General features: G+C 42.1%; 5 protein-coding genes across 6 annotated transcripts; 2 read left to right on the forward strand and 3 right to left on the reverse strand.

Annotated features, from left to right (window-relative positions):
* The first annotated feature begins 562 nt into the window (after positions 1-562).
* On the forward strand, positions 563-1963 carry LOC118389475 (transcription factor HES-5-like). Its single transcript, XM_035779381.2, has 2 exons — positions 563-1019; positions 1130-1963. The coding sequence occupies exons 1-2, from the start codon at positions 966-968 to the stop codon at positions 1562-1564; spliced, it is 489 nt and encodes a 162-aa protein (XP_035635274.1). The 5' UTR covers positions 563-965; the 3' UTR covers positions 1565-1963.
* Positions 1964-4222: 2259 nt separating this feature from the next.
* On the reverse strand, positions 4223-15003 carry aldh4a1 (aldehyde dehydrogenase 4 family, member A1). The gene is made up of 15 exons (XM_035777622.2): positions 14824-15003; positions 13356-13449; positions 13128-13220; positions 12707-12754; positions 12452-12607; positions 12149-12298; positions 11926-12000; positions 11594-11781; positions 11109-11182; positions 9590-9786; positions 9345-9392; positions 9081-9233; positions 7763-7884; positions 7408-7526; positions 4223-7206 (listed from the first exon to the last, which is right to left on the reverse strand). Exons 1-15 carry the CDS (start codon positions 14862-14864, stop codon positions 7094-7096), a joined length of 1671 nt encoding a protein of 556 aa, XP_035633515.1. The 5' UTR covers positions 14865-15003; the 3' UTR covers positions 4223-7093.
* A 3437-nt stretch (positions 15004-18440) lies between these two features.
* Positions 18441-59485, reverse strand: iffo2b (intermediate filament family orphan 2b). Of its 2 annotated transcripts, none has more exons than XM_035777625.2 (8): positions 58497-59485; positions 32294-32354; positions 26858-26953; positions 25353-25523; positions 24851-24993; positions 23998-24166; positions 23584-23682; positions 18441-23150 (listed from the first exon to the last, which is right to left on the reverse strand). In XM_035777625.2, the coding sequence occupies exons 1-8, from the start codon at positions 58997-58999 to the stop codon at positions 22917-22919; spliced, it is 1476 nt and encodes a 491-aa protein (XP_035633518.1). In that variant the 5' UTR covers positions 59000-59485; the 3' UTR covers positions 18441-22916. The 2 variants fall into 2 exon arrangements, with proteins under 2 accessions (XP_035633518.1, XP_035633517.1); XM_035777624.2 differs by having other exon boundaries at positions 23998-24196; positions 58497-59484.
* Positions 59486-64705: 5220 nt separating this feature from the next.
* Positions 64706-66738, forward strand: LOC118388492 (mRNA turnover protein 4 homolog). The gene is made up of 8 exons (XM_035777627.2): positions 64706-64834; positions 65118-65176; positions 65289-65392; positions 65517-65598; positions 65686-65753; positions 65895-66046; positions 66239-66315; positions 66428-66738. Exons 1-8 carry the CDS (start codon positions 64807-64809, stop codon positions 66566-66568), a joined length of 711 nt encoding a protein of 236 aa, XP_035633520.1. The 5' UTR covers positions 64706-64806; the 3' UTR covers positions 66569-66738.
* akr7a3 (aldo-keto reductase family 7, member A3 (aflatoxin aldehyde reductase)) lies at positions 66574-71505 on the reverse strand. The gene is made up of 7 exons (XM_035777626.2): positions 71157-71505; positions 70649-70836; positions 70426-70530; positions 69557-69653; positions 67911-68010; positions 67647-67776; positions 66574-67312 (listed from the first exon to the last, which is right to left on the reverse strand). Exons 1-7 carry the CDS (start codon positions 71455-71457, stop codon positions 67151-67153), a joined length of 1083 nt encoding a protein of 360 aa, XP_035633519.1. The 5' UTR covers positions 71458-71505; the 3' UTR covers positions 66574-67150.
* Positions 71506-71742: the final 237 nt, after the last annotated feature.

Genomic DNA, 71742 nt, shown 5'->3' on the forward strand with positions numbered 1-71742 from the left:
ACAGTGTCAACATACATATAACAATAGTAAAAATAATAACAATTTATTTTAATTTTATTTCACCTTTATTTAACCAGGTAGGCAAGTTGAGAACAAGTTCTCATTTACAATTGCGACCTGGCCAAGATAAAGCAAAGCAGTTCGACACATACAACAACACAGAGTTACACATGGAATAAAACAAACATACAGTCAATAATACAGTAGTAAAATTAGTCTATATACGATCTGAGCAAATGAGGTGAGATAAGGGAGGTAAAGGCAAAAAAAGGCCATGGTGGTGAGGTAAATACAATATAGCAATATAACAACAACAACAATAAGATGAAGAACAATAATAATAATAATAGTTTTAGAATAACATAATTATAAGCCTATATTTATTGTAATACTGTTGTAAATATTTTTATTATAATACAGTAGTAGGCCTTATAAGAGTTCCTATTAGAATCCTAATAATATGCGAAAATTTGAAATATGTTGTAAAGGTTGAATGAATTCATCAAAATAACTGATTTATCAAAAAAAAATGCGCGAAAAAGCAGTAAGGTCCCTTGATACTGAATAATCTTCTGGGTGACCATTCACTTATTCAGGACTTGTTTTCCCGCCTTTTGGTCTGAGTCTTTCATGAGAATGATGCAACATCTTGGAATGCAGTTGCAAGCAACAGAGTCAACTACTTCACAGCACTCTTTTATTGCACACTCCACCTGTTCCCCTGGGACACGCTCATTGTCCTGAGGCAATAGACAGTCAATTTAGCATGAAGTAATTGAAGCCTCTTCATTGTACTGTCTGCGTTCCTGATTGGCCAGCAAGTGTGTGAAACTCCTGTCAAACTGAGACCCACACGGGTTTACAGTGTGATGAGTGTATAAATACAGAAGCCCTGTCGAGATGGACAAACCACAGTTCTAACATCCGACGACTATCTACCAAGAACAAACAACTGACCGACAGCAATGGCTCCTGTCAATATTTGCGACATGGTGATGACCACGAAAGATAAAATCAAAGTAAGTACAAATAGGCTACCTCTATCTTCATCAATTTAATACGTTATGTTTGAATTTTAACATGATTTTAAAAATGCAATTAAACTAATCAGATCCTTTATTTTCTCCAGCTTAGAAAACCAGTGGTGGAAAAGATGCGCCGAGACCGCATTAACAGCAGCATCGAACAGCTCAAGACACTCCTCAAAACCGAACTTCAAGCACACCAACCCAACTCGAAACTGGAAAAGGCTGACATTCTCGAGACAGCTGTGGTTTACCTGAAAGACAACAGCATGTGCCCTGCTGCTTTATTCAACGTAGCGTCACCTGTCCAAAGCTACGCGGAGGGATTCACCCGTTGCCTGGAGGAGACGCTGCGCTTCCTCTCAGCGAAAAACCAGCCGACTGGCTCACAACAGAAGCTTCTCAACCACTTCCATCGCGCTCAGAAACTCGGTGATAGAGTCGTGCTGAGTCCAAACCGCGCAACGGTCCCTCACAACAACAGCACTCCGAAACGTGTCACCCCAGGTGGAAGAGGGTCCATGTGGAGACCCTGGTGATGCTCATAGCCTATTTGGAGACTTTCAGTAATGAAACTTTCGATGTCAAAACCAGATCATGTTTTGGTCTAGCACGACCCTGTATGCTCTCTTCTTGTTGGAAATTATTCTTCCTTATACAATTTTATCTTTTGTTCGTAAAATATAAAATGATTGTTATTCTTCTGTGTAGAATATCCTCTATTGTGCATGTATTATGAACTTTACAATTGCAAAGTAAAATGTTTTTACATATTGTAAAATATATTATAATAATATATTGGTGTATCTATTTCTGGGAAAATACCTCAGCCCTATTGTTGCTGAATTGTCATTTGTCCTGAAACAAACTGTGATTGGAACATTGTCTATCACATTGATGTGGCAATATTCCCAATAAATAAATGAAATTACAATTTATGTATGAATCTCTAACTATTGTATAGTCTCACCATGCTTTGTAGACACAACACTTAGGCTACAACTCAGCAGAGCACATACAATAAAGTGGCACCTGAGGGCCAGGTATGTGATTTGACGTCATGGAATGAAAAGACAATGTTAAACATTACAAAATGATCTACCAATAGGCCTACACAATTATTTAGACCTAGTAATACTTTAGATACTGACTTGGGTAAATGAAGCCATGAAAATTTACAGGTGGTCTCCGCATTTTCTACTGAAAATCCTAATATTATATTGTGTAAAGCTCATTCTTTTTAAGAGCCGAGGGCATTAATTACTCCCCGGTAATTTAGTGGTTTTTGTTTGCAGTGGTCTATTTTTCTAATATAACCCGACCAGAAGAACCTCTAAATGTGTTGTCACTCCAGAAGCAGCAGAAGGTTGATTTTGGGCGGGAGAATGAAGGCATGAATGACTCGACTCTGTTGAGTAAACATTTTCAAATTGAATGGTACAGCTGCTGTTTAGAACACAAAAGCTAGCACAGCCGCCCCCGGAAAGCTAGCACAGCCTCCGGAAAGCCCTACCTAACCTGCAACCTGAGCTTCTTTCCCACAGTCGCATCATTCAGAACTGTCAATTAGAAGTGTGTGTCGAATTTCGCTCCCACGCATGGCATTTTATTGCTGGTATGAGGCCATAAGGTAAAAAAAAGGAATCTGATCAAAATCTCCATGTGAATATGGCATAAACCTGAAATGTACAACAATACCATAAACAGTTGGATATGACCAGTGAATATTAATAGGCCTACTGATCATTGAAGGGAAGAATGGACATCATATAATTCAAAGGGTGATGGGGATTTATTTGAAGCATCACACATTGAGCTCTCCCAATTGTGCTGCATAACAGACATAATGTTATTCCATAAATCTGCATAACAATGCCTTCCACTGCAGTATGTATCACAAATTAGATCAGCCCCTGGAATACTTGGCGTAATTTTGTAATGACACTATAAAGTACCCAGGATTTGTCCTGAATAATTTTGACATGATTATACTTCAGACTTAGGTCAACACTTCATTTGTAGTCCAGTACAGATGGTTTGGAAATGTTCAACTAATGAGTTGCACATGTGCTTGTGAAGAGCTTAAAACATTTGGTTTGTTTAGATGATGGATACGATCCGTTTCTTTCTATTTCCCTCTAGGTAATCAGCACCACTGCCTACGCCTGCACATAGGCTCTGGTTGTCTGATCTCATTACAATTCATAAACAGTGGAATAAGTTGTGATGAGAAAGTTGAGTATAAAAAGAGAGCAGGTTCTGTAGGCCTATACACTGAATGTACAAAACATTAGGAACACCTTACTAATATTGAGTTGCACCCCTCCCCATTTTCAGAAAGACCCAATTCGTTAGGGAACGGATGGACACTACAACGTGTCAAAGCGTTCCACAGGGATACTGGCCCATGTTGACTCCAATGCTTCCTACTGTTGTGTCAAGTTGGCTGGATGTCTTTTGGTTGGTGGACCATTCTTGATACACATGTGAAACTGTTGAGCGTGAAAAACCCAGCAGTGTTGCAGTTCTTGACCTAAACCGGTGCGCTTGGCACCTACCACCATACCCCGTTCAAAGGTACTTAAATATTTCGTTTTTCTAATTGGCACACATACAGTACACAATCCATGTGTCAAGGCTAAAGATCAATCTTTAACCTGTCTACTCCCCTTCATCTACACTGATTGAAGTGGATTTAAAATGTGACATCAATAAGGGATTATAGTTTTCACCTGGATTCACTTGGTTAGTCTATGTCATGAAAAGAGCAGGTGTCCTTAATGTTTTGGTGTGTCAGGCAGGCAGTTCCCTTTCCCATGTCTACACTTACAGCACTGACGCTTGGCCTTGTGTGTAGAAGTGTGTCTCTAACACTTTGAACAATGGGAGAGTATGCCAGAGGCCCAGTAATGAGGTCTCCTCACATCTGACTTTGATGTGACAGGAGTGTGACACTAAAGACACCACAGTGAGTGTGACAAGGTAGTGTGCTGGGACACACTCCAACAACATGCAGTAAAAATCTCAGATTTGTACTTTGACACCTCAGTGTGGAGCAGTGCTCCCATTTCCCACTGGTCACATTCATTTCAAGTAGTCAAATTGGTTAAAGAAACTGAAGGAACACCAACTTAAAAATATGTCAGTCTCATTAACAACAAGAAATGGTCAAGAAAGCCACATTCAGAAACAAAAAGAACACATTAAAAACAAGTTTAATATCATTTCTGAAATTATGAAAATGTATAATAATGCTAATTCAATTAAGGTAAATCCCTAATATTGCCAATATTAGACAAATAATTTATATTAACATTTAACAGAAAACACATTTATGAAAATATATCCTCCTCAACTTTTGTTTTAAAAGCAAGATGACATGAAATTGAGATTTAGACTGAGCAATCATATGCAGTTGAAGCATTGTTTTTTAGATGGACAAACACTCAGTAAAATTTGAAAACAACAGTCAGTGTGCTGTTGCTGAAATAAACCTGACTAGATGGCAAAGCAGGGTTTAAGTAAAAAGGCAATGGCACCCTCATAGCCAGATACTGTAGGCCAAGCCATAGCTCAGTGTAACAAGTGCATCACCTTCCTATCAGAGACAGTCAGGGGTTGAGTATTACAGTGTGATAACACAGCAAACCAAAACACAGTGAGGAAAACCACATTATTCCAGTTTCGATACACACAACCATGTTTACTGAATATAGGTTAAGAAGGATGGTTAGTAAGGACTTTTTTAGCACCAAAAATGGATGGTAGTAAAAGCCATCCTCTTTTTTACAATCATAGGGAACAGAAAACCTAAAATGATAAACATTGGGTTTTGATACTTGTACCGTAGCGGTCATGAAATATTATGGAAACGTTGGGTTATTGTTTTTGTCATGGCAGATGGTCAGCTAATACTTATATATAGTGACTTTTGTATAATAGAAATACAGCAGGACATGTGGAAAACTTAACAGTGAAAACTTAACAGCCTCAGGACCAGTCAGTACTGAGATTGTCAGAAACGGAGGCTCAGATACAGCAGTCATTTAATTAAAACAGAAGACTGATTAATTAGAACTAATAGTACATCTCTGTAGAATCTATGGTCGACCAAACAGTTTAACTACAGTACCAGTCAAAAGTTTGGACACACATACTCATTCAAGGCTTTTTCTTTATCATCACTTTTCTACATTGTAGAATAACAGAAGACATCATAACTATGAAATAACACATATAGAAACCAAAAGTGTAAAACAAATCAAAATATATTTTTCATCTGGAATGCATTCCAATTAACAGGTGTGCGTTAAAAGTTCATTTGTGGAATTTCTTTCCTTCTTAATGCGTTTGAGCCAATCAGTTGTGTTGTGACAAGGTAGGGGTGGTACACAGAAGATAGCCCTATTTGGTACAAGACCAAGTCCATATTATGGCAAGAACAGCTCAAATAAGCAAAGAGAAACAACAGTCCATTATTACTTCAAGGTCAGTCAATCTGGAACATTTCAATAACTTTCAAAGTTTCTTCAAGTACAGTCACAATAACCATCAAGCGATATGATGAAACGGGCTCTCATGAGGACTGCCACAGGAAAGGAAGACCCAGAGTTACTTCTGCTGCAGAGGATAAGTTCATTAGAGTTAACAGCCTCAGAAAATGCAGCCCAAATAAATGCTTCACAGAGTTCAAGTAACAGGCATATTTCAACATCAGGCCTTCATGGTCAAATTGCTGCTAAGAAACCACTACTAAGGGACACCAATAAGAAGAAGAGACTTGCTTGGGCCAAGAAACCCAAGCAATGGACATTAGAACGGTGGATATCTGTCCTCTGGTCTGATGAGTCCAAATTCGAGATTTTTGGTTCTACCCACCTTGTCTTTGTGAGACGCAGAGTAGGTGAACGGATGATCTCATTTGTGGTTCCCACCGTGAAGCATGGAGGTGGTGTGATAGTGCTTTGCTCAGTGAGCATGGCTACCACTTAATCAGCATGGCTACCACAGCATTCTGCAGTGATACGCCATGCTATCTGGTTTGCGATTAGTGGAACTATCATTTGTTTTTTAACCAGACAATGATCCAAAACACACATCCGGGCTGTGTAAGGGCTATTTGACCAAGAAGGAGAGTGATGGTGCTGCATCAGATGACTAGGCGCCACAATCACCCAACCTCAACCCAATTGAGATGGTTTGGGATGAGTTGGACCGCAGAGTGAAGGAAGAGCAGCCAACAAGTGCTCAGCACATGTTTGAACTCCTTCAAGACTGTTGAAAATCATTCCTCATGAAGCTGGTTGAGAGAATGCCAAGAGTGTGTAAAGCGGTCATCAAGCCAAAGGGTGGCTATTTTGAATGACTTAAAATATATTTTTACTTTGTTAAACATTTTTTTGCTTACTACATGATTCCATGTGTGTTATTTCATAGTGTTAAAGTCTTCACTATTATTCTACAATGTAGAAAATAGTTTAAAAAATGAATAAAAACCCTTGAATGAGTAGGTGTGTCCAAACTTTTGACTGGTACTGTCTGTGGATCCATGGGACGTTTCATAGTGCCATTCTTCTGTATAGCTCGCAGGCCATCTGATCTGGCTCAGCTCCTGCTGATCTCATGAAGTGCCAGAGAGGGGCGCCTTTGCTCCCCCTTTTAATTTAGAACAGCTTATAGAGCATTTCCCCAACTCAACCAACCAAAATGTTTTGGTTTTTGCCGTAACACTACACAGTTGATTTCAAATAATCGAAGCTTGATTAGTTGATTATTTGAATCAACGGTGTAGTGCTAGGACAAAAACGTGCAGCCCTTGGGATCCCGAGGACCAGGTTGGGGAAACCCTGAGCTAATAATTACATTTGTACTTGTGTCTAGCTTCAGTGCAGGCTTGTAAGGGCTAAAAAGGACTAAAACCTGGACGAGTAAGGAGAGGGTTTCCCCTCTTCATTTCATTGTCAGTCTTGACTGGAGAGAGGGATAGGACAAAAAGCCGACAGATTCCTCTACAAAGCTAGGATTGGATGAGGGCCACATGTTTGGAGAGGGGGTACAGTACTGTCTTTTTAACCCATGTATGGGTACTTCCATTCTCTGAGCGGGACGTGGGTGGCCTTGACCACCTGTGGGGATGTCCATCGCAGGACGTAGTGAGGACCACCAGGTTTGTCATTGGTACCTATGCAGACAAGAATGTTCACGTTTTAGCTGTTATAAGTGCTTATATTCATCCTATTTCATATTAATAAAAATGATGTCGGCAGAAGGCCTTATGTCAGACACAGAGAGCTCATCAGGAGTCATGAAAAGTCCTGCTTCATAGAACTGTTGACAGTCAAATGAATATCAAAGCTTTGGAGTGGTGTATGGGTCATTTTACCTGAAGCTCTGGCGCCACCAAATGGCTGCTGGGCGACAATCGAGCCGGTGGACTTGTCATTCACGTAGTAATTTCCTGCAGCGTTCCTCAAGGCCTTAGCTGCCTCATCTACAACATTCCTGGAACAAATATGATTAAAGGATTAGGATGTTTTCTTGACAAGTGTCAATTTCTGTGTAAAGTCAAAGCTATTAACAATGAGCAGATCATAGTAGGCGTGGTTGGCATCCATAAGAAATTATCTGAAAAGTTATAGGGATAACTATATTACGTTCAGTCTTCATGGAGCAAGCAACCCTTTCACAGTAAAATTATGGTACACCATAAAAAAAACAGATGGAGTGTTCTAACTTACTTGTCAAGAGCGAAGACCGCTCCTGTCAGGGCGTATGGTGATGTGTTGTCTATAAGGTTTAGAACCTCCTTGTAGTTGTTCTCAGGGTAAACATAGACAGACAGAACTGGGCCAAAGATTTCCTACAGGACGTTCATCAAGAACAGAGTTATAAGAAAGTTAGTTATACATTCCTATATTAATTGACCTACCTTAATTATTAATTACCTTAATTAAAAACGAAAAGCTGAAATTTCTTGAGTCAATAATTATTCAACCTCTTATGGCATACCTAACTATGTTCAGGAGTAAAAATGTGCTTAACTAGTCACATAATACAGCTGAATTCAGAAGTTTACATTACACTTTAGCCAAATACATTTAAAAAACTCAGTAGAGAGAATTATTTATTTCAGCTTTTATTTCTTTCATCATATTCCCAGTGGGTCAGAAGTTTACATACACTCAATTAGTATTTGGTAACATTGCCTTTTAATTGTTTAACTTGGGTAAAATGTTTCGAGTAGCCTTCCACAAGCTTCCCACAATAAGTTGGGTGAATTTCGGCCCCCAGAGCTGGTAACTGAGTCAGGTATGTAGGCCTCCTTGCTCGCACTCGCTTTTTCAGTTCTGCCCACAAATTTTCTATAGGATTGAGGTCAGGGCTTTGTGATAGCCATTTGCCACAACTTTGGAAGTATGCTTGGGGTCACTGTCCATTTGGAATACCCATTTGCGACATGGTTCTCAGATGTTTATTCTGAGATCTTTCAACTGGAAATGTTATGTAGTAGGTATGTGTGGTAGGCCAGTTAGTCAGCACACAGTCAGGCCACAGTTACACATCCCACCCCTTGGGAAAGTGGCACTCTGGGCCATTCAACGAAGCTCCGGTATGCATAAGAAGCCTGTGGTGTGTGCACAAGTGGGGGGATTACCAAGCTAATCAACTAAACGAGGGTTATCTACCGACCCACTGAGCTTTTGGATCTTCAGTTTGACATGACCTTTTGGAGTTTTTAAATCACCAACCTTACATCAACGACCCCCTTGTGCTGGCCCGACCAGTCACGCCGGAACTGTCCCCCCAGATCCCCAGTAAGCAAACACTCTGTTCCCAGGCACAACCACACCCAACCCGGACCGCACATTCATACTTTCACAGTAATGCACCTGCCTAGTCAGGTTACAGAACAATTAGGCAAGCGTAGGGCCCCTACACACAACAAGTATAGTATCACAGTAGGTTGTCTAATCGGGTCCATAACAGAGTCACATTATGAAGTTCCATAGGCTAACAGTGATGGGGAATGAAGTGATCTACAATATCAAGTCTTACCTCAGCCATGATGGCTTCCTGTGGGTCTGTGCTCTCAATGATGGTCGGCTCCACAAAGTAACCCTTCTTGTCATCACAGTGGCCCCCAGCAATTATGTTCAACTTAGGGGATGACTTGGCATGGTCCAACCACTTCTTAATACGAGCAAAGGACTAAAAGAAGAAGAAATCATTTTGAAAATATAAACATTAATCTGGTTCAGAAGTAATAAAGCTGGTTCTAATCAAGCATCCAGTGGTGGTGAAAATGTCACAGTACTGTACCTTGTCATCAATCACAGCAGAGAAGAATGTACTCCAGTCCTCCACAGGCTAGACAGTGGAGACAGAAAGACACTTAACAACAACCTGACATCGAATGAACACTTACAGTACAAACTTCAACGGTTTTAAAGAACTGCTACAGCAGAACAACTCAACTGGCTGTATCTATTCCCACCAAAATAACCCTAGTGCCAGTCACTGATGAATCTGACAGTCCTCAGAGCTAAGGTCAGTTGCCCACTCACGTCTCCAACTTTGAGCTGCTTGTGGATGTCCAGGAGCCCCTGTTTGATCTGGGGCCACAGGGAGTCTGGTACATACATCCTGGAGCAGGCTGAGCACTTCTGCCCTCCGTACTCAAACGCAGAGCGGATGGTCCCAGTCACCACACTCCGCACATCCGCAGACTTGTGCACAAAGTGGAAGTTCTTACCGCCGCATTCTGAAAGACATGACAGATGAGAACGTTAGTGAAGCAATGTGTAAAGAGTGATATAGGTTAGGGATGTGAAAAATGGACAATTTAAACGGCTAATAAAACCATAATTATAGGCCTTCCGAGTGGCAAAGAGGTCTAAGGCACTGCATCGCAGTGGTCGAAGGCACTGCATCACAGTGGTCTAAGGCACTGCATCACAGTGGTCTAAGGCACTGCATCACAGTGGTCTAAGGCACTGCATCACAGTGGTCTAAGGCACTGCATCACAGTGGTCTAAGGCACTGCATCACAGTGGTCTAAGGCACTGCATCACAGTGGTCTAAGGCACTGCATCACAGTGGTCTAAGGCACTGCATCACAGTGGTCTAAGGCACTGCATCACAGTGGTCTAAGGCACTGCATCACAGTGGTCTAAGGCACTGCATCACAGTGGTCTAAGGCACTGCATCACAGTGGTCTAAGGCACTGCATCACAGTGGTCTAAGGCACTGCATCACAGTGTTGCGGCGTCACTACAGCCTGGTGTTCGATCCTAGTTTGTGTCACAAACGACCATGACCGGGAGTCCCATAGGGCGGCGCACTATTGGCCGGGGGGGCTTTACTTCGCTCATCGCGCTCTAGTGACTCCTTGTGGCAGGCCGGGCACCTGCAGGTTGACTGGTTGTCAGTTGAACAGTGTTTCCTCCGACACATTGGTGCAGCTGGTTTCTGGATTAAGCAAGCTGGTGTTAAGTGTGGCTTGGCAGGTCATGTTTCGGACAACACATGACTCGACCTTCGCCTCCTAAGGTTCAGAATTTTTGGAACGGAGGAGAGTGATTAGTTGCCGTAGTTCCGAGAACACAAACACTTGCATCTTTCATAGCGAGCTAGTGAGGGATGAAGAGAAAGAGGACAGGCACAGTATTGGCAGCTCGACTTCCAGGCAAACGGAGTCAGAATCGTGCACTTGGCCTAACTATTGGCAATCAAAAGCTGTATCTCACAATGGAATGTTGTATCGCAATATCAAGGCTTGCAATGTCTCTGAAATTAAGTAAAGCAGGGCCTATCATAAATGAATATGCTAAGAACAAAAAACATTTAACGATCCCAATTTTGTTCAAGTGTTTTAACATTCACACTCCAACATAGGCATAAGAATAAAGATGATATTCCCATGTAATGTTCAATGGACAGCTAATTTAACAGCTAGTGTGTTGCGGTGAATGGGCTGTACAGCTAGAGCCTGACGGTGTACAGCTAGCGCCTGGCGCTGTACAGCTAGCGCCTGGCGGTGTATGGGCTGTACAGCTAGTGTGTGGCGGTGTTGCTCCAACCCACCTCCTCCCACCCGAGGGAAGTTCTTGTAGATATCCAGGTTCTGGGCCACTTGTTTCCACAGGCGCTTGAAGGTACTGAAAAAGATGAATGGGCTGTTAAGAAAATACAGGGGTTATCACACATTATGTGAAACTGGTCTAAATGAAAAGTGGCAGACAGTTTCAGGTTAATATTATTTGACCATGCTGGTCATTTATGAACATTTGAACATCTTGGCCATGTTCTGTTATAATCTCCACCCGGCACAGCCAGAAGAGGACTGGCCACCCCACATAGCCTGGTTCCTCTAGGTTTCTTCCTAGGTTTTGGCCTTTCTAGGGAGTTTTTCCTAGCCACCGTGCTTCTACACCTGCATTGCTTGCTGTTTGGGATTTTAGGCTGGGTTTCTGTACAGCACTTTGAGAGATCAGCTGATGTACGAAGGGCTATATAAATACATTTGATTTGATTTGAATATACATAAACTTATACAGACGGACACATACGGGACACTGCCGGTAAAGTTGATGCCAGCCAGATGTTCAGAGGAAGTGATGGTGTCTCCAAACACTGGTCCGTCGGCTGGCACAAACTGGATGATGTTGGGGGGTAACCCTGACTCCCGCAGAACATTGTATACGGCGTAGCTAGCTGACATGGCTGTGTCGCTAGGCTTCCACAGAACTACATTACCCTGACAAACACAGAGCCAGGGCAAACAAAGAAAGTCCAGTTCAATTCAGACTATAACCAACAAAACACACAAAGAACTTAAATGTGAAGTAAATTACAACTATAAAGGAAATGTTTGTATTGTTGTTAGTAGGAGGGGACTTACCATGAGAGCAGGTGTACCTGCTAGGTTTCCACCAATTGCAGTGAAGTTAAATGGGGCGACAGCAGCTACAAAACCCTATAGTTAAAGGGGAAATAAAAGTGTTGACATAAAAAGTCCAGAGTTCCAGAAATCAATCCTAACATATCCCCAAGTATACAGGTTTTTGTCTGTGACTGACTATTATTAAATTGAACAGATAATGCTAGGACCAGTGAGTGCTCACCTCCAGCCCACGGTAGAGCATGGTGTTGGTGCTACCATCACTGTCCAGGGGCTGCTGGCTCTCCAGTTCAACAGCGTGCTTCGCATTGAAACGGAAGAAGTCTATTAGCTCTGCAGCCGCATCAATCTCTGCCTGCACCACTGTTTTGCCCTAGAAAAAAAAGGAAAAAATATGAAATAGAAAGCAGAGGGGATGAATATCACTAAATTCAAACAGAGGAGATCCCTTTGGTGATATTCAACAATACCACAAATATAAAGTAAGACTATGAAACCCCCATGTAGGCTAAATAGTTCACTGTACCTGGCCTATCATGGTCTTGGCCAGAATCTCAGCTCTCTTAGGTCCACTGATGATATCAGCAGCCTTAAAGAGGACCTGGGCTCGGTCCTGGATGGGTTTCAGGTCCCATTCTCTCCTCGCCGCCACAGAGGCTAAGATAGCTTTGTTGAGCAGGTCCTGTATCAATCATACCGAGGTAACACCATCCAGTCATGTCATGTAAATCTTGGAAAATGTCTGACACATAAAAACAGAAGAATTGTACTCTTAGTTTACCTTGTCAGCATAGCAAAACTTGGCCAGTTTGTGTGAGTGGTTGAAGGGCTTTGAAAATAAAATTACAAACGGTTATAATACCTTCAGGAAATAAAATGTAAAAAGAGTGTGGTACTGATCAATATCAAAGGGTAGAAATAACAGGCAGGCCTCCAGCAAAGTAGCATGCTAGTTTAGGATAGCCAATGGATCTTATCAGAAACAGAAGAAAACACACAGCTGATAACCCCACGGTATTACAGTCATTTACAGTTTAACTTGACAGGCCTTGAATGCTTCGGTTTGGATTAGACAGTATGCTGTGTATCTGAGCAGCAATGTGAGTGAAAAGTGAGAGCTTCAGTCTCCATGCTCCCATGTTTGCAGGCAGCATGGAGCAATAGATTGCTCAGATTAGGGACATGCTGTTGACTCTACTCACTGATAGCTGGTATCTGATGTCTTTGGTCCACACATGTTCATCTCCAACCACACAGGGAATCTCCTCTGTCTTCCCCTTCAGGTCATCCAGGGCCTATCACATACACACACACAATTATTGTGCCTCACCTTTTAGAGAGATGACCTTGTTGTAGGTCACGAAGGGCATATACTGAATGGTGAAGGTGGATGTTGCTTGAGAGTGTTGCATGTATGATTGTGTGTGTACCTTCTGCAGCTCGGCCCTCTCTGGACTGCCCTCGTTGAATCCCAGAATGGGCTCATTCTTTACCTCAACAGCTACACAGGGGAAGGTCCTGAAACTGCACACAAGCAGACACACATGCTAAGACCAATGCACACCAAGTGAAGACAGACATATGCATGCAGTAGATATTCCCACATAGTATCAGATTTCTGGATGGAATGTGTCTCATCCTGAAAAATGTGTTCCTCAATGTGTTATAGCCCTATACCTGAGGTAGCCTACTGGCCATTCATTCTCTTAACCCTTTATCCAGCTATGTTTTAATATGTTGATGGATAGGAATGAATGCCATTGTAGTTTATTTTGAGGCAAGTCCAAATCCTCACATTGTATAAACCAGGCACAATGCTTTGGACCTGAATAAGGCTTTACTGACCATGTAGATTGTGGTCATGGTACAATGTTGAACTCAGTCTAATGTGTATACAGGTGGTATCCATGCTGATTCCATCCTGCCTCTTCACTGCTACATGTTGGCAAGCTGCCGTCTTGTGTCAGCTGGAATAAGTCATTTACTAGAGGTAATTTCACAAGAGTTATTCTGGCCGAAACTCCCTATAGCAGCAAGCAAACAATTGCAATAAGGCTTTTTTTCTTATTTACACTCCTCTCTGTGAGTCAGGGTGAAGTGTCTATTTAAAAGTTATTTGTGGAAAAGTTACAACACCGCCAAACTAAACAGTCAGTGAAGGTCAGAGTTTCAAACCGGGGAGACAGGGGCTGGTAATTCAAATATTTAAAATGGGTGATCTGGTGTACAAAAGACAACCTTTATAAATGTTTATTGATCTTCACCACCATAGACCTCTACATTTACATTACATTTAAGTCATCTAGCAGACGCTCTTATCCAGAGCGACTTACACTAAAGAGACTCAAAATTCCTATAATGTTTTAATTGGGGTTACTGCATAAACAAACATGAGTAGAAATTCATGCAGCTGGCTTGCCCATATCAAGGTGTCTTGAGTCCATTTCTTGCAGAACACCAGTCTCACTTCAGGCTTTTAACTAACCACTTTTTTTTTTAGCTCAAGTCATGTCACAATGCTGCTTGTTGAATGAATGTGCACTTCCGTGAACTGTTACCTTCACGCATGCGCCTTGGAATGTTAACCAGAAGAAACAAAATCATGAAGAACTTATTTAAACTCATTTAGCTCGCGTTGAAAGGGTCTGGTGGCTGGCAAGGAAAAAATGTCTTAAATCATTACATAACACATTCAGCATTATTGCCTTTAATTTGAAGTTTATTTGTAATTGTCCTAATTGGCCAATTGTACAGTGTGGAAAAAAACGTTCTGGTTAAGCAACAATCATAAGTTAGAAATCGACTATCAACTACCGAAATAATGCAAATGACATTAGGCTACGAAAAGTCAAAGCTAAGGTAAGTTGGTATCGTGTATGTTCATGTGAAATTACATACCCCCTCCAAGAATGACACAATGCCGATCTCACACGCAGCATGTTTCAATGGAAAATATGTAGAGAGAAAGGGCAATCTAATAATAACACACTACTGCCAGCGATATAATGTATCAAGAACTGATAAGATACATCGAAACGGTCTGATATCTTGAGAATGTAGCCTACTGGTTAGATCTATCGCGAGTTTAGAGGATTCAGGCCGTACCAATATCCGATAGGGAGCCCACCATCGTTATTACCATCATTGCGTCTAAATTGTCACAGTATGTGATAGTGTTGCATCAGAATAATTAATTACATGATTTACTCTTAAGATTTAGACTGTGAAGCTGTTTTAAAATCCTACTTGTTCATATTTCAAAGAAAGAAGTATTGTAAACACACCTTTCATTTCCAGAATGAAACTTACTGGAGGCAAGGAGGGGCGAGTCTGTGAATAGCCATTTAGCGCTAAGGAGAAGACATCCCTAGCCAATCAGAGTAGCGCTGTCATGTCTGAATCGAGAAATTCTATTTCTGACTGATCACATGTGTAGTGTACATCGTTTCTCTTGGAAGGTTATGTCCTTCGTCTTTTGCACAATTACGGATTTTCCCACTTAACCAGAATGATTTTAATTGTGACAAATGTAGAGGATGTGTAGTCTACTGTTCCCCTACCTGTTTAGCAAAAAATTTTTTTTTACTGCAAGTGTTGCAAAGCAATCGATATTTTGCTTCCCCTGCTATTCGGTGGAGGGTGTGTGTTTCAAGTCAGGGTATAAGGGTCTCTTTTCCTAGTTTAAATGGATAAACATTCACAGGCAACACCATGGGCCAGAAAAGGTTGAATACATTCGCCATGCTATCAATCCAGCATAATTTATGTTGTGTTCAAAACAATTTGGAAATCTCAGACTTCAGTGAGTTAAAGACAAGTGGGAACTCGGATTGGAAAAATACGTTTTGAACGGTCATCCAACTCGGGAGCTCGTGCCTCTTTCTAGAGCTCCGACCTGAAGATCACCGACATGTTTCAATCTTGTTTTTTCCGGCTTCCCTGTTGTTTTGAAAGCACTATAAATCCAGAGAATGCCAGACTTTGATGAAAAGGTTCATGACAAAATGTGCCCACAAGAAGGACCGCTGTACCACCTTCCTGTTTAAGTGAGCACAGAACAACGAGTCCAAAAATGTATTATATGCTGCTGCATTAATGATGTAATATGCCAGGGAGGTATGTACAGTTGAAGTCGGAAAGTTTATACACCTTAGCCAAATACATTTTCAACCAATCTTGAGTCAATAATTATTCAACCACTGTTATGGCATACCTAAATATGTTCAGGAGTACAAATGGACTTAACTAGTCACATAATACAGTTGAATTCAGAAGTTTACATACACTTCAGCCAAATACATTTAAAAACTCAGTTTTTTACATTTAATCCTAGTAAAAAATCCCTGTTTTAGGTGTTAGGACCACTTTATTTTAAGAATGTGAAATGTCAGAAGAGAGTGATTTATTTCAGCAGAATTTGACATACACTCAATTAGTATTTGATAGCATTGCTTTTAAAATTGTTTAACTTGGGTCAAACGTTTTGGGTAGCCTTCCACAAGCTTCCCACAATATATTGGGTGAATCATTTTCTATGGGATTGAGGTCAGGGCTTTGTAATGGTCACTCCAATACCTTGATTGTTTTCCCTAAGCCATTTTGCCACAACTTCGGAAGTATGCTTGGGGTCATTGTCCATTTGGAAGACCCATTTGCGACCAAGCTTTAACTTCCTGATGTCTTGAGATGTTGCTTCAATATATCCACATACATTTCTTTCCTCATGATGACATCTATTTTGTGAAGTGCACCAGTCCCTCTTGCAGCAAAGCACCCCCACAGCATGATGCAACCACCCCTGTGCTTCACGGTTGGGATGGTGTTCTTCTGCTTGCAAGCCTCCCCCTTTTTCCTCCAAACATAACGGCCAAACAGTTCTGTTTTTGTTTCATCAGACCAGAGGACATTTCTCCAAAAAGTACAATCTTTGTCCCCATATGCAGTTGCAAACCGTAGTCTGGCTTTTTTTATGCCGGTTTTGGAGCAGTGGCTTCTTCCTTGCTGTGTGGCCTTTCAGCTTATGTCGATATAGGACTCGTTGTTACTGAGAATATAGATACTTTTGTACCCGTTTCCTCCAGCATCTTCACAATGTCCTTTGCTGTTGTTCTGGGATTGATTTGCACTTTTCACACTGGAGTACGTTCATCTCTAGGAGACAGAACGCATCTCCTTCCTGAGCGGTATGATGGCTGCGTGGTCCCATTGTGTTTATAGTTGCATACTATTGTTTGTACAGATGAGTGGTACCTTCGGGAATTTGGAAATTGCTCCCAAGGATGAACCAGACATGTGGTCTACCATTTTTTTTCCTGAGGTCTTGGCTGATTTCTTTTGATTTTCCCATGATGTCAAGCAAAGAGGCACTGAGTTTGAAGGTAGGCCTTGAAATACATCCACAGGTACACCTCCAATTGAGGTTAGCCTATCAGAATCTTCTAAAGCCATCATTTTAAGGAATTTTCCAAGCTGTTTAAAAGCACAGTCAACTTAGTGTATGTGAACTTCTGACCCACTGGAATTGTGATACAGTTAATTATAAGTGAAAAAATCTGACTGTAAACCATTTTTGGAAAAATTACTTGTCATGCAAAGTATATGTCCTAACCGACTTGCCAAAGCTATAGTTTGTTAACAAGAAATGTGTGGAGTGGTTGAAAAATGAGTTTTAATGACTCCAACCTAAGTGTATGTAAACGTCCGACTTCAACTGTATACCGTATCTAAGAAAGAAATACTAAGTGTATGTTGTGTTGTAAGGTGTTAGTAGCCCATGTGCCTCACCCTAATAATTTGGTCCCTTTCCCCCTCATAACTTAGGCTACTGTTCTGACTTGGTGGTGCACATGTAGCCTATACTAGCCTGTTTTAGAGAAATCATAATTGAATATTGTGCGAGATTTCATTTACTGCTTATATGCCCCCTTTATTCATCCTACAGTTCTGACTTGGTATACAGAGAAAATACTGGAAAAACAGCCTGTTCTGAATTCTGTCACTCTACATTTAAAAAACGCTAAACAAAAGTTTTAGCTCTCATTGTCTTAATCAAAATTACAGATTGCCTTTTGTCCACTCATCATTCCCTTATGCCATAGTTTGTGCATCTCAATTGTCATTAGAAACCACATTTGTTTAAGCAGGTCAGCCATATCAGCTATGTTTTTAAAAAAGGCAGTAAATGATGCTGAATGAACTGTTTTGCTGCCAGACAAGGATCTGCTGATTAGCCAAATGTAGCAGTTTGAAGGATTCACTCCATGGTGCTGAGAAGAAAGCACTCCTGTTGAAACAGCTTTATGTAGGCTCTAACCGCATGTGGGCACCATTTGTCACCATTATAGTGCAATTAATGTATTGTTTAGTGTTGTGTAGTGGCTTTGCTGGCATGCATCTAAAAAATGCATGCCAGCATGTGTGCATGACGTGGGTGCAATTACATGCACATCAAACATTGTAATATGTATAATTAAACATGATAGGCTACATCTCCAATGGAGAACAAAGACTCAAGCTAAAGGCAATCCACCATTTTATTTCATTTCCCCCCAACACCAATAAGTGTACATTCTTTTTTTTTTTAACAACAGTATATCCTAAATCCCCATGAATGCAAAGTTTTACTGATAGATGACATAAAAATAACATTGTACTTTACAATGCAGAGGTATGCATTGAAATAAGATGCAGGGACAGAAATGTGAGTTAGAAACAGCAGGCTTGAAATAGCATCATCATAATGTGATGTGTCTAAAAAAAAAAAATACACTGGTCATCAATGGTCATAGTAAAGACAGTACTTTCCTCAATGGCTACTTTGACTGGGGACTCTGACCTACTGCTATCTCTACAATACTCTATAACCACCCATTACAGGCAAACTCAGTATGTTATGGTGACAAAGCAATATAAAATACATATCAGCAATGGCTAATGTAACATTTTAGACCCTTGCACTACATTAATAAAACCCACTCATATAAAACACCCATGAAACATTTAAACCCAACCACTGCAGGTTCCCATATAGGCTCAATGAGCCAGACTTTCTGGATGATCATAGTCCTGTAAGGGTAGGCTACATACTAGTTCAATTAAACATTTACAATTTGTGTTTGCTTGCTGGACAGAGAACAATGTGTCAGGTACACATCAGATGTGTTCTAACTCACGGCAAGATATTTTTTTTTGCACCAGTTCTGATAGTTAGGTTGGACTGTACTCAGAAGACTGCCCCTGGATATTGACCACACATTTATCAAAGAAAGGGACATACCTAGTCAGTTGTACGACAAAGCATTCAACTGAAATCTGTCTTCCGCATTTAACACAACCCGTCTGAATCAGAGGTGCGGGTGGCTGCCATAATCAACATGTCTACAATCTGTTCAATGGGAAATACCCTACATGACTAAAAGTATGTGGACACCTGCTCGTCGAACATCTCATTCCAAAAATCATGGGCATTAATATAGAGTTGGTCCCCCCTTTGCTGCTATAACAGCCTCCACTTCTGGGAAGGCTTTCCACTAGATGTTGGAACATTGCTGCGGGGACTTGCTTCCATTCAGCCAGAAGGGCATTAGTGTGGCCGAACACTGATGTTGGGCAATCAGGCCTGGCTCGCAGTCGGCCTTCCAGTGCATCCCAAAGTTGTTCGATGGGATTGAGGTCAGGGCTCTGTGCATGCCGGTCAAGTTCTTCCCCACCAATCTCGACAAACCATTTCTGTAAGGTCCTTGCTTTGTGCACGGGGGCATTGTCATGCTGAAACAGGAAAGGGCCTTCCCCAAATTGTTGCCACAAAGTTGTAAGCACAGAATCATCTAGAACACTATGCTATAGTGTTAAGATTTCTCTTCACTGGAACTAAGGGGCCTATCCCGAACCATTAAAAACAACCCCAGACCATTTTTCCTCCTACACCAAACTTTACAGTTGGCACTATGCATTGGGGTAGGTAGCGCTCTCCTGGCATCCGCAAAACTCAGATTTGTTGGTCGGACTGCCAGACAGTGAAGCGTGATTCTTCACTCCAGAGAACACGTTTCCACTGCTCCAGAGTCCAATGGCGGCAAGCTTAAAGCACTCTAGCCGACGCTTGGCATTGCGCATGGTGATCTTAGGCTTCCATGCGGCTGCTCGGCTATGGAAACCCATTTCATGAAGCTCCCGACAAATAGTTATTGTGTTGACATTGCTTCCAGAGGCAGTTTGGAACTTGGTAGTAAGTGTTGCAACCAAGGATGGACAATTTTTACACGCAGTCCCGATCTGTGAGCTTGTGTGGCCTACCGCTTCGCGACTGAGCCGTTGTTGCTCCTAGACATTTCCACTTCACAATAACAGCACTTAAAGTTGACCGGTGCAGCACTAGCAGGGAAGAAATTTGACGAAGTGACTTGTTGGAAAAGTGCCACCCTATGACGGTGCCATGTTGAAATTCACTGAGATCTTCAGTAAGGCCATTCTACTGCCAATCTTTGTCTATGGAGATTGAATGGCTGTGTGCTCGATTGTGTGCATGAAATAGCCAAATCTACTTATTGGAAGGGGTGTCCACATACTTTTGTGTATGTGGCGTATGTTATCTGATTTGTTCTCTTTGTAGAAATGACATCCTGAGACATCATGAGAAATAAGGGCATAGGCCTAATGGTTACCAGCCTACACTGTATGGTGCAACAAAGGACGAGCAAAAACATGGCTTACGTCATGCTGGTTTTAAATCTTATACAATGTATTTTGATGGTTAGCTGGGAATAAGGCCTCTCCCTGAATGTTATGTGTCTGAATATTTTACTATGGTTTAGGAAATAATATACACTAGACTGATTGGGCCAGCCTTTTTGTGTCAGATGAAATAGTTAAGTGTCCTGACCATTTTGACCATCTATGATGTTAACGGAATATGCTACATATGTTAACAGAATATGATACAGAGAATATTTCATTTCTGCCTCAACACTCACAATTCAATCTGTATAATGCAATTTCATGGACTATAGGCCCATTTAAAGCTACAGGAATTGATTTCGAGAATTGCAACACTATTGTACTGTAACTAGGATGTGCCTCTAGTTCAAATGTAAAACAATTCAGAGAAACAACCAAATGCAATAGCCTCTCTTCCCCACAGAGACAATGCAATGACAAATGTAATTATTAAAACCCTCATCATACAAATAGCACTTTTATCCTTGATTCTGCAAAGTAACAACATTTCATAAACCAATTGAAAAATAACTTGCAGAAAACCTCTCCCAATCCTTGTGCGTTCATCAATTTTGTTAATTGATTAGTTCAATGAAAATCATTAGACTGAATGTAATACAACAAAATGAATTACGTATAGCGCATTATGAACAGAAAGGCATCTAGGGTATACGATCACATGCCAACAGCCCTCTTATCACAGGAGGCTGCTGAGGGGAGAACGGCTCATTGAATGGCATCAAACACCTGGAAATCATGTGTTTGATGAATTCTCCCATTCCACCTATTCCGCTCCAGTCATTACAATGAGCCAGTTCTCCCCAATTAAGGTGCCACCAACCTCCTGTGTCTCTTATGTATGTACAAACTATTCTAAGCCCAATCCAGGGCACATGACAATGGAATATGATAGGCTGGACAGAAGGGAGGGGAGTTTTTGTGAGATGCCATTTGAGGTTAGTCGCCCAGATTGGCAAAAATATAACCTAAATATGGCATTGTACAGTGTATAAGTTAGGAATTGTATTAGCAACCAATGTACATGGTGTTGCCAGTTTCCGTGATTGTTTTGTGTAATATATCTTCCATAACCTCTCTCTGAGAGGACAAACAGATGACCAATAACTCTCAACAGCCCCTTGGACTTACCAAAGAGTAGCCCAAGGGACAATCAAGAACTTAGTTCTAACAATCATAACATATACATTTTAGGGGAAATTACAAAATTTGGCTGAAGCTTAGTATGATAGTGATCAGCAAAAGGCAATACAAATCAAAAACAGCATATTTGCTGGCGCCTTGTTCCATATTATTTTCAATCATCTTTTCCATGTTTACAGACATTACATTAACATGGGTAGGGAGGGAAGGGGTATGCCTTTGACAAAGACAACTAGGGGTCACTGTTCCAACATTTCCCTTTTTTGAGACAATTCTGCACCTTCTACTTCGGAGAACACACATGAGCACTCTGAATGACAACTAGAAAACACCTGCCCAGCTCAAAAAGGCTAATCATAAGGGAAAAGAAGGGTAGGGAAGGTCATCCTGAAATAAGGCTAGCTAAATTGCATAGAGCTTGAACAATGCATTATGCAGCAAAGGGCTGTGCTCCGTTCCCCAGTAAACACTGGTAACCATGGAGAGTCCAGTCAGGCTGTTTTGTTTGTATTGACTCTGGTGAGAACATTTCAATACCCATGTACCGTATGTGAATGATCCATCTGCATCCATGGGGCACATGCAAGTAGAAAATTGTGTGATTGCTCTTGATTTGTGATTATTAAAATAACTCAGGCATATATTCTCACTGGTGAATACTGTTGTGTATGTTGTTCCCTGTTGACCAAATGGACTGTCCACCTCAGTCCAACAGATTGACGATGGTGACAGTGCAACTGTTTCGAATATGCTAATAGTGAGCCAGTACGACTGGTTTGATAAGATTGACTGTTTTGCTGGTTGTTCTTGTGGAGCTCTGATTAGGTTGAAGAAACCAGCAAGGCAGCACTGAGGAAGAGAGCACAGCTGACAATGTATTGTATGTGCCACCTCTGCCTTATAATACTTGTGAAGCAAAGGAACACCGTCCCCCTCCATCCCTATGAGAACAGAGACAATAAGCACCAGTTGGGAGAGTGGGACAGACCCTTAGGCCCATCAGGACCCCCAGCCAACAGTGCCAAACGGGCCAACCCCCAAGCAGGGTGGAGCTCTGTGAGCAGCTATACGTCAGTGAGTGGAGGAGTGAGGGGCGGTGCCAGGCAGGACAGCCATCAGCTGATTGGCACCTCAGCCTCTCCGTCCTTGTCCAATAGTTCTTCCTGGATCTCATCAGTATTCCCTGAGTCGCTGCTGGCCACCGAGCTGACAGAGGGAGAGTTCCTGCCCCCTTTGATCATCCTCCTGCACGTCTCCATCTGCACATCCAGACCACGCTTCATGCTACACATCTCCATGTACTCATGCAGGTGTCTGTTCATGTCACTCTTCGCTGTGGCTAGCTCCATCTGAGTGAGGGAGAGAGAGATGATAGAGAGAGGAGATGAGGAGAAAGGAAGCCAGAGAAATAGAAGGGGAAAGAGTAAGGAGGACCGAAGAGAGAGGGTAGGGAGGAGAGAGAGAGAGAGACATCAGTGACATTGAGCTGGGACAGGTGCCAGCCCTGCCAGGGACTGAGTCACTCTGGCCAGATGAATGGTCACCGGAGTCACAAATCAAAACCAAACAGCAAGAGGGACAAAACAACCAACAAATCAAAAGGCAGTCGTTGTCCTCCTATGTCCTGTTACTTGACAGGTGTTTCTGTTAGATACAATAGATCTCTAACAGGAAGATACATCTCAGGGGATTTCATTCTCTTCTATTTTTGTTACTGTACCTCTGTTTCTGTCACATTCTCACTCTCAGACACACACACACAGGCACACACAGCCTGTTCACCTCAATCGCGCCAATGGTCTCCTGGTACTCCTGCTCTCTGGTCTTGAATAGGGATTCTGTCTCATCTATGAGGCTGCCCAGGCTTCCATCCTGAGAGACCTGGGAAGAAGCATAGAGGATTAGCTGAAACACTCTCATTCATCGTTTGGATATTGCATTTCATTTCTCAACTGGAGCATAACAATGGGCAGAATTTGACCTTCAAGTCAAAATGAAGAAACGTTATTTTACTGCAAACATTTGTGTTTGCCGAATATGAATGGATGGGAAGTATGGGAGGTAACCGACTCCTCAATGCCCTCCTGTACCCTTGACCATTAGTATATCAGTAGGTAGTGGTAATTTAACTGTTTTATATTTTTCCTGTACATAAGTATCCTTGACATTTGCTGTGTGGTGTCTAATCCGACTCACAGGCTCCTCTGTGTTGCTGTTGGCTGCGCTGGTGGCTGTGCAGTTTGATGCGGTGATGGCACTGGGTTGTATGTTATAGTTGGTGAAGTCCTCCCATAGCAACAGGGTCTCGTCATTCTCTTCCCACGTCAGGCTGTCACAGTCGTCATCCATGTCAAACGTCTCCCTCCTGGCAACACAATTATCATCTGAACAATGTCTGTGTGGCACAGAGACAGGAAGGAAAAGAGGGAAGAAATGAGGAGAAACAACAGGCAACACATTTACAAGAGGTCCAAACACAGAGAAGGAAAGATCCATAGAGAAGACATGCAGGAAAACAGAATACACACAGTGTTTGAGAAAGACTTGAGACAGTGACAGAAGTTTTAGTGGAACACAAATGATACTTTTATTATTGACACTATTATTCAAAACTACATTTTAGGCATACATATACACAATGAAGATATTCTGTAATGTAATGTTCTCATCTGGCTTTTGGTGGCCCTACTGAAGACAAAATGAATGCCGCACTCTGCATTAACACTAGATGGGAGTAAAGGACAACATTATATAAATACAATGCACCACTGGGGTGTGTGTGTCACAGGAGGTTGGTGGCACCTTAATTGGGGAGAGCGGGCTCATGGTAATGACTGGAGCAGAATCAGTCGAATGGTATTATATGTCAAACACATGGCTTCCAGGTGTTTGATGCCGTTCCATATGCTCCGTTCCGGCCATTACTATGAGCCGTTCTCCACTCAGCAGCCTCCTGTGATGTGTCTGCGCACGTGTGGAGGGGGTCATAACGAAGCCAGCTCGTCTTTCTGGATGGCTGTAATGAGTGTTCGTGTGAAGGCTGACTCACAGTTGGTTGAGCATTCGTTTCATTTCATCAGTGATGTTAAGAGGGACCTCCTCCTCCTCTGAGGTGCTGGGGTCTGCATCCATCTCAGAGCTGTCCTCATCAGACACAGGCCTGCGCTCCTTCCTGCAGCACGCCGTGGCGCCCTGGAACACACACACCCCCAACCAGGTTACTCACTCAGTGCATCAATGCAGGACAGAATTTGGGGCAATTTGTCTATTCTGATATTAATGATTTAGGCAGTACCATACACCACCTAAAAAGCCTCTGGTCTGATTCTGTCTGGATTAATATTTTGACTTTGGCCAGCAATGTCGGCGCAATGGAAAGTCAAAGCTTCAGTTCACCACTGAGCAGCGACTGTGTGTGTATTTGGTATGGTGGAAGGGTCAGTGAGCATTGTGTTTGTGGCTGTGTGTGTCTGCCTATGTAGAAGAGAGTGTAGCAGCAGTACACTGTTAGCTATTGCAGACTGAGGCCTAACGTACAGATAGATACACACCCTCTCTGGGAGTGACCTGGCCGGGCTGACATTGAACATCTTGGACATGTCCTCTGAGTTGCGCTGCTGAGCCACGTCACACAGTTTGGCGGTGATGTCGATGCGCCGGCAGATGTCCATGTCCACCCGCATGGCTTTCTCTTGGATTTTAGAGTCCAGGTCAGACATTTGCTGGAAAGGAAGGAGAGGTGTCTGTTGTTGGCTGTGAAACATTGAATCATCCACCCAAAACCTCCACTTACTGTACTCAACAAATGTCTAAAAGGCATTTCAAAGCCATCAGACTGATATGAATAACAGAAGTCACATGCTGAGTTCATATCTGTGTGACTGACCATTTGCAGCAGTATTAAAGTCAACTGAATACACTGTGGTTCAGATTGCAGACCCAGCAGAAACCCACATCCAGTCAGTCTGGGTCAATAACACATCATGCAACATCTCTGTGAATGTCCAAAGGAAACATCCTACACGCCAAGGTGAATTTCATCACTGCTACATCTCATGCTTCTTTTTGTCACTCAATAACTTGCAATTACTCTAAAATGCTAGTTATGACCAAACAATTCTATACTTTACCGTCTACAATACTCACAACACTGTTTCACAGTAGTGTAGTAAGGGAAAAGCTAGTATTTTGATTCTAGGGTGAAGGGAAGTGGGGAGGCAGGAATAGAGGTATCTCTTACTTTCATATCCAGATCCCTCCTGACATATTGGGAACTCAGACGTCGACCGCCCTTAATAGTGAGCAACGACAAAGTACACCTATTCAAAGGACACTTCCCAAATCACAGTGTTTATTCACTACCCTGGAGGTCTATCAGGTCACACTGTGTGTTACCTCATATGTACTGCATAGATCCTTCTCTGACTACAGATATCTGTCATGAGGAGGCAGCTGCTATTACCCACAATGCCACTAACTGACATGGCCAGTTAAACACAGAAGTAAATAAGAGAGGGAGCCAAGCTAGAATGGTTTCAACGGAAATCCAAACAACTCCTTGCTAATTTTGTTTATTCATTCCTGACCAAACAAAAGCTAAGGCTTGGCCAGCTGCAACATATTACAGCCGTTACACTAGAGGCAAGCTCCATGGGAAAAATAAGGTGCTGCGCAGATATAGTGTGTTTATGAACACTTGTTATCGGAGCATTCAATGAATACCTGTCTGAAAGGCCCTCTTGCAATTGCGGCAGAATATGTTTGGACTGCGGAGTAAAAATCCAAAAAAGGAGGGGTGTGAATCTGCAAGCCTGTCCTGGAGCCCAGTCTCGGAGAGTGTTCAGTATGATGAATGAAGCCCTAAGGACCTCTACAGTATGACTGACAACATCTATCATCACCTATAAAGAACAATACTACTGTCAATACAACCAATGCTGTTGTATTGTTGAGAATATGATTGGCATCATTTGAACAGGAATATGACTGTGGTATCTGTCAGTCTGTGACAGTGCTGCAGTGGAGTGTGAAGGGAAGGTGTGTATGTTATACTTACATCGCTCATGAGACTCTTAAAGACCACCAGCTCAGCCTTCAGCCTGTCCACCTTCTCCTTCAGTTCATCCTGGATCTCCTCTGACTCCTGAGCACTCTGAACACACCACACACACAAACAGTTGAAGTCAAAAGTTTACATACACCTTAACCAAATACATTTAAACTCAGTTTTTCATAATTCATGACATTTAATCCAAGTAAAAAGTTAAAATTCCCTGTCCTAGGTCAGTTAGGATTACCACTTTATTTTAAGAATGTGAAATGTCAGAATAATAGCAGAGAGAATGATATATTTCAGCTTTTATTTCTTTCATCACATTCCCAGTGGGTCAGAAGTTTACATACACTCAATTAGTATTTGGTAACATTGTTTAACTTGGGTAAAATGTTTTGAGTAGTCTTCCACAAGCTTCCCACAATAAATTGGGTGAATTTCGGCCCCCAGAGCTGGTAACTGAGTCAGGGTTGTAGGCCTCCTTGCTCACACACACTTTCAGTTCTGCCCACAAATTTTCTATATGATTGAGTTTGTTGCCCTTAAGCCATTTTGCCACAACTTTGGAATTATGCTTGGGGTCATTGTCCATTTGGAAGTCCCATTTGCGACCAAGCTTTAACTTCCTGACTGATGTCTTGAGATGTTGCTTTAATATATCCACATAAATGTATTTATTTTGTACCACATTATGCTGCCACCCGCTTGCTTCACGGTTGGGATGGTGTTCTTCTGCTTGCGGCATCCCCCTTTTCCTCAAAACATAATGATGGTCATTATGGCCAAACAGTTCCATTTTTTGTTTCATCAGACCAGAGGACATTTCTCCAAAAAGTACAATCTTTGTCCCCCCATGTGCAGTTGCAAACCGTAGTCGGACTATTTTATGGCAGTTTTGGAGCAGTTGCTTCTTCCTTGTTGAGCGGCCTTTCAGCTTATGTTGATATAGGACTCATACCGGTTTCCTCCAGCATCTTCACAAGGTCCTTTGCTGTTGTTCTGGGATTGATTTGTACTTTTCACACCAAAGTACATTCATCTCTAGGAGACAGAACATGTCTCCTTCCTTAGTGATGACGGCTGCATGGTCTCATGGTGTTCATACGTGCGTACTATTGTTTGTTCAGATGAACGTGGTACCTTCAGGCATTTGGAAATTGCTCCCAAGGATGAAACAGACTTATGGAGGTCTACACATTTTTTTTCTGAGGTCTTGGCTGATTTCTTTTGATTTCCCCATGATGTCAAGCAAAGAGGCACTGAGTTTGAAGGTAAGCATTGAAATACATCCACACCTCCAATTGACTCAAATTATGTCAATTAGCGTATGAGAAGCTTCTAAAGCCATGACATTTTCTGGAATATTCCAAGCCGTTTAAAGGCACAGTCAACTTAGTGCATGTAAACTTCTGACCCACTGGAATTGTGATACAGTGAAATAATCTGCCTGTAAACAATTGTTGGAAAAATTACTTGTCATGCACAACGTAGATGTCCTAACCGACTTGCCAAAACTATAGTTGGTTTACAAGAAATTTGTGGAGTGTTTGAAAGTTTTAATGACTCCAACCTAACTGTATGTAAACTTCCGACTTCAACTGTAGTTACACAATTCAAACGCATGCCCCAAGCACATACAATCAAACACATGCAGCAAAAACTAACACACATTCTTATTTACCATATTCGAGACAGCATGATATTGAATATGGCCTATACCTATATTTTTACATTATTCAGTGGAATAACTTTAAGTGATAAAGATGGATTAAGGACATTACAGTAGATGCCGAGGGGGACTACATACAGAGTTAATTCCACTACATAATCAACTGATATCCTTTATCAAATGACTATCAGAGAGCCGATTTCCTGTTTCACTTCCATGCTAAACAACATCTGCCTGTGTGAGCTCAGAGAGGTAAGAGCCCCCCAGGGAATTATTTTCACTTCCAGAATTCTGCTGAGCCATAATCCAACACAAACACAAATGCTGCCGTTGATCGATGTCCTCGATGGTTGTGCAGAAAGATGGGGTTGCTACTATACTAGCACCTGCAGAGGTGTTTGATGTGGCATAGGGAGCATAGTGCCTGCCTTGGGCCATGATACTATAAACTCAAATCAAATTGTATTAGTCACATGCACCGAATACAACAGGTGTAGTAGACCTTACAGTGAAATGCTTACTTACGAGCCCCGAACCAACAATGCAGTTGAAAACAAAAATATGAGTAAGAATAAGAAATAAAAGTAACAAGTAAATAAAGAGCAGCAGTAAAATAACATTAGTGAGACTATACACAGGGGGGTACCGGTACAGAGTCAATGTGAGGGGGCGCCGGTTAGTTGAGGTAACATGTCAAAGGAAGGCCCTAAGAATTGTCAAAGATTCTAGCCACCCTAGTCATAGACCGTTCCCTCTGATACCCCCCTTTTACACCGCTGCTAGGTAGAGTTAATAAAGTGCCTATGCATAGATGACAACAACAGAGTAGCAGCAGTGTAACGGGGGGTTAGCAGAGGGAACAGTCTATGACTAGGGTGGCTGGAATCTTTGACAATTCCTTCCTTTGACATCACCTGGTGCAGAGGTTCTGGATGGCAGGAAGCTTGGCCCCAGTGATGTACTGGGCCATTCGCACTACCCTCTGCAGTGTCTTGCGGTTGGAGGCCGAGCAGTTGCCATACCAGGTAGTGATGCAACCATGCTCTCAATGGTGCAGCTGTATAACATTTTGAGGATCTGAGGATCCATGCCACATCTTTACAGTCTTCTGAGGGGGAATAGGATTTGTCGTACCCTCTTCACGACTGTCTTGGTGTGCTTGGACGATGTTAGTTTGTTGGGGATGTGGACACCAAGGAACTTGAAGCTCTCAACCTGCTCCACTACAGCCCTGTCGATGGGAATGGGGGTGTGCTCTGTCTTCTTTTTCCTGTAGTCCACAATCATCTCCTTAGTCTTGATCACGTTGAGGGAGAGGTGGTTGTCCTGACCTCCTCCCTATAGGCTGTCTCGTCGTTGTCGGTGATCAGGCCTACCACTGTTGTGTGAGGGCACTACGGTATGGAACGCTGAGCTGTAGTCAATGAATAACATTCTCATATAGGTGTTCCATTTGTCCAGGTGGGAAAGGGCAGTGTGGAGTGCAATAGAGATTGCATCATCTGTGGATCTGTTAGAGTGGTATGCAAATTGGAGTGGGTCTAGAGTTTCTGGGATAATAGCGTTGATGTGAGCCATGACCAGCCTTTCAAAGCACTTCATGGCTACAGACGTGAGTGCTACGGGTCAGTAGTCATTTAGGCAGGTTTCCTTAGTTTTCTTGGGCACAGGGACTATGGTCTGCTTAAAACATGTTGGTATTATAGACTCAGACAGGGAGAGGTTGCAAATATCAGTGAAGACACTTGCCAGTTGGTCAAAGCATGCTCACACGTCTTGGAAATCCGTCTCGCCCTGCGGCCTTGTGAATGTCTTACTCACATCGGCTGTGGAGAGCATGATCACACAGTCTTCCGGAACAGCTGGTGCTTTCATGCATGTTTCAGTGTTATTTGCCTTGAAGTGAACATAGAAGTAGTTTAGCTCGTCTGGTAGGCTTGTGTCACTGGGCTGCTCTCGGCTGTGTTTCCCTTTGTAGTCTGTAATGGTTTGCAAGCCCTTCCACATCCGACGAGTGTCAAAGCTAGTGTAGTACGATTCAATCTTAGCCCTGTATTGTCGCTTTACTGTTTTACGGTTCGTTGGAGGGCATAGCGGGATTTCTTATAAGCTTCCGGGTTAGAGTCCCGCTCCTTGAAAGAGGCAGCTCTAGCCTTTAGCTCAGTGCAGATGTTGCCTGTAATCCATGGCTTCTGGTTGGGGTATGTACGTATGGTCACTGTGGGGACGACGTCATCGATGCACTTATTGATGAAGCCAATGACAGATGTGGTGTACTCCTCAATGCCATTGGATGAATCCCGGAACATATTCCAGTCTGTGCTAGCAAAACAGTCCTGTAGCTTAGCATCTGCTTCATCTGACCACTTTTTTATTGATCGAGTCACTGGTGCTTCCAGCTTTAATTTTTGCTTGTAAGCAGGAATCAGGAGGATAGAATTATGGTCAGATTTGCCAAATGGAGGGCGAGCTTTGTATGTGGATCGGTTTGTGGAGTATAGGTGGTCCAGAGTTTTTTTCCCCCTCTGGTTGCACATTTAACATGCTGATAGAAATTTGGAAGACGGATTTAAGTTTCACTGCGTTAAAGTCCCTGGCTACTAGGACCTTGTCATGAGATACTCTACCTCAGGTGAGCAAAACCTTGAGCCTTCCTTAGATATCGTGCACCAGCTGTTATTTACAAAAACACATAGTCGCCACCCCTTGTTTTACCAGACGCCGTTGTTCTGTCCTGCCGATACAGCGTATAACCAACCAGCTGTATATTGATACTGTCGTTGTTCAGCCACGACTCTTTGAAGCATAAGATAATACAGTTTGGAATATCCCGTTGGTATTTTAATCTTCCGCGTAGGTCATTATTTTATTTTCCAAAGATTGCACGTTTGCTAAAAGAATGGAAGGAAGTGGGGGTTTATTCGATCGCCTATGAATTCTCAGAAGGCAGCCCGCCCTTTGGCCCCTTTTTCTCTGTCTTCTCTTCACTCAAATGACGGGGAACTGGGCCTGTTCACGGGAAAGCAGTATATCATTCACATCGGGCTCGTCGGACTCGTTAAAGGAAAAAAAAGGATTCTGCCAGTCTGTTGTGAGTAAATCGCTATTCTGATGCCCAGAAGTCATTTTCGGTCATAAGAGACGGTAGCAGCAACATTAAGTACAAAACAAGTAAAAAAATGTTAAACACAAAGAAACAACAAAAAAAAAGACCCACAATTGGTTAGGAATACATAAACCTCAGCCTTGTTCTCCGGCGCCATGTTATCCACTGATGTAACGATGGGGACTAATGCGCTTTATCTACAGATACACAGGGAATAGTGGTGAGACACTGACATTCAGGTCTGCTATGTGAGCCATCTAGGCTGTTTCTAGGGAGATGTCAGAAAAGAAAACCTAGAAACAGCCTAGATGGCCCAATTCAGTTGACAGACACCTGCTCAAGGACATTATGGGTAAAAAGACCATAAGAAAGGAAGGATGGGGACAGGTAAGCAATTCAGCAGGAAATATATATTTTCAAGTCTTCATGTCTGTCTCTGTCTTCTTTACGACAATGACCCCTTGAGAGGCACTATACTTTAGCTAGGAATAAAGTAGAATTGGATGTTGAGATTAGAGTGAATACATTTAATAGTGAAGGTGAATTGACCAAATGGTAAGTTGATGTAATGGAGGTAAGTTAATGTAATGGTGGTGAATTCTTGTAATGGTGAAGGTAAATTGATGTAATGATGAAAGTGAATTGATGGTTAATGTCTACTCACCTCCTGCATGGATTCCACCATGGACTCCATATGCTCTCGTCTGTTCAGCTCCTCTTCCCATCTACAACACAGAACACACGGATGGTCAGTTACCTGCATTTACATGGCTATGCTTATACATGAGTATTGTACACACCTTATAGACCTTTGAGGTATATTTTAGTTCTATTAGTGTGACATACACTATATATACAAAAGTATGTGGACACCCCTTTAAATGAATGGATTCAGCAATTTCTGCCACACCCGTTGCTGATAGGTGTATTAAATCCAGCACACCGCCATGCAATCTCCATAGACAAACATTGACAGTAGAGCTCAGTGACTTTCAACATGGTACCTTCATACAATACCATCTTTCCAACGAGTCAGATTGTCAAATTTATGCCCTGCTAAAGCTGCCCCGGTCAACTGTACGTGGAAACGTCTAGGAGCAACAACGGCTCAGCCGCAAAGGGGTAGGCCACACAAGCTCACAGAACGGGACCATCTGTCCTCGGCTGCAACACTTACTGGGTATGATGCCACACGCTTGGCACACCTATATATGGGGAGTTTCTCCCATTCTTCTCTGCAGATCCTCTCAAGCTCTGTCAGGTTGGATGGGGAGCATCGCTGCACAGCTATTTTCAGGTCTCTTCAGAGATGTTCGATCGGGTTCAAGTTCGGGCTCTGGCTGAGCCACTCAAGGATATTCAGAGACTTGTCCCGAAGTCACTCCTGCGTTGTCTTAGCTGTGTGCTTAGGGTCATTGTCCTGTTGGAAGGTGAACCTCTCCCTCCAGTCTGATGTCCTGGGCGCTCTGCAGCAGGTTTTCATCAAGGATCTCTCTGTACTTTGCTCCGTTCATCGTCCCTTGATCCTGACTAGTCTCCCAGTCCTTGTCACTGAAAAACATCCCCTCCAGACATGACGCTTGGCATTCAGGCCAAGATAATCTTATTTATAATGGTCTGAGAGTCCTTTAGGTGCCATCTGGCAAACTCAAAGTGGGGTATCATGTGCCTTTTACTGAGTGGCTTCTGTCTGTCCACTACCATAAAGGCCTAATTGGTGGAGTGCTGCAGAGATGGTTGTCCTTCTGGAAGGTTCTCCCATCTTCACAGAATAACTCTGTCTGAGTGACCATCAGGTTCTTGGTCACCTTCCTGACCAAGGCCCTTCTCCCCCGATTACTCAGTTTGGCCAGGCAGCCAACTCTAGGAAGTGGTTCCAAACTTCTTCCATTTAAGAATGATGGAGGCCACTGTGGTCTTAGGGAACTTCAATGCTGCAAACATTTTTTGTTACCCTTCAAGATCTGTGCCTCGACACAATTCTGTCTTGGAGCTCTACAGACAATTCCTTCAACCTCATGGCTTGGTTCTTGCTCTGACATGCACTGTCAACTATGGGACCTTATATAGACAGGTGTGTGACTTTCCAAATGTATTTATTTAACTAGGCAAGTCAGTTAAGAACAAATTCCTATTTACAATGACTGCCTACCCCGGCCAAACCCAAACCCGGATGGCGCTGGGCCAATTATGCTCCTCCCTATGGGACTCTCAATCAAGGCCGGTTTTTGTGTGATACAGCCTGGAATCGAACCAGGGTCTGTAGTGACTCCTCTTGCACTGAGATGCAATGCCTTACACCGCTGCGCCACTCATATCTGGAAATCAATTGAATTTAGAAACATCTCAAGGATGATCGATGTTAACAGGATGCACCAGAGCTCAATTTCCAGTCTCATAGCAAAGGTTCTGAATACTTATGTAAATAGGGTATTATGGTTTTTTATTTTTACTAAATTTGCAAAACAAAATCTAAAAACCTGTTTTCGCTTTGTCATTATGCGGTATTGTGTATAGATTGATGAGGGGGAAAGTAATTTAATCCATTTTAAAATAAGGCTGTAATGTAACAAAATGTGGAAAAAGTGAAGGGGTCTGAAGACACTGTATGAACTACACATAGACACGTCCAGCCCAATACTTTCTTAGTCGACAAAGTACCCGGCACATGTCTTTAAAAAGGCATCTACCAGAGCCTCATCATTACATGGAATTCAGTGGCTAACATCAATGGAATAAACATTCCTTCCATCCACATCACAGAAGGGGAATAACTAAGCACATGCTACAGCTTGGGCAAGAACCTGGAAATTAATGTCAACGTATGTGATCTCTAAAGAGATTATCATTGGAATAAGTATTTAAAAATATTTAAACAGCCAGAAAAGGAATGTTGTTACTCAAGAAAACCTTCAGAGTTATTATTTGTATAAACCAGGGATGGGCCACAACAAATCTGAACTGGGGGCTGCAGTGGCTCGTGGGTCCACACATGCAGTTAAAGACAAGGGTTGGCTCTTGGGGGGTCCCCCAAGTTACATTTTGTTGCAGTTTTACAGCTTTTACAGCTAACTTCCTGCAATTCTACACATTTTGCCAGATAGATTGACTTGCTAGAAAGTTATAGAAACAAGTTGAGGAAAAAGTAACTTAACGAAACATGTTTTATTATCAACTGAAACATGTTTCCCCTGTCTTGAATGAAAAGCTCACATTTTGCAATCTCCCAAAATAAATGTGTTTTCTGACGAGAGACTAGGCTCTCCACCATCTTGTCTTGTGAAACTATCCTATGCTCTCCAAACAGTAGCGGAACGTGATTGCATGAAGTTGACATCCGGAGTAATCAAATACGTCACGATTTAAAATGGGGCATAACAGGTTGAAATTGCCATTGAACGTGCATTTGACACTTGTGCTGCCTTAACGGCAGCCGAAAATAGAGACTCCAATGTGACTCTAAGCCACTTTATGGGCTATCTAACCAATGGGGGTGGGGGATGTGAACAAAACACCACAGAAATGCTGGCACATTTTTTTTTTCGGGCCATACCCTCAACATAGCAACAGGACCAGAGACAAAAATACTCAAGTAACAATCACTCCACCACAGAGTTGAAGACATCTTTCAGAGCTCATCTTTTGCTTTAAAAAGCTATTTTTCTCAAATTCACCATTGAATGTAGCATAAACAAAATATGTCACTAGAGCATAGGCCTACTTCTATCGAACAAACCTAGATTTGTTGATTTTCAGGAGCCACTGAATGTTGTCGACACGGTCTAATTAGCTTGAGAGAAGTATCCCTGGCTGGGCGGTCTCCAGCTCACACTGTGATTGAAGTGTTGTTCTTAAAACGCTGGCACTGCTACTTTACTGTGTCCAAACACCCTGCCTGCTGCTGTAGGACTCCAAAGGTCATTGGAGTTCACAACTGCAACACATCCTCCCGCGGCAGATAGAGGAAAACAGTCTGTCACAGCATCTGCATGTGCTCTGCGTTACTTACAATTTAGGTACAGTTGTGTGCCACTTGGGCACTATGTCATTTCCTTCACACTGTGTGGGAAACTGGAGTCTCCAACATAAATCTGTGTTCTCCATTCAGATTCATTCCATCTCTGCCAAGCAACAGAGGAAATGGTCCTGTGGCAGAGTTGCTCCATCACTTCCAGGTTATGGAAAGATTCTCTGAATCACAGTAGTCATTAGATCTGTACTGAGTGGAAACTAAGGCATCCAAATAAACATTCTACCATAACTCTTCCAAACAGAGAGGACAGACACTACAACATGGGAGAGGTATTCTGTCTTCTGCCATAACCCCGCTCCAAAAGGACTGTTGGATGAGTTTGGCCTTTAGCTGGATTCTGTGAAACGACCTGGAGTCTCCTTACAAGGACAAAGACAGCAGGAGACTATTAGCCTGACTGTGTCATCCCATAGACATCTGTCTGTGTAAGACCAGATGCCTGTCCTCCAGTCAGGCTGCTGTAACACAACCAGAGTACAGTCTGGACTCATACGCTGATATCTACAGACATGATTTATGAATATGTATTCCTTCTCACATCTGATGTATAACAATGTAAAGGCTACCAACTATTTCATTTGAATAACCAAAAAAAAAATAATCCCCTAAAAAAAAAAATGTCTGCCACTGTAGAATGGTTCTAAACAAGCGTAAAATAATGCAGCTCAGGGCAGACCGAGCTGGAGATTCTCCTATCATTTCTCTCTGCAGAACAATAGAATTCCAGCAAGACCTGCCAACGTACACTCCCTCCCAGTGTGGTATGCCTAGGCAGCTTCATTAGCACGCGAGCTGTCTAAACCTTTATTCATCACTCTGCCTGAGGACACATGGAATCATAACCATTACCCAGCAAGCACGGTTTCTCCGATCTGATGATATATTCTTGTTTTTAGTGGTTTTTTTATTTATTTAAAAATGACATTTTTAGGGCGCATAGAAGTTGTTGTCGTTAAGTCTAGACATGTTCAATTTTCAGGTATTGGAGTAACAAAGTTACATGGTCAGATCTATGATGGCCGCTCTGCATTGATGAAGGAAAAATGCCCAAGGAATAAGGTGCTCTTTGCCAACTCATTCATTCCCCAAGTAACATCTTTAAAAGGCCAGATCCAAGTAACTGATCATCCTTTTTCCAGTAAAGCTCTGGCCTCTCATCACTGAGAACAGTACACAGGCACTCTGGAATTCAGAGGGACAGACCATTCATGTGTCTGTTCTCAGTGAATCACCTCTACGCCCTGTAAACCACAATTATGTGGTTAACCATTCACTCTGAGAAATCAGACTTCCACATCCACAAGGACTCTATTTTCATGTGCATACAGTTCTGGCATAACAGTGCATTCCATGTGTCCTCTATCATGAATGTCATGTAAAACATTGTACTTTTTTTTTTGCTGATGCAGGGACATTGGCTGGCTGTCCTTTCCTCCGGGTTCTCAAAGGACATGGTGTTGGAATGGTTGGGGGACAATGGTAGAAACTACAGAATCAATTACAATTCTAAAATCAACACAAAACTATTTTTCTATATATATGATATTGTGAAAATCTGATAAACTGCGCATTGTTTTATAATTTGTCATTATTGACCACTGTTAGAAATAGATCACCATAATTATCATCAATACTGCCCATATGAGAGGTGCTAGTGTTTAAGGATCAATAGGTCTGTACCGTCAAGGAATAACATGCCTATCACCCTCCCTGACACAGACAGGACCAGGGTGAACCTGGTGACAACACAGATAAATCACACCAGCCACCAAGGCCAGAACACACATGTACTGTATGTGATTAATCCTATGGAGCTCCATCCATGTCTCTATACAGTATATCGCCCGCTCCGTGACAGCATCCCACATCCTCTCCATGCAATTATATCTATCGCATTGAGGGGACTTCACCCATAATTTACCTCCAGCATAGATTAATATCAACAAAAGGAGCGGGCAGAGAGCTCTCAGGGAGGGCAGAAGGTGGGGTGCAGAGGGGTTTGACACAGGGGTTAAGATGGAAAATCCTGAAAAAAGGTGAGTTGGTTGTTTGAGTCAGAGGCTGTCTGTTGGGAGATGAAGATACATCTGAGGGGGTCATTGATTGTATGTCATCGGGCTGGCCCTGTGATCTATCATTTTCACAGAGTCAGGGACATATGTAGGGTACTAATGAGCAGTGGTGGTGTGGGTAGAGCAGCAGGCATATGGTTGGTTGTTCGGTCGGCAGAGTCTCCCCCTAGAGGCTGCAGGCTGGGTGGAGGGTGGGGGTCTGCTGGGTGGAGGTCTGCTTGTGCTGAATAGCCAACAACCCCTCAAGGTCAGACCTCATTCGATTTGCCCTGATCCCATTCCCTGCTCCCTGCCTGACTCCATCCCCCCTCCTCCCCTCCCATCACCCTTCTCCTCGTAGCCTTCTCGTGTCCAGGGAGACCATGCCACTGCCTGCATACATCTGATACACAGAACTAGTGTACCATCATGCCGTATGCCACCATGTAGTGTACACTGGAGCCTATAAACAGCTGGTGGGGTCGTCATTCAATAAATGACGGTGACCTGGACCACACTCAGTCTTAAATATAGCACTCCTCTCTCAGACAGGCCACAGTCACAGCCAAAACTAAAAACATGAGGGTTGCTATGTGATGGTATTTGTCCCCAGGGCACCATTTCATTGGCCTGCTGGGAGTAACAGGATGTATTATTCTGAATGAGAAACTAACATAAGTATTGTGATAAAAGAGAGGAGCACTCACTGTATTGATTTCTTCTCAACTATGTTTTATACAACCTGACATTTCCAGTCCATAAACTACTCCATAATTATAGAGATTATCAGCTCAGATACAAAATAATACATATTGCAATAAAATAACTGGAAAAAACTATCAGATCTATACTGATGGTGATTTGGTGCAGTATTGTATATTGTGAATGAATATTGATGCCCATTGGAAAACTGGGTTAGATATGTACATGGTTCAATACTGGTCGAGTGAGAAGTGGTTGAGTTCTGAATGGCACCGTAAGTATTATATGACTCAGCAGATTCCTCTGCTGCCGACCCTAACTGGGGAGGAAGACCACAGCCATAAATACTACACTTCAAATAGATCATGCTGAACCAGCTTGAACCTCCAATGTTCACTCCACACATATCAATGACATAGAAAAGGACAAGCGGCTAGGAGGGTGAAGGCTGACATGACTCTAGAGTAACCTTATGTACACATTTTCTGTATTTCTAAGATGCTAAAAAGTGTAGAACAGCATGCCGTGTGTGTGTGTGTGTCCATCATGCCTGTCTTACACTTTGTATGTTAAGCCCCAGGCTAATGTTGTGGAGGCGTGCGTGTTCGTTCGTGCATGCCTGTGTAGATGTAAAAGCCACAGACAGTATAGTGCTTATTTATGCGACTTTAGAGGAGACTGGATTAGATAGGTTTAACATTGAGGGGAGGAGGTTAAACATATTGGAAAATCTAAGCTGTGAGTTTGATTAATGTATTGTCTTTACACGTAGGGTATTATTGCTCCTTAAAATGGGGATGGGCAGCAACTGTAGCTAGTTACGTGTATCTGAGGAGTCAGTTGCATGTAGTTACCGGCTTGAAACTAGACGTCGACCGACTATGATTTTTCGACGCCGATATCAATACTGATTATTGGAGGACCAAAAAAAGCTGATGCCGATTAAAATCGGACGATATATATATATATATATATGTATGTAATAATGACAATTACAACAATTCTGAATCAACCATTTTATTTAAACTATAAAATCAATTTAGTCTCAAATAAATAATGAAACATGTTCAATTTGGTTTAAATAATGCACAAAAAAAGTGTTGGAGAAGAAAGTAAAAGTGCAATATGTGCCATGTAAAAAAGCTAACGTTTAAGTTCCTTGCTCAGAACATGAGAACATATGAAAGCTGGTGGTTAATTTTAACATGAGTCTTCAATATTCCCAGGTAAGAAGTAGGTTGAAGTTATTATAGGAATTATAGGACTATTTCTCTCTATACCATTTTGTATTTCATATACCTTTTGAATATTGGATGTTCTTATAGGCACTATAGTATTGCCAGCCTAACCTTGGGAGTTGATAGGCTGGAAGTCAAAAACAGCACAATGCTCGAAGCACAGCGAAGAGCTGCTGGCAAATGCAGAAAAGTGCTGTTTGAATGAATGCTTACGAGCCTGCTGCTGCCTACCACCGCTCAGACTGCTCTATCAAATCATATAATAACACAGAAATACGAGCCTTTGGTCATTAATATGGGCAAATCCAACTATTCATTCCAAAAGAATCAGTGAAATACGGAACCGTTCCGTATTTTATCTAACGGGTGGCATCCCTAAGTCTAAATATTGCGGTTACATTGCACAACCTTCAATGTTGTCATAACTATGTACAATTCTGGCAAATTAATTACGGTCTTTGTTAGGAAGAAATGGTCTTCACACAGTTTGCAACGAGCCAGGCGGCCCAAACTGCTGCATATACCCTGACTCTGTTGCACTGAACGCAAGAGAAGTGACACAATTTCCCTTGTTAAAATAAATTCATGTTAGCAGGCAATATTAACTAAATATGCAGGATTAAAAATATACACTTGTGTATTGATTTTAAAAGAATGGCATTGATGTTTATGGTTAGGTAGACATTGGTGCAACGACAGTGCTTTTTTCACGAATGCGCATGTTAAAACATCACCCGTTTGGCGAAGTAGACTGTGATTCGATGCTAAATTAATAGGCACCACATCGATTATATGCAACGCAGGACAAGCTAGATAAACTAGTAATATCATCAACCATGTGTAGTTAACAGGTGATTATGTTAAGATTGATTGTTTTTTATAAAGATAAGTTTAATGCTAGCTAGCAACTTACCGTGGCTCCTTGCTGCACTCGCGTAACAGGTAGTCAGCCTGCCACGCAGTCTCCTCGTGGAGTGCAATGTAATCGGCCATAATCGGTGTCCGAAAATGCAGATTACCGACTGTTATGACAACTTGAAATCGGCCCCAATTAATCGGCCATTCCGATTAATCGGTCGACCTCTACTTGAAACCAGATCAAACACACAGGGCTTAAAGGAATATAACTTTCAAAATACAGTTAGTGTCACAGTATAATGACTTTTGCATAACGATTCACACTGCAACACTTTCTGTATTTTGAAAGTGCTATATCTTGAAAACTTGATTGCTGACATGCAAAACATTTTGGGATTGTAACAACAGTGAATTAATGAAACAAATACCAAAATACACTTTGTGAGTGGTATTTTCCTTTAAGCAATGCCAGGAGATCATTAAGAAAAACCAGGGACGCTGATATATGTATTCTAAATCGTAGTATAATGAAACTCCCTTTTCCATGCATCCCAGCACTAAGAAACCATTAAAAGGCAGGTTTTGACACCACACAACAGGCTCTGGGTACACTTAGGATACAGAGAAGGGCCTTGGTAGTCTGTGGTAAATAGTGATCTTACATAATTCACGATTCAAATCAAATTGCATTTGTCACATGCGCTGAATACAACAGGTGTAGACTTTACAGTGAAATGCTTACTTACAAGCCCTTAACACTTTTTTAAAGCATTGTTAGTTAGATAAAAATAAATAATTAAAGAGCAGCAGTAAAATAACAATAGCGAGGCTATATACAGGGGGTACCGGTACAGAGTCAATGTGCAGAGGCACCTGTTAGTTGAGGTAATATGTACATGTAGGTAGAGTTATTAAGGTGACTATAGATAATAACAGAGAGTAGCAGCAGAGTAAAAGAGGGCTCTGGGTAGCTCGTTGATTAGCTGTTCAGGACTCTTATGGCTTAAGGGTAGAAGCTGTAAGAAGCCTTTTGTACCTAGACTTGGCGCTCCGGTACCGCTTGTCCGTGCGGCAGCAGAGAACAGTCCATGACTAGGGTGGCTGGAATCTGACCATTTTTAGGGCCTTCCTCTGATTCCGTCAGCTATTTGTTGATGAACCCACAAAGTGTAACTTTGAATTCATCAAAGTCTAGCTCAACAAAATACATTGTATAGACACCATAGGACATACCCTGGAGAGGGTGTAGTGCCGGATGGGTTGGAACCACATTTTAACAGTCCTAATCCCATGGCCTTTCCTGGCCAACACCATGCATCGCCACACACCACTCAACTATCCACACAATAGCAGTGTGTGCTAGGCTTGTCTACAGTTTCTGCACTGTGTAAGCACATTATCACTAAGCCACACAGCCAGCCATGATGGCCCTTCTTTACCCCCAAGGGCGTATGCTGTCTGTCTATTGGCTCTTCCACAGGGGGCACCCAGTGAGAAGACTGGCAGTGCTCTGGTTCACTGCCTCATGTGCCTGCCAGACAGGTAATCTCACATACAATACAGGGCACTGGCGTGACAGGTGTGATCAAAGAACAGCCTCGGGAGGAAAAACACACTCTATAGGGCACAGGTCATCGTTTTTAATTAACACTAACAATTTTAGGCTGCTAACATTTTATGCAACCAGGTAAAGACGTTAAATATGGGTGTGCAGGGACTTGTCACATTGGCACAGGCTGCCATTTTGAAAACACCATAAACTGATGCAAGCTGCAGGAGACAATGTTACAAAGCATCCACACCTAATGCTTTGTTTTTCTCCTGAGTCTGCAGATTCTAAGTCTGGGCCACAAGGTTGAGACCCACTGCTATAAATGCTAACTCACAGAGAGACGCTGAATAATAATATACTTCTACAAGGCACACAGAATAGATGATAGTTTTTCTCTTCTACAATCCATAAGGAACATATAGTTTTCTACAACTGGTTTAGCAGTTTTGTGTGATGTCTCTGTCCCTCCCTCACAGTCACAGGCTGGCCATTTCATTGTATCGTACACCAAAGATTGTATCATTTCATTAATAAAAAATAAAAAAAGGTCAAATGTTACTTTCATTCCAGGAAAGGACATCAACATTTCCAGCACGTTGATGCAATGTGTTATTTATGAGGGGCTTGAGGGTGTGGTGACAGAAAATCATTTTATTTTTTTACTGAGGTCTGCAAAACCAACTCACCCTGCAGCCCACCCAACCAACCTCAGTTGAGTACAATTGAGCACACTCCTGCTCTGTACTGATGTTTCCACTATATAGATCTCACTTCCTGCATGGCCACCTTGGAGCCCAATATATTGGCTGTCCTCTCCTGGTTATTGACTCAAGAGACATAGAGGGCCATTAAACTGCATGAAAGCAAAAGCTGGGAAAAAGTCAAACATAATTCATGGTGGAAAATTAGCACGTCCTTTTGAAATTCTGTCATAATTTAATAAATGGTGCATTTCAATGGGATTTTCCATTTAACAAACGAGGGGGAATTTGGGGAGTATTGTAAATTGTAAATAAGAATTTGTTCTTAACTTACTTGCCTAGTTAAAATAAAGGTTAAATTAAAAAATGTAATTAAAAAAATATATATATATATATATTATGTCATCACTGAGACACACACCCATGGCATGCTCAGGCCTGGTTTGGGTGGAGCTGTGGGTGGATAGACTCATTAGAGAAGACCTTTGGCACAAATCCTCCTTAAACCAGGGTGTGTACAGTATAAACCACGGGAAAGCCATGTATCTGCATTCCATTATCCTTGTGTAAATACCAAGGCACATCCCTTTTATCATCCAAGTACACACACCTGTAGAAAGTGTAGAATAAATCAGAACTCCCATGAAAGCATGACAGCTGTATTTACAGGAAGTCAGCTTCCCCCCCATTATCATCCCGCTTTCAATTCCCCTCACTCTCATCATGATCCATCATGGTTGTTCATCCCCTGGCTTAAAGGTACAGTAGGTCAAAACCGACAGCATCCTAATTCAATATACAGTAGGTTACAAAGATCACTTAGTGATAATACGATGAAAGACTGACAATAAATTGAATGGTAGTTTAGAATGGTTCGTGGCACCGCAGTGCCTGCCCACAAAATTATAACTTACAGCAAACTATATCTGAATGATTACTAAAGAGCAAGGCACCAATAATAAACATAGATACTCATTGCATACAGTACATGTGTAGACTGTCTCTCTCTCTCTGTTTGAGAGAGCGCTACAGAAAGCATGTCTACATCACCATGATGACCAGCCCTTGCATGGTGAGCCACTTAAATAGACATAATGAAAACGCTGCCACTGAAGGTTCATGTGCCCTCCATCCCACTGCATTAAGTATATCTTAAGTGTTACTGTGTCTCTAAGACAGATATGTCTAGCCTGGGCTAATGTAACGGTATATGTAAGAGATAGCTCTAATATCCCTGTCTGAGCTCACTCACCCATAAAGACACAAAATACGCTGACCCATATCGATCCCTAAATCGCCAGCACACCATCACAAAAAGGCTATTCTACCCCAAGCCCAGGGTGTGTAAGTGATTGAGCCTGTCTCTTTGTGTACTAAGTCTTGTAGCTCCTTAGCTGTCAAGCAAGAGACTGTTTCTTCTGTGTTAATAAGATCTTGAAATACAGCAGAGATAGACTGTGTGTGTATACAGTGTCTGTTTCACTAACATGCACAGATAGATACCCAGGTCCTCTGTACATCCATTGTACAGCAGTAGAATGCCCCTCCTGATGTGGGTGTACCACTGAATGTCCTTATCCGCTAGACTAGTCCATAGCCTCCTGCTATAGCGGTTAACAGTGGCTAGAAAAGACAGGTGCATTCCTGCACTTTCATTCATGGCAGTGTGCCACCGCGCTCAGCTACATCGATGCCCATGAATAATCAGGAACATGGTGCACTCACTGAAAAAGCAGACACACAGAGGCAAATGAGGAAGAACGATTCCATCACGTGACTACCCACCCAGAGTTTCCCCCAGAATCAATATGGAGAGACACCACAGTTACTTGTCTCCTTCACACCAATGCATTCTTATCATTGACCTTACTGTTAGCCTGCAGCCTCATGAAATGAAGCAGCTTAACATCAACTGTACTGAGGATAACATAGCTTCTAATGACATACAGTTGATACCTGTGACAACATCCTGACCTTGATAAGTCTGATATAACTATGTTGACCTCCACAAGAGGAGAGAGAGAGAGACAGAGAGAGACAGCGAGAGAGAGAGACAGCGAGAGAGACAGCGAGAGAGAGAGACAGCGAGAGAGAGAGAGAGCGAGAGAGAGAGAGAGCGAGAGACAGCGAGAGAGAGAGACAGAGAGAGAGAGAGACAGACAGAGAGAGAGACAGACAGAGAGAGAGAGACAGACAGAGAGAGAGACAGACAGAGAGAGAGACAGACAGAGAGAGAGAGACAGAGAGAGAGAGAGACAGAGAGAGAGACAGAGAGAGAGACAGAGACAGAGAGAGAGACAGAGAGAGAGAGAGAGACAGAGAGAGAGAGAGAGACAGAGAGAGAGAGAGAGACAGAGAGAGAGAGAGAGAGAGAGAGAGAGAGAGAGAGAGACAGAGAGAGAGACAGAGAGAGAGACAGAGAGAGACAGAGAGAGACAGAGAGAGACAGAGAGAGAGAGAGAGAGACAGAGAGAGACAGAGACAGAGAGAGACAGAGAGAGACAGAGACAGAGAGAGACAGAGAGAGGAGACAGACAGAGCGAGAGAGAGAGAGACAGAGAGACAGAGAGACAGAGAATCACCAGGAGCTGTGTGCTCTCAGAAATGAGTTCCCTCTGCCTGTGTATCAGCAGGGGGTAGAAAGAGGGGCTATCAGCAGGGGCTGAGTGCCAGGATGCAGTGCATTCTGGGACAGATTGACTGCTGTGTACAGGGAAAGTTCTAGCTGAACAACAGATCTAGATTACATATTGCAGACCACAACAGTGGGAAAAGATGTGCATACATAAAGCAGAAATATGTTTATATTTGGGGAATCATCATGTATCATTAGAAACTGGATATAGACAAGAGAAATGGTTATACAGTTCCAACCTGCAACCTGAGGTCATTGTGCTCTGTAATTACCCATATTAGGTTGTTCACGTGGGCAGGTCTTTATCCTCCTGTTGGGGAGGCAGCTAAAGCCGACCCAACAAGCCCAATTAGTCCTTTCATCTTCTGAGCAGCAGCAGAGAGATCAAAGCACAGAGAAAGTGTCTCCTCAGGATTCTCATCTCATTGATCCACACTCGGCGATGCAGCTAAATTCAGCTGCCTTCAATTATTAATGCTGGAAGAAACTGTCCCGAGGAGCTATGCTGCATGCCTGCACTGCATGGGGTTTGGTTTGGAACAGGTCCTTTTCAAAGGGCATCCGGGAAGGCAGTGGATAGTCTCCAGTGGCATGGCCAAACAGTTAGGAAGAGCGGACCGAGGATCACTGGTTCAAATCCCAACTGAGGCATAGTTTACTGTTGATGTGTCTGAGGGCTACGCTGTGTCTGAACTGCTGAAGTAAGAAGTGTGTAACAGAGGTGATTCAGTGAACTATGGTCACATGATGAGTAACCTTGCCTGAGAATGGAAGACTTGTGTTAGCTCACAAAGCTTATGCCTACTGGAAGGATTAGCTCACAGGCCTAACACGACATTGAGTTGGTCAGATGTCACAGGTTTGAAACCTGGGTAGTCATAATTTCAGTTATTGCAAATAGAAATTGTGTAACATCCCACTGCTTTGAGACTGAATCAGTTTATTGCCCATTTACAACAATACTCCATCTTTTTATTCTCTCTTTCACATTTGGTTTGACTGACCACACACACACACCCCGTGTGAAGCCTGCACGCCATTCAACAAAAAACTCACAAACAATGTCGTATTGTGTCACCACCACACTAGAAGGACAATACATTACAGCAAAAAAATGCATACTTCCGCAGCAGACACACAATTGCGACACACACACACACACACACACACACACACACACACACACACACACACACACACACACACACACACACACACTATTGCCACAATAAACTGTCAATAAAAAGGGACAAGGAGGACATTGCTTTTCTCCTTCTCTCCCTCCATCTCTCTCGTGTGAGTGATTGGGATGGAGCTCAAATACCATTTTCATGATAGAAAGAACTACATCTCTAAGTCTTGTGTTTCTCTCATACTCAACCATCGCTTTGGTATTAAGTATGGATGACTTTCACCTTGGTTTACATGATCATTAAATCAGCCAACATGGTCAAATGATAGGGTCATATAAATTCTATGACTACAGTAATGGAGAGAAATAAACACATACTGTATGGGGGTGAAGGAAAGGTTACCAAGCCGTCTTCAGCCACACAGTTTATCCTGAATAAGTCCTTGAGAAAAACCACCACACACACACACAACTGTCCTGAAAACCGTCTGATCTTTATCACAGTGACATACACCACGACTCCTGCTGAATCTCAAGGAGAGACAATCTGAACTGGGGCACTAGCAATGACCCTGGTCGCCCATCTTTCTATTGTCATTTGTCAACACGAAAGACATGTAACCTTCTTGTCCACATATTCCAGCATGTGGATATCTCACTGACTTACTGAACCCATCACCCATCCATGACACGATGTTGTGTGTGTGTTCGTGCCTGCCTGGTTAGAGCGTTGGACTAGTAACCGAAAGGTTGCAAGATCGAATCCCCGAGCTGACAGGGTAAAAATCTGTCGTGCTGCCCCTGAACTAGGCAGTTAACCCACTGTTCCTAGGCCATCATTGTAAATAAGAATTTGTTCTTCACTGACTTGCCTAGTTAAATAAAGGTAAATAAAATAATAAAAATGTGTGTCTACATCCCCCAAAATAATTATTGCTTGTAAATCTGTCATGCTCAGACTGTTAAAAGTCTGTTATAAAATCAGATAACAGGTAACCCAAATCTGGCATTAAACTTTGCTACCAAGAAATAACAGAGACTGTTGCAAAACAATAAATATTGTGCAACTGAGCAATAAGAAATGTACTGTTCCCTGGGGGGAACCATATGTAAACATGTAAAAACAAATCCTGTCATGACATGTTTAGCATATTTAATTCATTACTTCTTACCATGTCTCTAGATACTGTATCAGAAACTTCCATCTAAAGTTCTCAAAATCTGGTTGACAAAAACAAATTCTGGTCCAAACAGCTCATGGTGTGTCCACACATATAAAGCTTTAAGAAATCAGCACACTGGGTTGAAGGTCAGTGGTAGCAGTTCAGCTGAACCTTGGGTATAGCAGGAAGCTTGTATACTGCATTTCTACACAATTTAAAAACTCTAAAATACTATTTGGAGAACAGCAAAAACAAACAAAAATGACCCCAGCCATTAATTATCATCGTAATATTATAGTGAACAAAACAATACACGCAATGCTCCTCATGGTCCTAAAGCCAGCCTTTAATAGGCTAAACAGCCGTTGCACAGAGCTTGTAAACTTGTAGTCCTACACCCGGAAATGAGTTACCTCTGGTTTGTTCTGCCATTCCTATGGGGGAAATTAATGGGGAAAGAATAAGGTTTTGGGATAAACACCAAACATAAGGTTTGAGGTTAACACAGGCCGAGGAGATCTTGTATGTTTTGTTCTATGAAATAATATCAGTCAGTTAACATGACCTTTATGAATTATGAAACCTTTGTGCTTTATGTGCTTTTTTCCCTTTTACATAAATGCTTCAAAATGCATATCTCATAGAACAAAACTTAAGATCTCCTAGGCCTGTGTTTACTACAGACCTTATTTTCTGCATTTATCCAAAAACCCTACAAAACCTCCATTCATTTTCCCATAGACTTTGTTCAATGAACCATGGCGGAGTTAGACACCATTACTATTGCTCCCTATTTTAAACAGGATTGCGCTCCATTTTTTTTTTTGCCTACTTAAAATGTTTGGTCTTGAGCTAGGGTAGAGTGAATGTTTGGTCTTGAGCTAGGGTAGAGTGAATGTTTGGTCTTGAGCTAGGGTAGAGTGAATGTTTGGTCTTGAGCTAGGGTAGAGTGAATGTTTGGTCTTGAGCTAGGGTAGAGTGAATGTTTGGTCTTGAGCTAGGGTAGAGTGAATGTTTGGTCTTGAGCTAGGGTAGAGTGAATGTTTGGTCTTGAGCTAGGGTAGAGTGAATGTTTGGTCTTGAGCTAGGGTAGAGTGAATGTTTGGTCTTGAGCTAGGGTAGAGTGAATGTGTGTGCGTTTTTTTTTCCCTCACAGTCCCCGTTGTTCCATGGGTTGTTTTTTAATATATTTTTTAAAAGGTTATTTTGCTGTTTGCTTGAGTAAATGAAGATGGCAGGGTTCTATGCGATCATAGCTCTGTATAAAACTATGTGTTGCCGTGAATTTGTTTTGGACTTGGGGACTGTGAAGAGACCCCTGGTGGCCTGTCTTGTGGGGTATGTATGGATGTCTGAGCTGAATGTTATTTGATTATGCAGACAATCTGGAATTTTTGTCACGGTAATAGTATAGTATATTAACTGCTTCTCTACAGTATAGTAACCCGGAAAGTCTGTCATGCATGTAGTCACTGACCCATGAAATTACCTCACCAATGTCTGGTTTTCTGCATGAGATTTTCCAGTTGAGAATTTTAGTCTTATTTACAAGTTATAACAGGCTTATAACAGTTAGTAAGTTGTAGGCCAGTCTTTTGGACAGACTATCCTACTCAGTTGAGTTGTTATCATGCCTGAATGTTCCGTTCATTCAATAAGGAACAGCAGGAAATGCAATCTTGCCTTTCAGAATGAATTGCTATTTTATTTGAGGGCTATTAGCTGAAGTGCATTTATGAATATCAATAGTGTCTGAAGCCTAGCAGTTAAAGGTATGACTCTACGAGTGGTTTTAACAGGGTTATATATCTGGCCCCTCAACTGACAGCTACTGACTCCCTGATTTAGCAATGGAAGCATTAGGCATGGCCTTTACCTTAACTGCAGAAATGTCTGAAGTACAAGGAGCTGGTATTTCCAAATAATAATGTGAGCAGGGCTTTGCTAGATTGTTCCATGCCTTGTCGGTCATTTGCAGCAGAGTTTCAAATGGGCTACTTTACTATTTAAATCACCATCCAAAGTAAGATTGCTAAACACAGTTCATGACTTCATCAGTTTGAGTCCGTATGGGGGCATGGAAGCGAGTCTGTCCCATAGCCAAACTCTTGGTTCAGTTAGGGTCTTACGGAATTCTTCCCTGGTTGAATCATGGGGCAACAGAGGTGGTTGACAGGGTCCCTGCAGTAGTCAGCCAAGCTGGCCAATAGTGACCTGGGCCAGGGATGCTGCAGGGAATCCTCTGGGACAGTGGTGACCAACCTTTTATGAGGCGAGATCTTACCACTCAGATAAAAAACATTTAAACAACTTAAATGTAAAACATTATAACCTAATAAAAACAGTTCTGTAGGAATGAGGTTTGTGCAGTAGGCAGGCCGAATGCATTATCACAGCATATTGGATATTATGGATAGCATATTATATTTCAAAACTCAGGCTTGGATAACAAAATAGATCAGTTCAGGGCCTGAAACTAATTTGTTGGTCCACCAGCCAATGTGGCAGGTAGATTTAAAAATCTACCAGCCACTCAGATATTTTACCAGCCAAAATATTTTTACGCCATAATTACACCAAAAACAAAAAATGGCTGACCATGCTTTGTAATGATTCTAAAACAATACATCTATTACTAGTAAGAAGTGATGTGATATACTCAGGGGCGCAACTTTCACTGGGGACGGGGACAGTGGTGACCCACCCTCTCCATTCTGAAATGGTATTTTTGTTCCCCCCAGTTTTATCATTGCACTGTGACACAAAACACGGCACCAGTGTGCTTTAGGACCATGCCGGCTGGATTTAGGACGGCACACACACCACAGAGCATGCAGACAGGCTGTGTGAAGGCAAAGCTGCTGAAAGGCTGGTGTATAGGACCGGCACAGGAGAGATGAACAGAGGCAGCTGATGTCTGTGTTGCACATTTTCTATGAGTTGTAAAGCAAGCAGAGCAGAAACTGGCTACTCTTTACCTGACTGATCTCAATGTCAAGTTAACTGCTGTTTGACAGCAAATAAATAAATAAATAAAATATATATATATATATATATATATACACACACACAGTGCCTTGCGAAAGTATTCGGCCCCCTTGAACTTTGCGACCTTTTGCCACATTTCAGGCTTCAAACATAAAGATATAAAACTGTATTTTTTTGTGAAGAATCAACAACAAGTGGGACACAATCATGAAGTGGAACGACATTTATTGGATATTTCAAACTTTTTTAACAAATCAAAAACTGAAAAATTGGGCGTGCAAAATTATTCAGCCCCTTTACTTTCAGTGCAGCAAACTCTCTCCAGAAGTTCAGTGAGGATCTCTGAATGATCCAATGTTGACCTAAATGACTAATGATGATAAATACAATACACCTGTGTGTAATCAAGTCTCCGTATAAATGCACCTGCACTGTGATAGTCTCAGAGGTCCGTTAAAAGCGCAGAGAGCATCATGAAGAACAAGGAACACACCAGGCAGGTCCGAGATACTGTTGTGAAGAAGTTTAAAGACGGATTTGGATACAAAAAGATTTCCCAAGCTTTAAACATAATATTATATGGAAGGAGTATCAGACCACTGCAAATCTACCAAGACCTGGCCGTCCCTCTAAACTTTCAGCTCATACAAGGAGAAGACTGATCAGAGATGCAGCCAAGAGGCCCATGATCCCATGACCCTCTGGTCAGATGAAACCAAAATTGAACTTTTTTGCAACAATGCAAAACGTTATGTTTGGCGTAAAAGCAACACAGCTCATCACCCTGAACACACCATCCCCACTGTCAAACATGGTGGTGGCAGCATCATGGTTTGGGCCTGCTTTTCTTCAGCAGGGACAGGGAAGATGGTTAAAATTGATGGGAAGATGGATGGAGCCAAATACAGGACCATTCTGGAAGAAAACCTGATGGAGTCTGCAAAAGACCTGAGACTGGGACGGAGATTTGTCTTCCAACAAGACAATTATCCAAAACATAAAGCAAGATCTACAATGGAATGGTTCAAAAATAAACATATCCAGGTGTTAGAATGGCCAAGTCAAAGTCCAGACCTGAATCCAATCGAGAATCTGTGGAAAGAACTGAAAACTGCTGTTCACAAATGCTCTCCATCCAACCTCACTGAGCTCGAGCTGTTTTGCAAGGAGGAATGGGAAAAAATTTCAGTCTCTCGATGTGCAAAACTGATAGAGACATACCCCAAGCGACTTACAGCTGTAATCGCAGCAAAAGGTGGCGCTACAAAGTATTAACTTAAGGGGGCTGAATAATTTTGCACGCCCAATTTTTCAGTTTTTGATTTGTTAAAAAAGTTTGAAATATCCAATAAATATCGCTCCACTTCATGATTGTGTCCCACTTGTTGTTGATTCTTCACAAAACAATACAGTTTTATATCTTTATGTTTGAAGCCTGAAATGTGGCAAAAGGTCGCAAAGTTCAAGGGGGCCGAATACTTTCGCAAGGCACTGTATATATATTCCCAGTGCTGAGCTAGTGTAACTGACCTGTTATGTTAGGTAATGTTTCATCCCCTCTCGACTGAAGTGAATGAACTACTACCAGCTAGTTAGCTAGCTAGTAGCTAGCACAGCCAGTTCAGTGTTAGCTAGCCATCTGTCAGGTAGCAGTATCTAACATCTGTTGTGTATATGGAAATGTTTTGTAGCCTTTGATTTGTCCCGTTTCAACAGAAGTAAATTTAATGATGTACCATTAGTTAGAGCTAGCCAAAAGTTGGCTAACGTTAACCATTTAGCTCACTAACTTTTGCTATTATTTTTGCCTCAATCACGCTATACCGGAATCAACCGATGAAACCAGCGGCCAAGCGATTTTAGACTGATATTCTGATGTTTTTTCAGCGCAATACAAGTTTTATTAGTCAGGAAAACAATGTAACATTATTGATCTGTCAGTTTCCCCATCTTATTTCCTACATTTCACACTGACACAGTATAAACAGCTTTACAGGCTTCACTGTCATGGTGCACAGTCAGTACACAACACTATGCTCATCATGTCTTAGCAGGATCAGATGGTGACATTCCATCTTGAGTCGATGGGTAGGCTAAAGTCTGGGATCTGGGAATAATTTTTACTTCAATTACTGAACCATTGATTTTATTCTTGGATACTATAATGCATAAATGTACACCAAGGTAATTCTTTGTTATGCCTCATTTGAGCAGGATCAGATGGTGACCTGGGTCTCATCAGGGTTAGGCAGCCAGAGAAGACCAGTGTATCGGTACAGATGTGAACATACACAGATACAACACTTTATTCTCTCAGTGCAGCAAACACTGGACAAGCAAGAAGCTTCAAAGATCAAAACTATTTTAAGGCAGTCTGACAACCTTCTAAAGTTGATTTCCAAACAGTATCAAGGGTTAATAGAGGCTTTTCCCAATGACACAAAAAATGCCAAACAAAATTGATGAATGGATTCAGATATGTTAGAATTCCCAGGCATGTTCATATAAGCAGACATAAATTACTGCAGTTTAAGACCATCCATAGAACTTACACTATATGCCAGTGAGAAAATATAATACACCCAGAAATCATATTATTCTGCTGGAGGTGTAAAACACAAATTTGCATATGTTATGGTCTTGTGAAGGCTGGCTGAATTATGGCAACAAGTATGTTCTTTTATCTCAGCATGTCTGCAGATTCTCCCTTCTCCCCGTAAAAAAAAAAAATGCTGATCCTGGAGACTAAAAAAGAGCTCTACAGTACTATTAGGCCTATGATATGAATTATATGGAGGACGTACGGTTTCTGTGTATTAATGTGTAGGAGTATGTGTTTTTATGAAACTTTTGCTTTCCAAACCTTTCCCATGAGAAATGTAAAAAAAATATTTGAAGGAAGTTGTGTTGGGGAGAGTGTTGAGTTATTGACTAGACTGGTGGGGGTCGGACATGCAGACTGCACGGGCTGGCTGAAATTTGATATTGAGGAGGTCTTAATAAAGTCAATCAAAAGTTAAGTCTTTGTATTTTATTTGTAAGAGTTGATCATTTGTTAGGTTATTGGTTAAAGTTGCAACACAATATAGATTATTGAATTATCATTGATCTAGTTCAGTCTTATTAATTAAGCATATTTAATAATAATCTCTTACCTAGCTTGATTAGCTTGATGACTGTGGGCATTTTTGCTTGTTTGTTTGCTTGTTTGTTCTAAATAGAGACAGCTAGAAGGGCCATGGGGCCATGCCTCCCCACCCCCCACTACTAACACCAGTTGCGCCCCCTGGGTATATTGCTCAATTGAATTTCATTTTTGTGAGACAAATATTCAGCAGCCCCATTAAGGGCAGGAGGTTACCGTGGCAACAAGGGCACTCGAGCCGCTGGAGACGTCAGTTAGCCTACAGTGTGACTGCCTGTGAGATATGATAATCTGACTAGCAGCCGATGTCTTGGCTGAAGCATACGCTCAAACATTTAAAAACAACCTTCCACCTGATGGCGAAACTCGAGGACCACCACATCTGCCTCAAGCACAAATTCATGTTTCTATGACCAGAGAAAGTGAAATATTCCTCGATATTAAAATAAACACAACGCGCTGCTAATAATACATTTGTCCATGCTCTAACCAACTGCCTCACGAGGAGCCTGCCTGTTACGTGAATGCAGTAAGCCAAGGTAAGGTGCTGGATAGCATTAATCTTATAAAAAACAATCAACGACTGTCGTTACTCCAATGTGTACTTAACCATAAACATCAATGACTTTCATAAAATCAATACACAAGTATAGATTTTTAAACCTGCATATTTAGCTAAAAGAAATCCAGGTTAGCAGGCAATATTAACCAAGTGAAATTGTGTCACTTCTCTTGCACGCAGAGTCATGGTATATGCAACAGTTTGGGCCGCCTGGCTCTTTGCAAACTAATTTGCCAGAATTTTACGTAATTATGACATAACATTGAAGGTTCTGCAATGTAACAGGAATATTTAGACTCATGGATGCCACCCGTTAGATAAAATACGGGACGGAATAAAGGTTTTGTTTTCGAGGTGAAAGTTTCCAGATTTGACCTAAGGCTCATATTTCTGTGTGTTTATTATAGTTAAGACTATGATTTGATATTTGATAGAGCAGTCTGACTGAGGGGTGGTAGACAGCAGCAGGCTCATAATAGTCAAAGGTATATGGTTTAGAGAGAAATAGTCGACACGTTATAATTCCTGTAATAACTTGCGGCTGAACTTGAAAGGGGTTCCTTTGTTATTTTACCGTTCATGTCTTCCATACAGAATGTCTTGATCTACTTCAAATAAGGTCTGTGTTTCGTGCTTAAACCACCTCGGCGTTTTGATACCCGTGTAAATCTCACTAGGATAAGGTAACGTTTGTCAAAATATTTTCATAAATCCACTCTACATTTTTTTTTATCTTCACTTATATTTAGCCAATATTGATCAGAGTTACCTTGTCCTATGGATATCTACAGTTATAAAAATTGGCAAGGTGGTGTAAGCCTACACGAAACACAGACCTTATTTTAAGTGAATCTAAAAATATCCTATGGAATAAATGAATGAAGGAACCACTTTTCAGATTTTGCTAGGTGTCATGGGAATTATGACTCGCACTTTAGTAGTCAATTCTTACCATGTCCATTATTAAAATAAAATTTCCTGCATTTAGAAATTACAGTTTTGTTTTCAACATTCATCACAGGTAACTTAAACTCTATTTTTATTCAAACAGTTGAGAGTATTTGTCTCCTAAGCAGACTCTTCAGTATCATTGTCACTTCAGAGCTGTGTGTGTGTTTTACAGATGGCAGAGAAAAGCAGAGCACCAGTGTGGGACTATTACATGGAATTGGCACCAGGGAAAGCAAGGTGTCTTATTTGTGATAAAGATGTAAGCATGGGGTCAGCAACGGCTAAATAAAAAAATACCACCAACCTGTGGAATCACCTTAAGAACACCCATCCAAAAGCCCATATGTATTATATTAAGTTAAAATAAAAGTGTTCATTGATATATATATATACACACACATTTCAAAAAAATGGCCGATTAATCGGTATCGGCTTTTTTTGCGCTCCAAAAATCGGTATCGGCATTGAAAAATCATAGTCGGTCGACCTCTAATTAAGACAGTGTAATCAGGTTTGAAATTGCAATGACAGTGTGAAATTCAAATGCAGTGCAAAGTTTAAGAAAATGCTACCAAAGTTCTACCAACACATTGACTGTAGTACTCGCTCTGGAAAAACATTGGACCACTGCTACTCAAGTTTTCAAAAAGCCTACAAGGCCCTGCCCCACCTTCCCTTTGGCAAATCTGACCACGACTAGCGTCATCCGGGTTAGGAAGGGCTTGGTCGGTAGGGATGTCCTTGTCTCATCGCGCACCAGCGACTCCTGTGGCGGGCCGGGTGCAGTGCGCGCTAACAAAGGTTGCCAGGTGCACGGTGTAGCCTCCGACACATTGGTGCGGCTGGCTTCCGGGTTGGATGCGCGCTGTGTTAAGAAGCAGTACGGCTGGCTGGGTTGTGTATCGGAGGACGCATGACTTTCAACCTTCGTCTCTCCCGAGCCCGTACGGGAGTTGTAGCGATGAGACAAGATAGTAGCTACTACAACAATTGGATACCACGAAATTGGGAAGAAAAAAGGGGTAACATCTTTTTTTAAGAAAAAAAAAGAATGCTGTTCATTGACTATAGCTCAGCATTCAACACCATAGTACCCTCCAAGCACCCTCCAAGCTCATCATTAAGCTTGGGGCCCTGGGTCTGATCCCCAACCTGTGCAACTGGGTCCTAGACTTCATGATGGGCCACCCCCAGGTGGTGAAGGTAAGAAACAACACCTCCACTTTGCTAATCCTCAACACAGGGGCCCCACAAGGGTACATGCTCAGTCCCCTCCTACACTCCCTGTTCACCCATGACTGTGTGGCCATGCACGCCTCCAACTCAATCATCAAGTTTGCAGACGACACAACAGTAGTAGGCCTGATTACCAACAATGACGAGACAGCCTACAGGGAGGAGGTGAGGGCCCTGGGAGAGTGGTGCCAGGAAAATATCCTCTCACTCAACATCAACAAAACAAAGAAGCTGATCGTGGACATCAGGAAACAGCAGAGGGAGCACACCCCTATCCACATCGACAGGACAGCAGTGGAGAAGGTGGACAGCTTCAAGGTCCTTGGTGTACACATCACTGACAATCTGAAATGGTCCACCCACACAGACAGTGTGGTGAAGAAGGCGCAACAGCGCCTCTTCAATCTCAGGAGGCTGAGGAAATTTGGCTTGGCTCCTAAAACCCTCACAAACTTTTACAAATGCACAATTGAGAGCATCCTGTCGGGCTATATCACCGCCTGGTACGGCAACTGCACTGCCCGCAACCGCAGGGCTCTCCAGAGGGTGGTGTGGTCTGGCCAAACTACCTTGCCCTCCAGGACGGTTAAAAAGATCATCAAGGACATCAACCACCAGAGCCACGGCCTGTTCACCCGCTATCATCCAGAAGGCGAGGTCAGTACAGGTGCATCAAAGCTGGGACCGAGAGACTGAAAAACAGCTGCTATCTCAAGGTCATCAGACTGTTAAATAGCCATCACTAGCCGGCTTCCACCAATTTACACAACCCTGCACCAGAGGCTGCTGCCCTATATACATCGACTTGGAATCACTGGCCACTTGAATAATGTTTACATTCTGCTTTACTCATCTCATATGTATATACTGTATTCTATTCTACTGTATTTTAGTCAATGCCACACCGACATTGCTCAATCTAATATTTATATATTTCTTAAATCCATTCTTTTACATGTGTGTGTATTGTCGTGAATTGTTATATACTACTGCACTGTTGGAGCTAGGAACACAAGCATTTCGCTACATCCGCAATAACATCTGCTAAATATGTGCATGCGACCAATAAAATTTGATTTTCCCCACCATTTTCCATCGGACATACCCTCTAGTTTCAGCATCCTCGCTACATGTATTACTGTACCAACGTGAGACACTGCAAACAACCTGTATTGTATAATATCTGGCAGCTTTTAGCTATATTCTTTCTTATTTCTATCATCCCACCATGATAACAACACCTTCGGGCCTAGAAGCCACATAACTGCTCATTGGTCAGTGAAGGTTTCAAACAATGGTTCATCTCTACTATTCCATAGGATTGAATGTAACCAGCCTATACTTGACACAGTGTCAAACAACAAAACACCCAGCAGGAACAGATGAATGACGGCTCTCGGGTACCTAACTTTGGTCCCAGGGAGGTACTGAGTGCAAGGTTTTGTTCCAGCCCAGCAGTAACAAACCTGATTCAGCCAATCATGGAGGATGATTAGTTCATTATTTCAAACGGGTGTGTTAGTACTGGGTTGGGGAAAACGCCTGCCGACCTAGTAGAGTGAAAATTAAACAATTATGTACAAAGTTAACAAATCTGCCTGGAGTGAAAACTAAACTTAAGTCTAGAGGGTATCGCGCAATCGCATGGTTTTGGCAAGCGTTACAATACCCTTGCTGCTTGGCTCGCAAAATATACAATGAATCAGAGTTGCAGTTTCTTTATATTAAACTACCAATGACGCATTTCATTCATTCCTATCTGGTGACAAATAATCAGGATATATTATTACCATCCAATTAGAATGAAATGCAGCAATAAAGTGTAGACTGATGCTGCTGCTCCAGTCAGGCCTAAAACTGCTGCAATGGGAAATGCGCACTGATGTCACTGTCTGAATGCAGTCGTTTGTTGGTACTTACCTTCTCCTGTATTCGTCTCTCTCTCGCTTGACTTTAGCCAAAACATTATACAGAGCTCTTATTTCTGGTGTGATGGTATCGATTTGGACCCCAACGCCGTCCGGGTGATTCCAGGACACACCGGGCCCCTGGAGAGTCTCATAGCGCTCGCCCTGTCTCCTCACGTGCGTGAAACTCCAAATGGTACCAGGTAGTCGGGATTCAGTAGAGTCGGTTTGGACAGCTACTTCACGTGTGTATACTTGGTATCGTTGTTGCTCCAAGGCTTGCTGCAGTTGGTTCTCTAATAATTTGTTTCTCCGCTCTAGTTCATGAACCTTAGCAAGAAAACAGCGAAACCGCAGGTTCAGAGTCTTCAGTACATGGATATTGGACCCCAAATCATTTCGCAGAGCACTGGTTACCGCGCCCGACCCAGAAGTGGACATACGGCTGACAGGAACTGTATCGATCATAGCAGCAGGCGAAGTATCAAAAAAAGAGTTCATCATACTGGTATACATAAAACTGATAACCGCTGGTTTTAATGCTTGGTTTGCTAAAATAATTTAACAACCAAGCCGATCCTATTTCTGCATATCCTCCAAAAGGCCAGTTCCCCACGGAGTTTCTTATGATGTGGCTCTTTGAAATGAGATTGACAGCGCAGTTGAAGGTGATGCAACCATCGCTTTCCTCAAACCTCCAGAAAACACATGTTCCTATTGGTGCGAAGAAAAACACAATGGTATCCACAAACAGATCTTATCCGCTCAACCAGCAACGCTCCATCCTCCTCTGCTATACGCAGGAATATGAGACACCGTGCCTTTGATTTGTCAGATGCTGAATGCTCCCAGTTACTCCCTTTCCCATTCTCTCTACACTACTCTCTCTCTCTTCGCTCCTATTCACGTATCTCTCCGAACTCTGCTACCGCGGTGTGATAACACTATGCTTCTAGTCTATAGCCCTGCCTCGTCGAGGCGCCGCTGGATCATGTTTCAAGCTGCTCAACTGGGCAACGTATGCATCGCCCCTCCCATTCTCTGTCACGCCCCCTCACGAGCAAAAACAAACTCACGCGCTTACAGTACAAAAATAAATAATAAAGCCCGAAGTGCAGAAAATTAGGGAAAATACAGTTCCCTAAAATGTAATGAATTAGACTAGGCTACCGTTTTTGTTCAAGGTAGCTTAGTCTAATTCTAGGGATAATTTGTCCTTCATTACATTTTGGGGAACTGTATTTTCCCTCATATTTCTGCATTTTGGGCTTCAGAGCTCCCAGTCAACCTCTGCACAAAACACAAATTGTTCAACCTTAAAATGAAGCAAAACAATATCACCTTAAAAAAACATGACAGCGTGATAGATGGCCATCAAATGATAAAATCCATAAAGTTTGGTGTATTTGAGAGCACTAGCTGTTCCGGATGACTGTGTGATCTGCTTTCCATAGACAATGTGAGTAAGACCTTTAATTAAACAGGTTAATATTCGCAGACCGTATACCAGGACTCTAATATTTGCAGACAGAGTACCAGGAAGTGTACTCAGAGCATGCACTGGCCAGCTGGCAAGTGTCTTCACTGACATTTTCAACCTATCCCTGACCTGGTCTGTAATATCAACTTTTTTCAAGCAGACCACCATAGTCCCCATGCCCAAGAATGACAAGGTAACCTGCCTAAATGACTATCGCCCCATAGCACTCACATCAATAGCAATGAAATGCTTTGAAAGGCTGGTCATGGCTCAGATCAACACAATCATCCCAGACACCCTAGATCCACTCCAATTTGCATACCACCGCAACAGATCCACAGATCTCTAATGCACTCCACACTGCCCTCACCCACCTGGACAATAAGAATACCTATGTAAGAATTCTGTTGATTGACTGTAGCTCAGCATTCAACACCATAGTCCCCTCCAAGCTCATCACCAAACTCAGGGCCCTGTGACTGAACACCTTCCTCTGCAACTGGATCTTGGATGCCCTGACGGGCCACCGCCAGGTGGAGAGTGTGGGCAACAAAACATCCTCCACGCTGACCATCAACATGGGGGCACCTCATGGATGTGTGCTTACTCCCCTCCTGTACTCCCTGTTTACCCATGACTGCGTGGCCATGCACAACTCCAACACATTAAGTTTTCTGACGACATGACAGTGGTAGGACTGATCACTGACAACGATGAGGCAGCCTATAGGGAGGAGGTCAGAGACCTGGCAGTGTGGTGCCAGGACAACAACCTACAGTATCTCTCAACACCAGCAAGACAAAGGAGCTGATTGTGGACGACAGGAAACGGAGGGGCGAGCATGCCCCCCCCCCATTCCACATCAATAGGGCTGTAGTGGAGCAGGTCCTCGGTGTCTACATCACTACACCCACATAAATGTGAAGAGGGCACGACAGCGCCTCTTCCCCCTCAGGAGGCTGAAAAGATTTGGCATGGGCCCTCAGATCCTCAAAAAGTTATACTGCTGCACCATTAACTTGACTGGCTGCATTACTGCTTGGTACAGCAACTGCATTGCACCTGACCGTAAGGCGCTACAGAGGGTTGGTGAGTACGGCCTAGTACATCACTGGGGTCGAGCTTCTTGTCGTCCAGGACCACTATACCAGGTGGTCAGAGGAAGGCCCAAAAAGTTGTCAAAGACACCAACCACCCAAGCCATAGACTGTTCTCTCTGCAACCCCATGGCAAGCGATACCAGTGCACCAAGTCTGGAACCAACAGGACTCTGAACAGCTTCTACCCTCAAGCCATAAGACTGCTATGCAAGGCTGCTAAAGACAATGAGCTCCAAAAGTATTGGGACAGTGATCATTTTTGTTGTTGTTTTGGCTCTGTACTCCAGCACTTTGGATTTGAAGTGGTTCAATGATTATGAGGTTAAAGTGCAGACTGTCAGCTTTAATTTGAGGCTATTTTCATCCATATTGGGTGAACCGTTTAAAGTTTACAACATTTTTATACATAGCCCCCCATTTTAGTGGACCAGAATTATTGGGACAAATTCACTGGTTGTGTTTCAGATGATTTGGTGGCCAAAAGAAATTAATGGTAAATAATGTATCGTATTTTAGAGTAATTTTTAGTGTCAATAAGAAATGAATGTTTCTAATTAATGTGGATGCTACCATGATTATGGATTGTGCTGAATGAATCGTGAATAATGATGAGTGAGAAAGTTACAGATGCATAAATATCATAACCCAAATAAATTGTACCAATTTGTTTTTCTCAGTTGCCCATGCTATTTCCTTTTAAATAATAAATAATATAATTTATCCTTTGTGTTAATCATGGCAGATTGATTGATTTCCAAGTTTTTGGTATACGTTTTTTCAAGATGAGTGATGAGAAGAGAACCGTCAAGCCCATTGGGTATATCACTACACCCCAAATGCCAGGTCTTGGATATGAAGACACACACACTCACACACACACTTTAACACTCACCATATGTGCTGCTACTGCTCCACATGCTGCTGCTACAGCTGTTTATCATCTATACTGTATACAGTTATGGGCGGCAGGTAGACTAGTGGTTAGAGTGTTAGACAGTTAGAGCTTTGGGCGGTTAGAGTGTTGGACTAGTAACCGAAAGGTTGCAAGATTGAATCCCCAAGCTGACAAGTTAAACATCTGTCATTCTGCCCCTGAACAAGGCAGTTAACCCACTGTTCCTAGGCCATCATTGAAAATAAGAATTTGTTCTTAACTGACTTGCCTAGTTAAATAAAGGTAAAATAAAAAAAAATACAAATAAAACTGTTGCCTAGTCACTTTACCCCTAGCTATATGCACATAGCTACCTTAATTACCTCGTACCCTTGCATATCGAGTTGGTACTACTGTAGTACTCCCTGTTTATAACCATTTGATTCTTACTCGTTATTGTTATTCGTTTTTCACTGTGGATTTCTTCCTAGTGTCACTATTTATATTTTTTATTTTTTATCTTTATCTTTAACTCTGCATTGTTGGAAAAGGACCCGTAAGTAAGCATTTCACTGTTAGTCTACCCCTGTTGTTTTACGAAGCGTGACAAATACAATTTTATTTGATTTTGATTTTACATGTATTTTTATATAGAAGGAATCTATAACTTACTACACCCATCATATACTATTTCCCCTTGAACAATACATGACGGAGAGGGAATGCATTGTGATATTTTAAAGCTTCCCTTGAACATGATTCCCATCTATAGAGGGTCAAAGTCTGCCAAATATATGTTTGAGACAAAGACAGCAGCCTTTATTCATCTTTTCACAGTATAATGATGATTACAACTGAAATTGAATAATCTGAATAAAACAGAAAGCTGACATCTGGATCTTCTAAAAACATTTAATATTTTGTCTGGACTGGTAGCCTACTCAAGCACCAAAACATTATTATAAGACATACAAGTAAAAAAAATAAGGGATATTTCACTCAAATTACAAAATTACCAATTTGATTTCCTTACCTTTTAAGCAGTCTATGCACAAGGTATGACAGCAATCCATGCTGGCACTGTTTTCACATGCTAATGTTTTAGTATTTGTTGCACATATCCCATTCAAATCATGGGACTGAAAACAACATTTTTCGCACATCATGCTCAAAACCTCTATAAGTGACTTTTTTGATCTTCACAATCAATTTAGATACTTTCAGATGATTTTGATATGATGTGTGAAAAATTATAATATCGGTCCCATAACTTGAATGTGATTTGTACCACAAATGCTAATACATTATCAAATCTATTTTTATTTGCCATTTGCCACATGCTTCGTAGCCAACAAGTGTAGACTAACAGTGATATGCTTCCCAACAACGCAGAGAGAAAAATAGAATAATAATAGAAAGTTAATAACACAAGGAATAAATACACAATGAGTAACAATAACTTGAGTATACACAGGGTACCAGTACCGAGTAGATGCGCAGGAGTACGAGATAATTGAGGTAGATATGTGAATATAGTAAGGGGTAAAATGACAACAGGATACAGTAGATAATAAACAGTAGCAGCAGCGTATGTGATGAGTCACACAGCCCATAGATGTGGATGGGGGTTTGCTCGGCTCTCTGTAGTCCACGATCAGCTTCTTTGTCTTGCTGACGTTAAGGGTGAGGTTGTTGTCCTGGCACCACACTACCAGGTCACTGACCCCTTCCCTATAGACTGTGTCATCGTCGCCGGTGATCAGGCCTATCACCATCATGTCATCAGCAAACTTAATGATTGTGTTGGAGTCGAGAGCAGTGAACAGTCATGGGTGAACAGGGAGGACAGGAGGGGACTGAGCACACTCCCCTGAGGGGCCCCTGTGTTGAGGTCAGCATGGCGGATGTGTTGTTGCCTACCCTCACCAACTGGGGGCGGCCCGTCAGGATGTCCAATATGCAATTGCAGAGGGCGGTTTTCAGTTCCAGAGTTGTGAGCTTGGTGATAAGCTTGGAGGGGCCTGTGCTGTTGCATGCTGAGCTATAGTAAATGAACAACATTCGCACTTAGGTCTATTATAGGATCTGTCCATGTATTCATATTCATTATGATCTAAAAGTGAAAAACTGGTCCTGACCTGGATCAGCACTCCTACCCTGAGACGCTTTGTGGATATGGCTGTAATTTGTCTTCGTGGGATTTCACCTCTTGCTACTACATTTCTCACTTTAGGTTCACAGATAACATAACACATAAACTCATCTGGCATAGAGAATTATTACACAAACCGGGCAGGCAACACCCACATAGATGGTTCTATCACTGTATCCATTTTTTTGTTAAAGCAGTACACATTGATTAACTATCCTACATTGAATCACATTTCAGAGATGCACATGCCACAGACATCTCACTCAAGGGACACTGCTGTCAATGTTGCTGTTATTGCAGCACGTTAATTATGCAAAGATGTAGCTACATGATTGACACTCAACAGAAAACTCCATAGAATAAAGAAGGAAATCCTTATTTCTGTCACACAATACTGTTCTACTGACTTTATTATGATTGCCTTGTTAATACACTTATTTGTGCACTCTTATGTTTGCAGGGTTCCATCTGCTGGGGGAAATGAGACATGTCTGTAAAGCACATTTTTCTACACGTTTAATACAGATGATTAAATCATGTATTCCTATTATCAAACTCAATATCTCATTTAAATTCAATGATGCGACAGAAAATGATCTCATAAAATGCAAGTGAATCGTGAATTATTGTCGGGCATATTTTGGACAGCTATATTCAGTAGACAGAAACACGTGGAGTCTTTTTCCTCCCTAGGTCTTGTTCTACAACGCGATAACCATGCCAAAGTCAAAGAGGGACAAGAAAAGTAGGTTTTTATGTCAGATTCATCCAGTAGATGAAGAGTATATTAAGTATAGTTTGGATTAATGCATTACTTGAGGTAGCAGTTCACTAATATAGCATTTGCAGGGGATGTATTGCATCAAGAGGTGAAAGAGGAGCCCGCTAGCTATCTAACTACATACTCTAACCATCTAGCACCATAAGCTAATAGCAAGCAGGTTATGTTTGCAAATATGGCTATTGCTGAACATTTTTTGTTGTCCTGTAGGTATTAACCCTTATTGTGTGCCGTTTTCACTTCTCAGTTTCACTAACAAAAACAGCCAAGAAGGGTCTGGAAACAAAACAGAACTTAATAGAAGAGGTAACTATTTCTCACCATTCAATTAGTTATCTTGTTGTTTCCTGTCTGACAATGATATCCAGCTAAAACTCTTTGACTAATAGTCTGTATCTGTATGTCCGTGGCCTTATAGTTACGGAAATGTGTGGATATGTACAAGCACCTGTTCATCTTCTCTGTGGCAAACATGAGGAACAACAAATTGAAAGACATCAGGACAGCCTGGAAACACAGTCGGTAAGAACACTCAACAAAACTAGTCTATGCAGCCTGGTTCTCATTATTAAGACAAATCAAGTGGTTGTGTATAAATACATGTAGCTGACTAGCCAGTTTGACTAAGGTTTTTCTTCACTTTCAGATTCTTTTTTGGAAAAAACAAAGTGATGATGATCGCTATAGGTAAAGGATCAACAAGCGAGTACAAAGACAATTTGCACAAGGTATGTCAAATCTGTGATAAAGTGAGGGTCAAATTGCACAATGACACTGCAAGGGGTTCAATTAATGTCGGCCTGCATATTTTGTAGGTCAGCAGGTTTCTGAGAGGAGAAGTGGGTGTGTTATTCACAAATAAAACCAAAGAAGAGGTGCAAGAGTAAGTAGATCAATATTTTGCGTTTCCGTTAAATATGTACAGCCATTAGCTTGAGTCCTTTTTTGCAACGATCCATTGCTGAGGCTGATTCCTTGTCCTCTGGTAGTTTCATAAGTTTTTCTCTTGATAAATGTTCTTCAGGTATTTCAGCCAGTTCAAAGAGATGGATTTTGCACGAGCAGGAAACAAGGCAGGGATGGCCTTAACACTTGATGAAGGACCCCTGGAACAGTTCCCTCACTCCATGGAGCCACAGCTGAGACAGTTGGGACTCCCCACAGCACTCAAGAAAGGTGAGAACTTAAGTCTGTAATGAAAGGATGTCCCTAACCTCCATCTAGTGACCTGTTTTGTTTGTTTCAAATTAACTTTTTATGCTTCTGATACAAACTTCTGATCTAACCCAAGGTTTTCCTTTGATTCATTTCAAAGGAGAAGGAATACATGTTGCAATTGTTGGCTTATATCCCATTGTTTTGTCGTAGGAGTGGTGACGCTACTGAAAGACCATGAAGTGTGCAAAGAGGGAGACACACTAACCCCTGAACAGGCCCGTATTCTGGTGAGTTCTAAGGCATCCCCCAGTCTACACCTGAGACATTTTGCAAGTCCAGTTGCTAGATGGTCCGATAAATGTCTTATCTAATCAAATGAACCTATTTTCCATAACATAGAAACTCTTTGGGATTGAGATGGCTGAATTCAGAGTGCAGATCCAGTGCATGTGGAACTCTGAAACGAGCGACTTTGAGAAGCTAGCTGAGGAAGAGGCCATGCAGGAGAACGATGAGGAAGAAGGGAATGAATCTGGATAGAGCAATGGACTTCTCAGACTTGTTTTTAATACTGTGCCTTTTTTTAGGTGACATCAAAACAAACTACTTTAAAGTGTTTCCTAATTGCAATGTTACCCATGGAATTGTGTATATACATTTGTGCTTTATACATTTTTTTTGATCAACTCAAATACAACAGTACAAACTTACAGTATGCTGGGTTGTGTCCTATAAAACATCCCACAAAAGAAAGTTGGAATAGTTAATGCGAAGTATATCTTTAAGCTAGGCTGTAAAATCACAACGCCATGGCAGATATTATTAAGGAAAAAAAATACTCTCCCAATTGCTCCACAGTTTATTAAAGTCAAGACAGCCACCAGAAAAAGTTTCCTGAACACAACTACCCTCAATTCATTGAATTTGCATTAAGTGATATAATAGGACCAAAATCATAATCAGCACTTTTTTTGTAATTTCGCTAAAGCATCAATCTAAAAACCTACATCTCACTACATGTTAATTAGCTAACTGTATACGGCACATTTGGTAAAAAGGCAACAGTCAGTGGATATAGTCGATCAGATGTGGGCTCTAGACTAGACAGGGTTGTTGAGCCATCTAGCGGAAGTAATTGGGGCACTCGTGGGCCACCAGGTCCCAGGCATGTTTGAATGCCTCCACCACACGATCATCCAGAGGCCCCTCCTCAGAGGCAGAAAGGTTTTGATCTAGCTGCTCCATACTGGACATTCCAATGATTACACCATCTCCCAAATCACCCTGGAACAGTGGAGACAAAGCCCAGGTACAAGATGCACAGCAGTTAACAATTAACACTACATACACCACACTTTTATTCAACTTATGAAGATTGTTTAAATAGTACTGCTGACATTGAGTTAAATGTTCCTTTTCACATTGTAAAGAAGAAAAAAAAGATTTGTAATCATTGACTTATTACAGGCAGCCCAATTCTGGCAAAAGAGCTGATCTGATTAGTGGAATTAGTCAATTACTGGAAAAAGGTCTGAATTAGGCTGCCTGTGTAAACGCAGCCAAAGTGACCTAGCTGATAGTGAGTTGACCCTGTTCATTATTGAATGTGGTCGGTTACCTTGAGGTGGGAGTGGTGGTACATCCAGCGTAGAGCAGCAGATGTCATGGAGGGTTTGTTTGAGCCATACGCTGTCTCCATGGCCTTCTGAACAAGGTCTATCGCCTGGAAGTGGCTCTCCTTCCAGTACCTGACACACAACACAAATCATCCAAATGTAATGTTTAATTGTATCTAGTGTAAAGCTAATCTGGACAAATCATGTTTTTAATGTAACTACTGTGACCATACTAGTTTTTATACCATTTTATTCTGTTATCTCACCTGTCTCTGTAAGCACCAGCCCAGTTGTTACCAAAGAAACGTCCTGAAGGCTGAGAACCTTCTTTGTCCTGATAATGGTACTTCCCTGTGAGAAGGCCGCCTGGTTGCACAGAAAAACAGAGTGAATGTTAAACCATGTTATCACACTAGACATTGAGATTTTTTATGATCCTCAAAATCTTGCCATTTTAGAGGCGTTATAAACTCAGCAAATCAAAGAAACGTCCTCACGCTGTCAACTGCGTTTAATTTCAGCAAACTTAACGTGTAAATATTTGTATGAACACAAGATTCAACAACATACATAAATTGAACAAGTTCCACAGATGTAACTAACAAATGGAATAATGTGTCCCTGAACAAATGGGTCAAAATCAAAAGTAACAGTCAGTATCTGGTGTGGCCACCAGCTACATTAAGTACTGCTATGCATCTCATGGACTGCACCAGATTTGCCAGTTCTTGCTGTGAGATGTTACCCCACTCTTCCACCAAGGCACCTGCAAGTTCCCAGACATTTCTGGGGGGGAATGGCCTTAGCCCTCACCCTCCGATCCAACAGGTCCCAGATGTGCTCAATGGGATTGAGATCCGGACTCTTCGCTGGCCATGGCAGAACACTGACATTCCTGTCTTGCAGGAAATCTCGCACAGAATGAGCAGTATGGCTGGTGGCATTGTCATGCTGGAGGGTCATGTCAGGATGAGCCTGCAGGAAGGAGGATGTCTTCCCTGTAACACACAGCGTTGAGATTGCATGCAATGACAACAAGCTCAGTTCGATGATGCTGTGACACACCGCACCAAACCATGATGGACCCTCCACCCCCAATTCGATCCCGCTCCAGAATACAGGCCTTGTGTAACGCTCATTCCTTCGATGATAAATGCAAATCCGACCATCACCCCGGGTGAGACAAAACCGTGACTTGTCAGTGAAGAGCACTTTTTGCCAGTCTCTGGTCCAGCAATGGTGGGTTTGGGCCCATAGGCGACAGTGTTGCCGGTGAGGACCTGCCTTACAACAGGTCTACAAGCCCTCAGTTCAGCCTATCAGCCTATTGTGGACAGTCTGAGCACTGATGGAGGGATTGTGCGTTCCTGGTGTAACTTGGGCAGATGTTGCCATCCTGTACCTGTCCCGCAGATGTGATGTTCGGCTGTACCGATCCTGTGCAGGTGTTGTTACACGTGGTCTGCCACTGCGACGACGATCAACAGTCCGTTCTGTCTCCCTGTCTTAGGCATCTCACAGTATGGACATTGCAATTTATTGCCACAGCCACATCTGCAGTCCTCATGCCTCCTTGCAGCATGCCTAAGGCACATTCAAGCAGATGAGCAGGGACCCTGGGCATCTTTTGTTTTTTTTCCAGAGTCACTAGAAAGGCCTCTTTTTAGTGTTCTATGTTTTCGTAACTGTGACCTTAATTGCCTACAGTCTGTAAGCTGTTAGTGTCTTAACGACAGTTCCACAGGTGCATGTTCATTAATTGTTTATGGCTCAAAGAACAAGCAGTGTGTTTAAACCCTTTACAATGAAGACATGTATAGTTATTTGGATTTTTACGACTTATCTTTGAAAGACGGAGTCCTGAAAAGGGGACGTTTCTTTTTTTTTTTTGCTGAGTTTAGATGCACAGTACCTGCTAGAGGGTTGTATGCATAGAATCTGATGCTGTAGTATCTCAGACATGGTAGCAGTTCTGTCTCCACCTGTCGTGTGGTGGCATTGTACATTCCCTACAGAAAGGCACAGTTATTTGGTATTTTATTAGGATCCACATTAGCTGTTGCAAAATCAGCAGCTACTCTTCCTGGTGTCCACATGAAACATGACATAATTCAGAACATTAATAGACAAGAACAGCTCAAGGATATAACTACTTTTTTAAGGCACACGTAGCCTACATATCACTACATACAAACTATCTAGGTCAAATAGGGGAGAGGTGTTGCTTTATCTGTTTTTTGAAACCAGGTTTGCGGTTTATTTGAGCAATATGAGATGGAACGAAGTTCCACGGATTAATGGCTCTACAATACTATGCTTTTTTTGAATTTGTTCTGGATTTGGGGACTGTGAAAAGACCCCTGGTGGTGTGTCTGGTGGGGTAAGTGTGTGTGTCAGAGCTGTGTGTAAGTTGACTATGCAAACAATTTGGGATTTTCAACAACATTTCTTATGAAAAGAAGTCATGCAGTCAGTCTCCTAGACTCTTAGCCAAGAGAGACTGGTATGCATAGTATATATATCATCCCTCTGATTACAATGACGAGCAAGACGTGCCACTCTGTTCTGGGCTAGCTGCAGCTTAACTAGGTCTTTTCTTGCAGCACTGGAGCACGCGACTGGACAATAATTATGATTAGACAAAACTTGCTTTTTGGAGTGTGGTGTCAAAAAAGAAAAGGATAAACAGCATTTAGAAGTTAGTTACTATTTAATAATATGATGTATTTTGAATGAAGGCAGTGTGGTATGTGACAGATGCAGACTTCCCGTGTGTGTTACCTGATAAACAGTGGGAAGAATCCAGTTGTTGTGTCGGCAGATGGTAAAGATTTCAGCCACTTCCCATGCAGCATAGTTTGATAAGCCAAGCTCCTTAAATTTACCCTGAAAACCAACACAGCAATAAATGACATGTCTACAAAAGAGCCAGGTGGTGTGAAATATGCTTCAGGTGCCTGTATTATGGGGTGGGTGTGAGGAGAGTTGCCCCCCGGATCAGTACCTCTTTGTAGAGCTCATGGCAGGCCTGCAGTGTGTCCTGGATGGGGTTCTGATGGTCTGGAGCATGGAGGTAGAAGAGGTCCACACACTGTGTACGCAGTCTCTTCAGAGAAGTGTCCAGCTGAGAACGCACACTCTCTGGTTTCAGGGTCTTTCCTTCCCAGGGGTTGGCTTTGGTGGCAATGCTCACTGTAGATACAGGCAATAAACACAAACATGGCTGATAAGATCCAATCGGGTCATAGAACATGTGTAAGAAGTCATACTGGTAATGTAGCAGTGGTTTGTAACATTGCAGTTTGTTATCTGGGCACACTTTATGCACCAGTATGATTGACCTGTTAATGCACTCGCCGATGTAACTACAGTTACTGTTACTACTAGTATGCATGGAATCTGGTGAAATAAAAACACTTGCAGCAGTGCTACAACATAGCATACTCAGATTGTTACTTTTGTTTACAATGTTAGTATACTAGACAGTAGGCTATTAAAGCTGTGTTCGTTACCCGTTTTGGGTAGATTCATTCCCCCAATGATAGTTTCTGCCTGTCCGTCTGTGTACATGAAGGCAGTGTCCAAATCATTGTGGCCGCGCTCCAAGTAGGCTTTCACCATGTTTGTGCTTGTCTCCGCGTCAGCACGCTCCCCAAACGCCATCGATCCCAGTAGTGAAATCGGGCGTTTCAATTGTGTTGATCCGGTCGAAGACATGTTGCGATGATGATAAACAATCAACGGTAAATACTTGGATCCTGAAGCGAGTCTTTGGTGAAATACACACAAGCCTACTCTTGCTCCCAAAAGCATAATAGACCGCGTTGTGTCAGCTGAGCACAGGGCAAATGACGCGCAAGCTGACAGTAGGGGAGTGTGTTAAAGTTGCAAAACGCTTTCGTGTACGTAAAATGGGAACCCGACTGTCACAAACAGTCGGGTTCCCATTGGAGCAGGAAGTACAGTGAAGAGTTCAGTTACCTCCGTTCGACAATGATTTCCAGGTTCGGAGTCTTTCTATCAATAATTTGAATTCCTACACTAGGAACAGCGTGGTCCCTAATGCAGTTCTCATTTCATCCAGATGATGTCAGCAAA

The sequence above is a fragment of the Oncorhynchus keta genome, chromosome 10 (assembly GCF_023373465.1).
Source record: "Oncorhynchus keta strain PuntledgeMale-10-30-2019 chromosome 10, Oket_V2, whole genome shotgun sequence".
In the NCBI taxonomy this organism is placed as follows: Eukaryota; Metazoa; Chordata; class Actinopteri; order Salmoniformes; family Salmonidae; genus Oncorhynchus; species Oncorhynchus keta.

Coding starts and splice junctions, on each gene's coding strand:
- LOC118389475 (XM_035779381.2), top strand. CDS start 966: ATGGCTCCTGTCAATATTTGCGACATGGTGATGACCACGAAAGATAAA. Junction 1,020..1,129: donor CCACGAAAGATAAAATCAAA/GTAAGTACAAAT, acceptor TATTTTCTCCAG/CTTAGAAAACCAGTGGTGGA.
- aldh4a1 (XM_035777622.2), bottom strand. CDS start 14,864: ATGCTGCGTGTGAGATCGGCATTGTGTCATTCTTGGAGGGG. Junction 12,608..12,706: donor AGTTTTGCTATGCTGACAAG/GTAAACTAAGAG, acceptor TGATTGATACAG/GACCTGCTCAACAAAGCTAT. Junction 7,527..7,762: donor GCGGTCTTCGCTCTTGACAA/GTAAGTTAGAAC, acceptor TATTTGTTCCAG/GAATGTTGTAGATGAGGCAG.
- iffo2b (XM_035777624.2), bottom strand. CDS start 58,999: ATGTATACCAGTATGATGAACTCTTTTTTTGATACTTCGCCTGCTGCT. Junction 32,355..58,496: donor AGAGACGAATACAGGAGAAG/GTAAGTACCAAC, acceptor TCTGTGTTGTAG/ATGGGAAGAGGAGCTGAACA. Junction 23,151..23,583: donor AGACCATTGGCGCGATTGAG/GTGAACAGGCTG, acceptor TCCCTCACTCAG/ATGGAGCTAGCCACAGCGAA.
- LOC118388492 (XM_035777627.2), top strand. CDS start 64,807: ATGCCAAAGTCAAAGAGGGACAAGAAAA. Junction 64,835..65,117: donor GTCAAAGAGGGACAAGAAAA/GTAGGTTTTTAT, acceptor TTCACTTCTCAG/TTTCACTAACAAAAACAGCC. Junction 65,177..65,288: donor AACAGAACTTAATAGAAGAG/GTAACTATTTCT, acceptor GTGGCCTTATAG/TTACGGAAATGTGTGGATAT.
- akr7a3 (XM_035777626.2), bottom strand. CDS start 71,457: ATGCTTTTGGGAGCAAGAGTAGGCTTGTGTGTATTTCACCAAAGACTC. Junction 70,837..71,156: donor AATGAATCTACCCAAAACGG/GTAACGAACACA, acceptor CTGTATCTACAG/TGAGCATTGCCACCAAAGCC. Junction 69,654..70,425: donor TTCTTCCCACTGTTTATCAG/GTAACACACACG, acceptor GCCTTTCTGTAG/GGAATGTACAATGCCACCAC.